Source organism: Labrus mixtus, chromosome 9 (assembly GCF_963584025.1).
Source record: "Labrus mixtus chromosome 9, fLabMix1.1, whole genome shotgun sequence".
Taxonomy (NCBI): domain Eukaryota; kingdom Metazoa; phylum Chordata; class Actinopteri; order Labriformes; family Labridae; genus Labrus; species Labrus mixtus.
This window is the reverse complement of record NC_083620.1, coordinates 26,485,503-26,551,003: the sequence shown is the minus strand read 5'-3', so window position 1 is coordinate 26,551,003 and position 65,501 is coordinate 26,485,503. Positions and strand designations below refer to the sequence as shown.

Genomic DNA, 65,501 nt, shown 5'->3' with positions numbered 1-65,501 from the left:
ATGCAGAGGTGGTACTGACGAGATGCTGTCAGTGCAGATCAGGCAGCCAGCACTGTGTCAGCGAACACCGTCATTGTTGCACTACAGCTCCAACACAAAGCCAGGATTTAGACACGAGGGAGGACGGGGACCTTTGAAACAAGGGACTGGGCCTGACGGGGGTGGAGGGGTGGGGGATGGGGGGATGGAGGGAGAGGGAAATAGTGGGGAAGGTTTCAGTAACCAGCAGCGAAATGTTTACATGAGTGTATTTTCGATGCGAGCTGAAGGGTGAGGAGAAACAGGTGAGAGCAGAAGGACGAGCGAGGAGGAGTAGGGAGGTGAGGGAGGGGTGGGGGGGGTGGAGGGGGGGGTGTTGACGGCTGGTGGGATGGGGGTGTGGGGTGGTGGGTGGAGGGGGCAGCTCGGTTGGCACGGGGCCTGACGTCCCACCAGACTTCAGCTATGCCCATGTCAGCGCTTAAATGGGCCAGGAAACTAGAGCAGGCGTGTGTGTGTGTGTGTGTGTGTGTGTGTGTGTGTGTGTGTGTGTGTGTGTGTGTGTGTGTGTGTGTGTGTGTCAATAAACACGCCAGGTCTGAGAGTCTGAGGGGGGAAGGATAGCTTCCATATCTCCAGAGGTTATTAACTTCAATTTATATCCACAGATGCCACAGAAAATGCTCGCTTCTGATTGGCTGGTCGGTCTCCGTCACAAATTATATATGATGACACGTCACGTGTAGTTACACTCAGTTTAACCAGCGCTCTAGTGGGACAACTTACAATAACACGATGTTGTGCTGCCATCAAACGGAGCTTGTTGTGTCATTTTTGAAGTACAGATTTTCTTTGCCACAAATCGAAAACAAAGTCTGACCCTCGACTGTCCTCGCCTCCTCAGCCGACCAATCACAGCATGAGATCTGAATGTTGGATATTCACACACTTCCCCACTTGTCCTTGTGTTAATATGAAAATAAAAAAGTCAAAACCATTCAATCAACACTGATTGGATCTCAAAGCACACCTGCAGTTACCACTCATCACCACAGGTGTCACTAAAAACAACAAAGCAGAGTTTCTCAAGAATACTACTTTCACATTAACCCATATATCATGCAAATAGTCAACTAATAAAAAAACAACAACTTTGCAATGATCTTAATTTCTACACAAGTATTGTAGTGCAGGGATAATGAAGACGAGACGCACACAGAGCTGGTCATGAAACAGAAACATGACCATCACAACGACGATCATAATCAGTGTGAGAGACGGAGCTTTGACGGAGCATCAGTGTCAGAAAATGTTAAACATGTTGGGATGATTTACGTCAGCTGGTTTTTTATGATGGAATAGACCCTGACCCTCTGAGCAGGACCCTGACCCAGAGGTCTCGCTCCACCCTGAAGAGTTCAGTCAGTCTCTAACACAGACTAAGAGAATCAAGACCCTGAATCCTCAAAACGTTTAATCATTTGTCACATCACAAGAAATATAAAGATGACCACTAAAAGAACACATCATGAGAGCCAACATAACAACATTATGTAGAGTTTATATTGGAATCACCATCTGCATCCTGACTGTAGGTCAGTCCAGGTATTACACAGCACCAGCTACAATCTCTTTGTATAATAAATATCCAAACAATTAACAATAATTCCTACAGAGTAAATCCTAAAGAATTCAAATTATGAAATCTACATATTATCTCAAATAGATATAATATAAGAAGGTGAACCCATCAAAAAAAAAAGGCCTTAGTCTCAGTTTGAGAGTGAAACCGTCAAGTGACCCGGTGTTGTGATCCCTCAGGATGATGGGTGTGAACGTCTCCAGTCCATACTGGACAAATGGGTGTGTCCCTCAACTCGCATCACATTTTAACTCATAACAGGAACAAATGTTGAATTTCTTGTCCGAACACTTTTGCCGTTGCATGAAACTTGTAAACATTTTGAACTTTCTAATCTAAGCTGAAGTTTAACTTGACAACACAGATCTGACCTTGTGCTTCTCCTGCTCTACTACGTTTTGCATTGCTGCACACAACGGAGCGTTTTAGATGTTTAGTCTGACCTGCATTGGAGGAAGGCGTCCAGGTGACTCTGAATAATCCCCGCAGACACTCACACATGGTCCACAGCAGGAGGCCGATGGAGGAAACACAGTGAAGGAGCAGCCCTCACGCAGGCTGTGGGGAGGGGGGGGGGAGGGAGCGGCAGGGCGAGCCGGGCGGCAGAGCTGCGGGTGTCTGAGGCGATCCGGGGGTCGCTTTGACTGGTTTTAGGCCCACGGGACACCACGCTTCACAGTCAGTGTAGATCACAAACAGAGAGAAAGCAGGAGAGAGGGTGGAGGTCCCGGGACGAGGAGAGAGAGAGAGAGAGAGGGAGAGAGAGAGAGGGATGGAGTGAGGGGGATGAACAGAAAGAGAGAAAGACAGAAGAAGAGAGGGACTGTCTCATCAGTGTGTACGTATCAACATATGGACCACTGAACTTTCTTTTTCTCCACAGACCACCACCAGAGTGAGAGATTCAGTGTGTGTGTGTGTGTGTGTGTGTGTGTGTGTGTGTGTGTGTGTGTGTGTGTGTGTGGGGAGAGAGGCGACAGCAGCAGACGGGACAGAATGGGGATGCTTTAGCACTAGTGGACAGTCAGCAGTTGTAAAGCTCCCCTCCATTGTTTGCGCTGCTGGAGGCTTTAGCTGTGGCCCGGTGCGGCCTTGTTACTGGGCTTAGAGGGGCTGGACGCTGGATACCAGTCAGACACAACGAGTGGGGCAACACGTCCAGTTTATCTCGGAGTGATATAACTGAGAATTACTCTGATGATGGTAGAGGCTGCTGTTGTTCTTTACTTTGCTCCTCTGTCCTCTCCGTCAGGTCCAGTGGTTCAGACTCAACACATACATCTTCAAATAACAACTCAGAGTTTAATCAATCTGAAAAAAAAAAGGGCCTCAGTTATTTTTAAAAACAGCTGATCACTGTAGAGTTAAAGGTCGAGTTAGTAACTTTTCATAAAAACAACAACAACAACAACAACAAGACTAAATCATCACTTCTGGGCCTCCATACATGTGTGCTGGTGTCTGCAGAGACTCTGTCCTCTGACTGGATTTTCATGTTTTGGTTTGTTTTTGGTTGACCTGGGACGTTTCTGGACGGGGGAGCTGGTGTGTTTCCACCGGCCGATGACAAAGCGCGCAGGTGAGTTCATGAGCGGATACGGTTCAGCGATTGGACGCGATTCAAAACCGGTGAACACGACCGACGCGGATGTAGCCGCAAAGAAGAAAAAAAAACATATAACGCCATGAAGCTTGTTCCCAAACGAGGGTGAACCGTCGGTCGGCTTTTACCTGCGGAGGGTGATTAGCATGTGCAGTTAGCGTACCCTACTGGTAGTGCCAGTTTGAATGTTGTGTTTACAAGCTGCAACATTTCTACAGACTCCACCTTTAAGATGCTGTTATTCAAAAAGGAGCTAACGGGGGAATATTTGGAGTCGTTGGATCACCAACATTTGGTGCAGCAGTGAATATTTGCAGCGGCTGGACGGAGTTTAAAGGAAGGATTCCCTCATTTCAACTGATTGCATCAGATGTTGATCTACACACAGATTGAATCATTTATCATAAGTGTTGTTTCAGATTTGTTTGATACATGTCATGCGGCGTTCAAAGTCATCGCAGGGCGGGGAATCATTGATGCCATAGTTAGTGACGTTTAGATAACCCAACACTAAACCAGTTTAGAGGAGCCATGTTGTTCTTTATGAGTGAGGTGAGAGGTGTGATCATGTGACCTGTGGGACTGATGATGGTGACGAAACAGAAAGGTTATCAGGAATGTCTGCTTCTCTTTTAGCCCTTTAGTCCAGCACCGAGTCTTTCCCTCCCTGTCTCCATCCTCGCTCACTCTTTTTAATGTCACTCTCTCTCTCTCTCTCTCTCTCCTCTGCTAATCAGAGGACGACCAGCCCTCTGCCTGAGCTCTCTTCATGTCTCTGTCTGCAGCTTCAGAGGATCTTTAAATGTTGACGCTGGATCGTAATCTGCTCAGGAGTTAGAGAAGCAGGAGATCATTAGTGATCGGATGTGCACAACATGATATACTGTAGGTGATGCACAAGTTCATTTAAAGCAAAGACAAAACCATTCATTTAATACTTCTTTGATAATTCTTCTTCAGCACAGTCAACACTAGAATTGCATCAATTCTGCATCATTATTTATGTCTTAATCCTACATTGTACTCAAAACATGTGGGTGCGGTGATTGGGATAAAGTGCATCTAACTTTAACTTTAACCCGTTGTGTACCTTTGCAATCCATGTGTGTGTTTTTAATTTTAATAACAATAACTCTTTCCACAAGTGGAAGTGTAAATACCTTGTATTATTCTATTATTGTATTATTATTATCACCCTTTATTTAACTGATGTACATATGTTTGATTTTTAACTTCTTGTTATTTTTAGTAATTATATTCCTGCTTCCTGTTTTCTAGAGCTGTTGTAACACAAACATTTCCCCCATGGGGGATGAATAAAGTTTATCTTTATCTTTATCTTTATGCTTTTGGAAATATTTTTATAGTAGAAGATGAGACTGAGAGGTTATGTTGCTGTTGTGTTCGGGCGATTGGGAGAAAAAAACATCTTTGCAGGATAGATAATAGACCTACTTTGATCAGGTGATTGTAAAATTTGTTAGAATGGATCCAAAATATTCTAAATCATGTTGCCGATTTTCACTCTGAACCTGAATTTGGACAGAGACACTGACAGAGACACTGCAAACTAAATGTCTTATATAAAATGATTCAGTTTCTCAAACCTTCTCAAAACCAGTCGTTTCATTTTTCAAACTCTTGAATCCTCGTTTTTGTGACAGCATTACATTAATAAAAAAAAAAAGGCTAATGTATAATTTTAGTGAATGTTGTGATGTGTACGGCGCAGATACACACAGAGGGAAGGTGTGAAGATGAATCAGCTCCCCGAGTGATAAACGTAGTTTTCTGCTCTGATTAGAGAGATGTTTGTCTGCAACATGCAGCACTTAATCCCGACAAAGTGCAGAGGGGATAAGAGCTGAGTCATCAAGGATGGAGCCAGCACGAAGACACACACACACACACACACACACACACACACACACACACACACACACACACACACACACACGGTTAAGGCCCTGAGTATCCTGTGGGTTTAACTCAGAAGGATCACACAGGTTTTCTTCTCCCACTCACAGCTCAGACCTTCAGATTTAAAGTGTCGGAAGCATCACTCCTCCACTTTCCCACCGTTTCAGACGGAGGTTTCAGGAACAATGCATTTCTTTGTTTTGAAGCTTTCTGAGGATACAGCTTTTGACGTGAGAAATGCCAACCCGTGGAGCAGAAAACACAAAGATGAGCACGAACCTGAATGAAGACAAACGTTTTCACCGGATAAAACTCAACGACTAAACGACTAAAACCCACAACAACTTTTAGGACAAGGGTTTCTGTAGATTATCCCAGAGCAGGAAAATCCCTGAAACTGGACGTGAAATGTATTTCTTCACTAAATATGACTGTTTCCTTCCACTGAGCAGATTATTCACCCTCTGCGGGACGGCCACAATCCCCATTTAGGATTCAAGACAGATTTTCTAAAGAGGTATTCTTAGAGAGGCAACTTTTGGCAATCCTCTTTGGAGCTTCAGAAAAGTATTTGAAAAAGCTCGAATGATTCACAGCGGGGACCCGGGGACACTTCAGAGCCACGAAGAGACGATTGATTGAATATAAGACATGTTAGAGAAGCTCAGTCAGGAGTGAAACACAATGAGACATTGACTGATTGATTGATTGATTTTTCTTTAATTTTTTGTTTCTTGAACTTTACACGAGTTTGGTGCTAAATAGAAATAAAAATGTATAAAAAGTAAGACTATGAAATGACACAATAAAAAACATCCACTGTTTAAATGAATCCACCACTGTAATGAACAGGAAATGTTCAGATGAGACGCTTCAGTTCTTCTCTTGGCGGCCGTGTGGTGTTAGACCTTCAGTCCTGGTGGAGAGAGAGAGAGAGCGAGAGAGAGAGAGAGAGAGAGAGAGAGAGTTCTTCAATGAAAACATGATATTGTTCATATTCACAGGTAGAAACAAAGGAGGCTTTCTAAGATCACTTTTCTACATACACAGAGAAAGAGGACTTTTGAGCATCTAAAGTCACTTCCCTGACCTCTTATCTCACTCTGAACTTTTATAACTTCTGTCTCTGTCTGAACCAGATCAGCTCTAAACATCGACAAACATGAGACATGACGTGTTTAAAATCTTCACACTTTATTATTTAGACCTCGTTCAGAGCAGCTCACAGTGACTTCAACTCTCAAACACCGCAGAAGAACCTCTTAATAAATGTTTTATATAACTAGCTGAGGCCTTTGTGTATTTTATATATGCTTAAAAGTTTGTGTGCCTTAGGTTTGTATATGTTCATGTGTCGTAATGCAGGAAGAACCATCAAACTCTGACCAGCTGCAGAGAAACTGGACCGGCTGTATCTCCACACTGTTGGCTTTGTTTTGTCTCTCGTGTGTTTGTTGTTCATTTTTTAAAGTGTTTTTAAAAACCCTTCAGAGCATTTGGGTTAATTAATTTTCTGTTTAATAAAGCTCGGGGTTAAACACTCTAATTTGTGTGGCGTCAGTCTCCATTTGTTGGCAGCCTTGGTTTCATTATCTTCTTGTTTGGGAGGCTGTAACAGACCGGCATGGCTAATTAGCTCAGGAGAGGAGTGTTGTAGTGTGTCGCTGTGTTTACTTCCTTCATTACTGTCCCTGCATACATTACATTTAAATCTGCAGTTTTATATTGTAAGTAGCACTCGCCTCATGACGTCAATCCCTTTTAAACTTAATATTGGCAAACTGGTGGTTAACATTTCTTTGACTTATTAAAATAATTGTTTTCATTATTATCAACTGCCTATAAATGTTTGACAAGACAATATAAAGAACTGTTATTGTAGAAGAATCCCCAGAAATGATCTCTTTGTGTTGAAGAGAGACAGGAAATGTTGGGAGGAGAGAGTGAGGGGCGACATGCAGCAAAGGGCAGAGGTCGGATTCAAACCCACGGCTGCTGCAACAACGTACATCATGGTGAGCATCATAACCACTGGGCTATCCGACGCCGCAGACCCTGATGTCTCTAACGGCAGAATTTGAGAAGCCCTTGACCTTAAAGTGCATGATTGTCGTTTTACACTCATAAATACATTTCTTAATATTATATCCTTTATTTTTTATCTTTATATAAATGACATGTGAGTGGACACCTGTGAAAACTACCTTTACAAATATTAACTTTCAATGAACTTCCTGTCACATGACATTGTTGAGTTCCTGATCCACTTCCCCTGGACAACGGCAACAACTAACCCTCTGAGAAAAAAGTTGTTTTAATTTAATAATGAAACTTTTTTTTGTAGTCAAACAAAAAACTTTCTTATCATAAAAGTCTCTAGAATCACTAAAACACAAATTCCTTTGTGCGAGCAGCAACGATTGATGTTGGTGGGTAAATGCCAACAATGTGAAACAACACTTTGGAGGTTCCTCATATCTTGTTCAATTTTAATTAAGGACTTCCTCACTTTCTAATTAACCCGTGACGCCCCTGCGATTATTTATTTTTTATACGATAATGAGACGTCAATCACAGACTTCAGCCTGGCAGACGGCCTTTCTTATTCACGAGAGAACGAGGAGATAAAACTCTAAAACACAGAGGCACATTGTCATCCATCAAACATCTGCATGACGAAACATCTGCCCAGATGTGACTGTGTGGAGCTCCGTGAATCAGACAGGTATTCATGAACCAGCCGAGAGAAAGGACGGAGCTCCAACGCTTTACTGTCTGCACCCTCGTCAACACATCTGTCTACAGAGAAGACACCGTGGTAATTAAAGTGCAACACACACACACACACACACACACACACACACACACACACACACACACACACACACACACACACACTGGGCTGGTGGTTGGATGGGTGGGGGCTGGATGGTTTAAAGGGAGACAGAAATAACCTCCTGGGTTGGGCTGCATTCCTCTGCTCCTGACGACTCTAAATAGTTTACACACCGAGAAGTGACATGTTAGAGATACCTTGCATTACTGTGTGTGTGTGTGTGTGTGTGTGTGTGTGTGTGTGTGTGTGTGTGTGTGTGTGTGTGTGTGTGTGTGTTAGTTTTTGAGCCTGTATATTCGGGGCTCTGTCTCTGGGTCAGTCGGTGTGTTTTTGTCAAGCGGCACGTCTCCGCCCGTCTGCAGTCAGCAGAGACTGGGTGTGTTTGATTCGCTCATCTAGACACACCCATAAACAACCACAACAAGTGGACCACAGCTGGACTCAAGACTTTTGACATTAGTTGATTTTTTTTTTTTTAATCTGCAGAGTGTGTTAGGACAAAACCTGTGCCTCTGAATCTCTCCTGCAGTGAGCGGTGTTTATTTGAGATTTTAGCCACACCTCTTTCACAAAATGAAAACTTAAACTTTTGCTTAGCCTGAGTGAGACGGTTGTTGAGTTGAATGCGGTCTGACATTGAGAGTCACCTCACAGTTTAAACCTGCAGCAACACTGCACACAAGTGTCAGAAATCTGCTACTGCAACACAACGCCCATACCGTCCCAGAGGAGGAGGAGGAGGAGGGACGTTGAGAGGAAGTGGAGAAATCAACAGGAAAAATGTGCTTTAAGATCTGAATGTGTGCAAGAAAAACTAACATTTAATAAAGTGTGTACAGAAAGTGGCAGCTGGTTAAAGCTTCCTTTAATTTATTTTTTAAATTAATTTTTTTTTAAATTTGGACCTGGAAGTCTAACAGAGTGAAGTTTGATTCCTGGATCAGATTTTGAAATTTGAAATTCATTCAGGAAACAGATTAGTATACTTTCAGAATAAGAGGTCACTAAAGATCAAGTTGGACAATCTGAAACAAACTTTCCCTAATTTTAAAACCGTCAAGAAAAAGTTTTACATGCATGTAAAGGTCTACATCACAAATTCTGGAAATAGAAAATAAAGTTTGAGTGTGTGTGTGTGTGTGTAAAAGGGATTTACCTCAACCAGGCCGGAGAGAGAGAGAGAGAGAGAGAGAGAGGGCTGTAATCCGGGCGGAGGCTCTGAAAGCGCACAGACAGCAGTCTGAGAGGAGCACCAACACACAGTCTCACAGTAACACACAGAATATACTTACTCTCATGCAGGTCTAGGAGTTCCACACGTTTCTCCTTCAGTCAGCCTACAACATATTGGTCTCTACTTATAGGAGCTACAAGAAGGCTGCATGCACCGTTGCTTTCTAATTATAGCAGCTCGAGTTGAACATATAAGGTCAACTTGTGAGTAACACGCCCTGTGTGGTACTGGGGGACTTGTTGGGGGCGTTGATCCAGTAAAGGGGATAATAAATGTGGAGACTGGGAGAAAGACAAAACTCTTTTTTAACATTCTTAACATTCATGTGAGAGAAGTGGGATTAGGGAATAGAGGTCGAGTCCCTCCTTTATCCACATACCTTCAGTCCTCTCTGGTTTGGAGCTCCGCCTGGAAACTTTGCAGCCTCTCCTTCAAAGTCTCAGCTTTACGCGCAGGATGAACTACACATGCGTGATTCAATGCGGCATCTATAATCATTTTAGCAAGAAAATCTTCGATATAAACGCTGACCTACAATACAGCAGTGATACATAGGGCTGTGTGCCGCCATGTCCGCCCTGCTGACCGGGTTCTGAAACCGTTAACGCTCCTCCTCCATCCTCCCCCTCCTCCTCCTCCTCCTCGGCGCGCAGATGGTATACGCTTAAAGGAATGTATGGAGACAGAAAAGGCGCAGCAGGTCCTTTTTTTGTACAGTGTGGGAACATGGCCAGTCAGAGAACAATATCCCAGCAGGAGGTCGCAGAACAGCCCAGCTTGCACTGCTTTCCCCCATAAATACGATCATCAGTATAATTCATAGTGAGAAGGGGAAAAAAAGTATTTCTAAAAGCAGCACATTCAGTCTGATTAAAGTCAAAGTCTCAGCTTGTCATGCTCCTCCTCTAAAGTTTGTCTCCTCTCTCTTTCAACTAAAACTTCTGCAGGAACAAAACACATTGTTTCACTTATGGCTCTCTGCATTGCCTCGAGCTTATTTGTTTTTGTAGAAACAGAGTAGCCTCACAGCCTTCATCCTGTTGATCTGTTTAAGAGAGAGAGAAGTCTGCTCTACAGTAAACACACCTGCTGCTGCACATTAACTTCAGCTTGAGACGCAGTATTAGTCAGCTTAAGGAGCTTTGAGAGGTTTAAAGCCCCTGAAATAAAGTGGTTTTTGTAAATTTTTCTGCAGGATTTATATTCTGGCTGAGTGGAAAATGATTAGACGGTCGGTCTGGTCAATTAGAGGATTTTTGAAGAAGTGAATTAAAGATGTGTTTGATGAGTTTTCACAAAAAGGCTTTAGAGTGCGTGGTGTGGTCTTCTGAATATTTTCTACATCTTTAAAGCGCTGTCCAGCTCTTTTACCTGATAGAAGTAGAACAGAGAATCAAGTTGTTCAGGAGAGCCTGGTCACACATTCACATTTATAAAATCTCTTTAATTCAGGTCCGTAATGTTCAGACCTGATTTATAGAAGAGAGAGAGATGAGTATGTGTTGAAATCCAATCCATTCAGTCAGTATTAATATATCCTTCTTGTAGTCCTGAGCAGGCTCTTTGAATGATTTCACACGTGTAACCAGAGGGAACATGAAGACCTCTAAACAGACCGGATTGATTCAGAACATTTATTTAGAAAGAGGAAAGAGGTAACGACAAGAACAACATGTCTGCTCCAAAGCTTTTATAAACCTGCTCTGCAAAAAATAAAACATGCTTCTTTGAAGAGTTGCCATAACAACCGCCTCTTGACTAATTGGAAGTTTCAATCACTCCACACAGTGGAAATTAAAAGAGTTCATCCTCATCTACTGCTGCTGCAAACCTTTACTCCCCCATGTGTGCACCGCAGACTTTCAAATTAAATCTATTTTTTTTTTTTTTTTTTTTTTTTAAAGTGGAGCGTGATGAGCAGAACTTTAAAATCCTGCATCTCATTAACAGCTCCGGCACAGCACACCTGCTGCGAGAGAGCGTTTATTATTCCAGCAAACTAAAGTCATGAAAACACTCAAACACGTTCCTCCCTGAGATGAGCTGAGAAAATAAAATAAAAAAACTCATCAATATTCAAATTTAAAACAGAAAAATGATTGGTGGATAAATCACTTTATCCAGTGATTCAGAACAGCGCCCCCTACTGCTACTAACACTACATGACAAAAACACACCTGATAAAAATACTTAGAAGATAAAGACAGTGAAATGTGGTAGTACGTTCTGACTGCTGACCCTTTTTTTTTAACACTGGTTTGAGTAACATGTAATACATGAAAGACAAACACATGGAGTCTGAATTAGGAGGAAGATTTGACAGAATCAGCAAAGACATAAAGCTCAAATCAGGCTCCCCTGAACCGCCTTTGACTGTGATATCGGCACTTTGCAGTTTTAGTTTAACTTGGCACATGCTCAAAAAAGACTCCAACCTGGTTAACTAAGTGAACACTTTTATCTTCCTTTCAACCTACAGAAACTCCACCTTCCAGCTTCCACCTTCACTCACTGAACTTTCGTTCCCGCTCACTTGAACAGAATCCATGTGGATGAAAAAAATAAGTCAAATGATTGCACGGTTAGAAGTGTCTGACGCACGCCGTTCCAAGCTAACACAAGTCTCTGAGGTTTGTGTCCTGGGTGAGCGGAGCGCTGTAGTCGGAGCTCCAGTCTCTCTCAAACACGGCCTTCAGCTGTGATTGGACGGTCGGCTCCTGGGACTCTGACGCCGTCTGGTTCACCACCAACGCAGATCCAGCCGTGCTCACAAAGTAGTCACCCGACCAGTTGGACGTACCTGAAGACAGAAAACGGATCGGGTTACATCTTTAGACACTTTTAGGGTGCATGCTCTGTGTGTGTGTGTGTGTGTGTGTGTGTGTGTGTGAAGCCTCACCTATGTAAGCTATCTTGTCAGTCACCATGTACTTGTTGTGGTTCACTCGGGCGAAGGGAATCTCCTTCTGCTCGGGGCTAGCAGGCACCACAAACAGTCTCTGTGTAAAGGGAAACAACGAGTCAGCAGATTGTCGTTTCACCGCGGGGTTTTTCCCCCCCGACATGTACGAGCTATACTTCCTCACACGTCCTACTCACCACCTGGACGTCCAGCTTGCTCTTGGGGTCGTAAACCGAGGCGAGGGATTTGAGGAAGGGAAACATGACCGGCTGCGTGCTGGCCCAGCAGCTGATCAGCAGACGCACTTTGACCCGCCTCTCGTATGCCGCTCTCCTCAGCTGAGTGTCGATGTCCGCCCAGTACCTGCAGAGGGCGCCACATGCAGCTTGTCAATCACAGTATAACCACAGGAGGAAGAAACTCGCCAGCACGAGTGATCCTCTGATAAAATGATCAGAATCGGTTTGGAGAAGCTTCCTGATATTTTTAGAAACACCTGGACTCCAGGAGTGAAAGTTAACTTTTTACTGAGAAACAAAACTTCAGAGGGTTTTAATCATCACACATTTCAAATAATGAACTAGGATTACAGCTGTGTTGATATTTACATATGCTCCACATTTATAACAACATAAAGCTCTGTGGCACAACATGTGAACAGCTGGATGTCAACATGAAGCTGTTCCAATAAACACAGTAAACTTTACTTTAAGTGATGAAGCTCTAATTAAGGTTTAGATAGCTCTGATCAAAGGAGATAATTCAAGAATAACACAAGCCGCGCTAACAGCTCCCTGAGATCTCATTTAGAAAACAGTGGAGATGCAATGATGGGCTGATATTTGAAACAACAATTTAGCCGATTACTGATTCTGATGTCTGTTTCATTACTTCTTCATCTCTAACCCTCAGACTTCAGTTTAATTTACGACCCTCTTAAGTCATTAAGGACAAAAATGTCCTCTTCCAAACTGCTATAAAAATAGATATATTGAATTATAATAGAATATTGAATTACATTATTTGATAGTTTTGAGCAGGGCTGGAGTTGTTTAAGAGATTTATGCAAAAAAAAGTAGAAAGAAATATTAATCTGTTCTATTTTTATAGCAGTTTTTTGTTAAGTGGACATTTTTGTCCTTAGTGACTTTAGAGGGTAGTAAAAATGTTTCTCAGTGTTCTATTGATCTGTTAAAAGAATTAAATTTGCATTACAAAATGTGTCAAGAGAGAGACTTTCTTATAAAAATGTTGTGCCATATGCACTAACACAGACAAAATGATGGCCAGATGAAGAGGAAACTTTTCCCCAAATGGATAAAAATGGTGACGCATGAGGACTAAGACTCCCACAATGCAACATTTTCTCTCATGTTTGACAAGGATAACAAGTCAGTTTGTTTAACTTGTGACTTCATCTGCCATTAAAAAAAACCCTCTTCTCTTAATCAGTAGTTGGATGCACTAAATGCCGTCATTAAATTGATTTGGCACACCTAACAAACATCGTCTACTGACATCGGTTCATGCCACATTATTTGCCGATGTGTGTCAACAGCTGATACTGATGCCGGACCGATGCGTCCCCAGGAAACAGTGCTGCTTTGAGATCAATCTTGAATAGCCAGAATAAAAACATCACCATGGCTACAGTAGCAGATTTGAGCCTGCTCATTGAGTCATACTTCACAGCTGCACCTTTTAGGATGAGAGAACTCCAAGGTGGGCAGGTAGTTCATGACAGCGATGTAGATGAAGCTCTCGGCGTCCTCCATCACGCTGACGATGGACTGGAGGTCTGGAGTCCGGCCGGCTGCACAGAAAGATGGAGGAGAACTCTGAGGGAGACAAAAAGAGAGAAGTAGAGAACAGGCGACAAACGAAGAAAGAGTGGTGTTTATTTTAAAAAAGATGTTCTTTATAGTCGGGCTCTTAAAACACAGAGTTCAGTCTTCTTTTGAATACAAAGGGTTCTTCATGTTAATATATCAAAGTTATAAAACAGTCTCTTCTCTCTCTGTTTGTTTCTCACCGACAGGTAGACGCTGGACGGCGTGTCATTGAGCGGCAGCTGAAGGGGCGTGTCCTTGTTGTAAAGGGTGGAGAAGCTGTTGGGCCACGGCGACGGGATCGACTGACTGTCACCCAAAAACCAGTACGCCTCAAAGATCTTCCCGAGGTCTGCAGCCAGGCAGCTGCAGTTGTAGACGACGGCGCCCAGCTCCTTCACCTGCGGCCCGGCAGAGGAAGATTTACTTATCGTCAAAGACACATTTTGAAAGCTTCCTGATTTTAAAGTAACAGGATATACACAACAATGACTTTGTGAATGTTCTGCTGTCACTTTTTCTCCATCGTTACAGCAGATCAGAGATTTTTTTTTAATATTTCTCCTCACATGACGCACAAGCATCTGAACTGGGTTAGCATGTGACTCTGAATCTGAGCCAACACAAGAACGTCTTTAAAGCAGAAGGAAATGAGTTCTGCTTGGATCAGGAACCACATAAAGTGTAAGTCAGCAGAAAGTGTCTGCAACTCTTTATTTAATGTGTGTGTGTGTGTGTGTGTACCTGTGTGAGGGACCTCCAGTCCATGTTGGCGCTGCCGATGTAAATGTGTTTCTTGTCCACAACCCAGAACTTGGTGTGCAGGACGCCTGAGGTGAGTTTCCTCATGTTGACCGTCCTTATGTTGGCTCCTGAAACACAAACATGCATCACGTATAGAAACTCATAAACAGGAAACATGTACAAAATGTAGATATTAAAATAATGTCTGGTATCAGTAAGTAAACAAAGCAGGCTCAGGATTAGTGCAGACGTCAGATAAGTCAGTGTGACACTTGCTGGTATAAAGTACATTTCATTTAATTTCTTTTCATTTGTTCCGTACATGTCAAAACACAAAACAGAAAAAACAATTCACACTTTATCCCATGTACGGAAAGGAGCAGGGAGAAGAATAAATCTAGTTTTGCCTGCCCCTTACTCAAAAAGCAAAACAATAAATATCTGGATGGTCCGTCCAAATTACAATCACTGAATGAATATCACGCCAACATAAAACACATCTGACAATTCAGTCTTCACTTCGTCAGAAATAAGAAGGAACACACACACAACACACACTAACTGCCACTTTCATACAGTCTGATAACTCTGTTCTTAAACTGAAATATCTGAACACAACCCTTCAAGTCATTATTTAAAGAATTCCACGATTTAATTCCAATTGCAGAAATACACTTCTGTTTTAAAGTTGTCCTTCAAACGTAATGCTTAAAATAAAATGTTCTTCTATGCTCTTCATCTTCTGAAAAACAAACGTGCAGTCAGAGTCACCTGAGTCGTTGAGCAGTCGGAGGTCGTCCTGCGGTTGACTCTGCTGCGGAGTGTTGACGGCGATGCGAACAGAAATCTTTCCCGAGAGCTCGCTGAGTTTCTTCAGGACTGTCTCACCCTGTCAACGCGGCCAGAAGAGGAGTTCGTTTAATTTAAGAAGATAAAAATGATTCACTGAGAAAGCGTGTCATCTTTGGATCAAGTAAAAAGCTCCTGACCTGATAGGCTGTGGGCTCCTGCGTGCCGGTGTCTTTGTTAGTGAGCGTCCAGTAGAAGGAGGCGATGTCGAGGCTGCTGCGAGCCTCAGACATCAGGTTGGTCCAGGCCTGGAAGATGGAGGGGTGAGTGGTGCTGGAGTTAAACTCCAGACCCTCGGGGATGCTCTCCACCAGAACGATGCTGACAGGAGGAAGGAGAAGAATCTAAACTCTTTTTGTTTTGTACGTTTGAAAAGCTGGAAAGAAGAGAGACGTTTGTAAGGGGGTTTCTTACTTGCAGGGGTCGGAGCAGGACTCTCTCTGGGACAGGTGGAGGCTGCTGCTCGGGGCAGGGTGCGGGGAGGAAACCCTCGGTGTGAGGAGGTTGTAGAGGGCCATGGCGGCCAGCAGCACGGTGGCCACAGAAGCAAGAGCTATCACACACCTGGAGTACTGGAAGAGGGGGCAACACACAAAATATTATGAAGGTTCCCCAATAATCATCTCGTAGAGCAGTGATGGATTCAGTCCTGTTATTATTATATATGTTTTTGTTACAAGTAAACACATGGTCTTCTTCTGCGTCTGTAACGTACCAACACAGCCTTCCTGTTGGACGCTTGTCTCCTCCTCTCCACATCCACCAGCTGTGGACAAAAAGAAGAAACTTTCACACACTCTCCTCTGAGGACGGTTTGTGTTTAGAGTTCTGAACATGTGACACAGAATCTGAACATTTCTACAACTTTGATATTTCTCTTCCAAAACTCCAGAGTGCACATGTTTGTTCATCTCCTGCAGGCTGAATCCCTTCACTGATTTTTTTCACCCCCCCTTCTCTTCAGTGTGTCTTCCTGTCCTACGAGTTTGCAGACTTTCAAAACAAAAGTGAATATAAAAGAAATGTTTGAAATGAGGATGTGAGTCAGAGCTGGGAAGTTGACCTGACGGCTGTCAGACAATAGAGACAAAGAGGAAAATCCCCCGTTCAGATCCGAGTAACGAGCTCAGCGAGGCGCTCAAAAACAACCTTTAGTGACGACAATGTTTATGTTTTATGTTCCTGAGTTATGCTTATGTTGTTCACACAGTCTGAATATTAGAATCACTGATCAATCAATCTGTAGCCTTCATGTTTCTGTCATTAATAAAATCATTCTGTGTTAAAAATGACTTTTTAAAAATCTTTATTTTGTTCTAAAAGATGATCAGTTTGTCATCAAATATCTACTACATAAATCCTCATCAGAGAGAAGCTTTAACAAGTTCAATGTTGACGTTTAAACAAACGATGAAACACGGTCACAACTGGAAACGATTCACACTATATTTATAGAACTGTAAACACAGAAGCTGAAACACGTCGTACCTGGTTGTAAGGGATGTCCGTCTTCATTTTCAAAGACAAACTGACATCCGATGTCCGCGCTGTGGGAGCTGGGGATCAGATGAGGCTCTTTGCGGCTCTGAGACCAAAAGAAGAGAAGAAGAACACAAACAGTGACTTCATGTCTCGATCACAGCAGCAGGTCAAACTATTCATTCATCACAGACGGGTTGTAGCATCGCCCGCGGGTTAAACCATCAGCGGATGTAATCATGATTTAAATAAATATATCAAGTGGAATTTATTCTTTTTAAGGAAAAAAAAAAAAAGTAAACAAGTTTCTCTCTTTGAAAAGACAAACGTGTTTCATTAGACTCAACGTAGCGTCAAAGCCATGAAACAACGTCGTGTTTTCAAAAGGCATTGTCCCTCCTCAGCACACACACACACACACACACACACACACACACACACACCTTTACAGAGTCAACAAAGAGAAGGTGCTCGATGTTTTCAAACCCGCAGACAGAGAATAACCTGCACAGCTCATAACACAAAGACACACACGGCTCCAGCTGCTGACATGTCTACAGGGACAAAAAATAAAAACGTGTTTACTGGATCCTGAGGTCTCGTGATTTATGAGATTTGATTGCTTAAAGAGAGAGAGAGAGAGAGAGAGAGAGAGAGGAAGTGTGGACTCTGAATCGCTGACAGTATCAGTCTGAGTCGGTAAAGCTCATCGGAGGTCACAAGAGTCCTGGTCTCCCCCACAGAAACATGTGACTCATTACGGCGGCTGGATCTGTTCTACGGGACCGTTCAATGTGGAGGGTTTTGGTTTCTCACAGAGGAAAAAGTCATGCACATGGATGGAACAAATGACAACATACTGTGTCTCAAAACTGATATCAAAAGTGAATCCTACTGGAGATATCACGGCCCTCCTGTAACGAGAAAGAAGAAACCAGAGAGCCGTCCTTTTAGCTTCTCTGCGAGATACTGAGAGTCAAACTGTGTTTTTACGCTGAAGATGATATCAGGAAAAGTCCATCTGATGTCCGACAGTCTACAGATGTAGAGCTGAAATGAAACGGCTACAATGCACAATAAATGAAAACGCTCATGACACACAGATGATCGTGTGCTTCCTCTGTTTTCTCTAATAAGATTTGCTGCTCCTCCGCACAGATAAACAAACCGTCTTTGTCCTCAGCTCAGAGCTGTCGTTTCTGCACCAGTCAGACATTAAACATCTGACACACTTTGCAAAAGAAGCCAAAAAAGTTTACTTTGAATGCTTTACCACCGCAAAACCTCAAATCCTTCAGAGTGTTATCCGACTGATTTCTAGTCAAAAAATATTTCCATGTAGTCTTCTAAGCGGGCGGCCAAGGTTCGAATCTGATCTGTGGCTCCTTTCCCGCATGTCATTCCCTACTCTCTGATTTCTGACTTTATCCACGGTCCTATCTCTCCAATAAAGACACAAAATGCCCCAAAATAATAATAATAATAAAATATATATATATATTTCATCAGGGTGCAGGTAGACTAGTGGTTATGTTGCGCGCCCAATGTACAGAGGCCATATTACTCGTCACAGCGCCTTGGGTTTGAATCCGATCTCGGCCCTTTGCTGCATTTCACCCTCCACTCTCTCTCTCTTCAGCTGTCTGATCTAATAAAGGCAAAATGGCCCTGAATATATATATATATTTTTAAACTTCACACTTTATATAAGTCACATTCAGCTGACATGTACAGGTAAACATTTTATTTCAATGAGGGGACATTGCTGAGGCTTGAATTAAGATGAACAAACTGTTCATTTTTCCAGATTTGCTCTGCACAGGAGGAGATTTTCCCTCATTACAAGAAGATCAGGCTTTACATTTCACTTGTTATATCTTGAAATAAGATGTTTTTATGGACATATTTTTGACTAAAAATCAGACAAATACACTTTGAAAGATTTGAGTTTTTTCAGTGGCGTGGCATTCAAAGTAAACATAACAAATATTTGGCTTTTTTTTGCAAAGTGTGTCAGATGTTTAATGTCTGACTGGTGCAGAAACAACAGACAAAGAAGGTTTGTTTATCTGTGGAGGAGCAGCAAATCTTATTAGAGAGGAACAAGTGACTCAAGTCGTGGAAGATTACTCAATTTTTAAATTACCCAATCATGTGAGAAAAAAACGTAATTTATGAACCCCAGAGTAGATCAAAACAAAGTTAAACATTTGGTGTGTAACAAACAAGGCCGACAAGGCGGTAAATAGAAAACAGCAAACTCATTTCTGACTGATATATTTCCCATTTCACAGAATCATTATTCACATTAATGCATCGCTACTTTACTTTGTGTTTACTGGGCGATAAAGAGTCGCTGACATAACAAAAACAACAAAAACAACACACTTTAGCTGCGACGAAACAAGCCACCCACCTGTTAACAAAACGCCGAGGTTATTTATTTCCAGCATATATCACCGTCGACGACTATTCCTTACATTTAGCGTCGTTTCTTTTTTGTTAACTTCACCAAAGAACAACGAAGAAGGCCATTTACGGCTGTTAAAAACACCGACAGTACACAGAGGGGACAGAGTCAGAGAGTCATGTGATCAGAGCTGAACAGCCAATTGGAAGGGAGCAATTCGCGTGACGTAGCAGAGGCGAGTTACAGTAGTGCAGTTCTCGGTTGTGACCACAGGAGGGCGCTGCTTACTCACGATACGGCAGAGAGACTCCAAGCGGCGCTGTTTGAAAGTTTGAACCCGCGAAGAGAGAGTGCATTTTAATCAGACTATTAAATCTAATTAATGTGTTGCTGAACGTGCCCAAAGTTGAATTGACGTCGTTTCAGAACAGTTAAACGATATTTATTTAAAATGTTAATTAATATAATTACCCCAGGGTGCGTCCTGTAAACAGAGTCGGGTGCTTACCTGACCCCTTTCCTTACTTCCGGTTCAAATTAACCCGGGTTTTCTCCAGGTAAGAGGAGCAAAACACTGAAAGATTAATTATTTGGCAACTGCAATTAAAAAAACTATTTTTAATTAACCAAAAGGCCGTCAATAGAAGGTTCCCCTAAAAGTTCTGATCTGTCATTAATCACAGAGAAGCAGGTTAAAGGCCTACATGTAGGTCTACCTGTCTCATGTTTACCTAAGTAACAGCCGACCTCCTCCTTACTTTCCCTGAGCTGCTTTGTGGACATAAAGACCTCATTACCCACTGAGTCAATGCATGATATCGTGCCTGTATCTGAGGTGGGGCCTTCACTATCACCTTATTTATCTAATAATACACGCATTGCACAATAGTTTTATGAATAAACTGAGTGGAAACAGATAACCAATATTTTGAGGAGTCTGTTTGTGTGCATGTGTTGTACTTAGAGTGTGGTGCTTTCTGTGGTGTGCGTGAAGTGGGCTATGAAAGTCACATAGACTTACAAAATCATGAATTTGCTTGTTGGTCGCTCAATCTTAAATGCAAGCCAAAATATTGTGCAAATGCAACTTCAACTATTTTCATCGGCTTCATGAAAGTTCTCATCAGTTTCTCTGATCCTGAGCATCACATAGCAACACATCATTCGGTTTAAAGTTTAAACTCGTCTCTATTCACTGGAGGTAAAAAGCTCTTGCTGTGTAGACAATTTAACATTTCCATTTTCTTACCTGCATCTAGAATATTCTCCCTTAACGCCACCTAAAGTCGACATGATTATGATAAATTAAAGTCTTTTTATTCAAATTCTGCTGAGGTTTAAGAGTTGAACGGTTATAAATCCCCTGCTGTCGACCGTCTTAAGTCCAGCTATATACTTAGTTTCAATCAATGTATTGCATTTAGAGTTCATAATTAACGCAAATGTTTTTCTTTCTTTCAGCTCTTTTAAACCTCCTTCACTTATTTATCACCTGCTGACATGACGCGCGAGGCGAGGTGTTTGCACAGCTCCATATGAAGAGGTAAGAAACACCAAATACACGAAGAAGAAAACAGAGTCTCAGTGTTTGATTTTAGGATGACACTGATATCAATCTTTACTCAGGACATGACGGCCAGTTTATTTTCACAACTGTATGGTTGTCTTCTGTGGTATACTATCACTTATTCATGTATATTTGTCACATTTGTCTTAATGAGGAGCTATCGTTATGATGCATCACAACAAAATCATCGCTTGTTATCGTCTGACATGATGAAGCAAGTTTGTGGACACTGTTTTAGTTCAGATGTTTGGATTCATGATCAGTATCAGGTTGTCAATCTGAATGAATCATCATGGTTTGTATTGTGGAGCGTCGTGCTCTCATGTTAAGTTTTCAGCATGCTGGACGTTCTCAGACGGGAGAATCTGCTGCTTCATGAGATGTTTGATGTTTGTGCGTCTGAACATGTGGCGGCTGTTTGTTAGCACGGACGTCTTTTAGCTGAAAATAGTTGCCTCATTGATTTCCTGTTTGCTCAGTGGACATACACTTCCTTACATATCTCATTGTTTTCATGCGGTCCATGTTTGTCACTCAGAAATGAAATATAAAACAGCAGCTCGTCTTTAATTCTTCTGTGGAGCTGTTTGTTTGTTTGTTTGTTTGTTTGTTTGTTGAGTTTTTGTTTCTCTGGAAGCTCGACAGTTGTGGGCCAAAGAGCATTCAACATCCTGTTCTTCTCAATACGAGCAGTTAGTTTTTATAAATGTTTTCACTTTTAAGAAAAGGCTGAATCAGCTCAAACTGACATTGAGCAGTGGTCTTTTTTAAAGACGTGTACTTCAGTAAAAACAACTATTTTGTTTTTGTGAATGGAACAATCACTGGAATCAAAGAAAGTCATCATGAAGGTGAACCTGTAGCACATATTTCTCAGGTGATATCTTGGTATACGTCCTGCAGGACACCTTGACATGGACACTTTTATCAGACGTTGGAGCTCTGTGTAAAATATCTCTTATTTGCTTCTTTTTTTTTAATATCTTTGTTATTTATCTTCATGTCTGTAACACAATGTAATGACCAAACCTTCATTCTTATAATAACGTCATTTTATCACAGATTTACTAACTCAAACTGCAACAGGCGTGAAGGGTTTACGTCAGCAGGGGGCGCCACAATGCAAGGGCAGACTTCAGGAGGTGTAAAGGTTTTTTCAGACATGAGTGATGGTTGGAAACAGAGACAACAGAGAGGATGTTAAAGGGCAGAAGAGAGACAGCGTGCAGCGTTTCCTCTCAGTACAGGCGGACTGAGAAAACCTTTAAAAAACAGCAGAATGCTCCTTTATCAACGGTGAGCTGAAGGTTCATGTTTCCTTTTGTCAGAGGGGAAACCTGCAGCTTGATAAGAAAAGAGACTTATACAGATGTATGATATATAAACACACACACACACACACTTATGTTTTCATTCTGGAGAGAGGTTGGCACAGTGTGACTATTGACGAGGATATTTTTAAGTGTGTTTATTTACACTCTCGAGGTGTGTGCCATGTGTATTGGGCTCACGTAACCATGGAGACGGAGCCGGCATATCCCAGACAGTTTTATTTTTTTTTACAACAGCCGAGGCCGAGTTATGGCGTGGTTATAAAAAGCTGACGTGCTTCACTTCCTCAGTACAGATCGCCCCAGTCCTCCACGAGTTAGTGATGCTTCTTCTTCACGACTTTCGTGGGAATAAAGAACAGTAACGGTTCATTTATTGTGTTGTTGTTAGTCACGTCCTCATTAAAAGTGATGTTTATTTTTAATAAAAAGGAACCGCTGTCTCTCTGTTTACGAGGGCAGAACTGGTTTGTTTTTGAAGTGTAATCATAAATGTATTTTAACAATTTACTCTGAAAGATGACTCATCACTTTCTGACATGAGTAAGCGTCTAACATGAGTCACTTTATTACTTTCATCATCCTCTGCTCTAAGCTGTTTCACCACACATAACACACTCCTCCACCTGCCGATTAAACGCCAAAATCCACTTCTTCATTTTCTCTTTGATCTGCTTCCTGAAGCGTACACACTTAACAGTTACTTCAGAGGGAGGTTTTTCCTCCTCGACGTCCTGCTGAAGGTGTGTTTGTGTCCCTGTGATCGTGGTGAGTCACCGAGCGGACGCCTGGACTCACCTGAGCCTCCAACAACACTTCCTGTTTTTTTTTTATTTATCACAGCGTAGTTCTGCTTATGACAATTTCTCCAGAGATGACTTTTACACTTTTGCATTCTGGGTATCGAAGTTCTCACACAACCTTCTTGTGCTTTCCAGTTTGAGGTCCCGTCCTCACGTCTGTGCTGAGGTGTTCGTGAGATCATGGGGGTCCTACAGCGGGATTCAGAGGGTCATTGAATCCTCTTAATGAAAGCACAATGATCTTATCAGAGTTTTTTTTTTTTTTTTTTTTTTAGCAGGGTCAGAATCCAAACATGCTTCAGTGCATGTTGGCCCAAATACTTGGAAGCCACTGCTGCTGAAAAATAGAAAACAAATAATGTCGAGTACAGTGCCTTCCAGATAACTTCACTGGAGGGTCTGAAGTCAATCACATTACATCCGAACAAATGATTCCACGCAGGACTCGTCAACACCTGCTTGTGAAATGTGATGGATGATACAACTGCTCAGCTGCTGCTTCTGTTCTCTCTTTGACTTCAGTGAAAAGTCCCTCTCGTGTTGCAGTCTGCCGTTTATGGCTGTTTGGGCCATAAAGACTCTGACATCACCGAGGCAGACTGGAACAAAGGCCCGACGGTTTCAGAGAAGCTTTGTTATTCACCCTGAACACACGCTCGTAATCCTTAGGAAATCAAGTGTCACACTCTTTTCACCTGTCGACTGTCAGTCTTTATTTATTTGATCTTATTAGAAAATGTGATGTAATGAGATAATCATCAAAGTAACACTCAGGCTGATTGGTAATATCCTCTTCCACCTGGTACGTTCAGGTAATCCATCTGTCGACTTAACAACATGTTTTTATTAATTCCTGCAAAGTGTTCATATTCCTCCATGTATCAGTGAGTTCATTCACAGAAAAGTGACAGATATGTTTAAGAACAGAGTCGTCTGTGAAAGAGAGACAACGACAACTTGAGCTGCTGCTTCTCTCTCTCTCTCGTTTATTATTTTCAAGTGAAACATTTCTGATGGATTATGACATCAGAAATCTGTTTAATTAAAATTTTTTCAATGTATTCAGTGAGAATGATTCAGGATTTGTTCCGCTGGTGGAAACCTTCAGATAACCTGGACCACATTTTATAAGATAAAGGATGCATTGATTAATCAACTGGATTATTTTAACTGTCCTGTCCAATAATAATGATTCACCTTTTCTTATTTCCCTGTTCTTTGGGAGCCTCTACTGTAAATCAGTCTGAAGGAACATCAGCGTTTGGGTTTTTTATATTAAGACAAATATTCTAATATTATATTCATATAGAGATATCTACATATCTACAGTAAGGACACACACTCACAGTTTTGTACTTGATGTTCTGACCTGCTTCACGTTCTCCTGCTCTGCACACGGCTTCATTATTCATTCACTATCGATCTTTTGTTCTCCTGCAGGCTCTCTGTTCCCCGCTCAGTGTCCCTCTCTCTCTCTCTCTGAGTCACACACACACATGCACGCCCACGCACGCACGCACAGCTTCCAGGATCTTAGCAAAGCCAGTCGTCTGTGCAGTTATAGGATGTAGAGAAGGAAGTGGAATGACGGTCGCTCAGGCTGCTGCAACCAGTCGCCACCCAACTAACCGACCGACTCACGCCGAGTAACTGACTGTTTGACTGGCTGAACAGTTACTTTCTGTCTCCCACCTCCTATAACTCTATCATTTCTCTCTATAACTACTCTAAATGTATAGAGTAACTAGTGAAATCTAACCTTAATACACGTTTAACTTCCTGTTTTTAGACTCCTTAAAAAAAAAGTGAGACCGGGACAAATATCCTCACTTTAAAAAAAAAAAACTGTCATCACTAAAATCTCCAATTAAAAATGTAACCTTCCAAACAAACAAAAGTATAAGAACACACACACTTCACCTGGACCACACCTAGCTGTGGAGGTGCAGCGGGCCACAACAAAACACTCCTTCAAGTCCCAGTTGCTCAACGTCTGCTGTGAACATTTTTATGAACCTCGGCCGAGACTGAAACTGCACATACCTGAGCCAGACTGTTCTCATGATGTGTTGTCAACAAATCATAGAAAATAAAGTTTAAATCAAGAAGCAACACATGATGTTGATAAATGAAGCCAGTGTGGAAGTGCTACATACTGCAGTTCCTCTGGTGTCCACTAGAGGCAGCCTGCACAAGCCAAGAAACCCCCATGAGGTGTTCTATTAAAATGTTATTTTAAAGTAGAAATCAAAATGTTGAAGTCTGGTACAAACTGCAGAAAAAATGAAAAAGGTCCGCACACCGCTCTGCTCTAAATAGTTAGTTTTATTCAAACAGGGCAACGCTTCGATGTCAGACCTGAGGAAGATCTCAGAGATCGAAATGTTGCCCTGTTTGAAGAAAACTTTCCACTGAGAGCAGAACAGTGTGCAGATCTTTAACCTTCTTCATCCAGTTCATACTTTTCTTGTCCTGCAGCTTTTTGCATTTTGTCCGGATGTGCACATTTTAGTTTTCTCTTTTTGAATCCTGGAACAAAAAATGATTTCTGTCTCATTATTCAGGCACACTTAAGGGGGTCTGAATTTGATTAATAACTCATCCATTGTGATTTAATTCATGCTGCTGGATTCGTTTCCCTCTCCATATAAAAAAGTCTAACCGGGTTTATTTTGATTTCTTGTTCCTGGTCACCGCTCTGCTGCTGTTGATGAATTCATTACCCAGAAAACAAAACTATGGGAAATGTATTTTGACAGTAATCCAGTTCACGCTGGCTGTCCCCCTCCCCCCCAGGTGTGTGAGCTGGACTTAGTGACCAGTGTAGGGGGAGTGTGTGTGTGTGTGTGGGGGGGGGGGGGGTATGTGGGTGACAGTAGTGAGGCAGCATGAAAAGAGAGAACAGACTGTTCAGCTGACGGATGGCCCAGATACTAGTTCCAGGGTCAAAGGCCGACGTGTCAGGGAGTTACTCACCTAAAATGATGAGAATCATGGTGCAAAACATTTCCTGTGTATGAAACATCTCCAGACACACGTGGGACTGGACACTGTACTCAGGTTATTGAAGCAGATGGATGGAAGGGGGGCGAGGAAGTCGAGGAATTGTTAGAGTGAGGTCGCAGTTTAGATTCTTAGAAAACTACATTTAGAGAAGTTTAGACTTTCTGAGTCTTTTATTCCACTAACTTTGTACGTTCTTATCGAGTGTGGAGATGTTTGTGGACCACAGACCCCCAGTGCAGACTCTGACACAGACTCTTTATATTCATGAAGAGATATCTGAATATTTCTGACGTCTAAATTCATCTTTCTATCTTGTCATTTAGTAAACATCATTGTCAATATCAGATTGTTTTCATCTCTCAGTTTTTCATAGATAATTTGTGAACGAGTCCCTTATTGACACCTTACTGACCAGGCGACTAAAAACTTGAAGGTATCTGTTGTTGTTGATCGTTCCTCCTTTAAGGCGGTTTTGGACGTCACATTACAGTTTAAAGCTTTCACTATTGGGAATGTGTCAACATGTATAATGTGACGGAGAGAGGTCAGGTGACAGATTTGAGGTCGCAGCAGTTAAGGTAAAGGTTTCTACTGATTGGGTGATGGTTCTGTAGGAGGGTAAAGATTTAAAAAGTCATTTTTTTTTAGATTTAGAGAGTTTGTCTGAGGTCGACACGAAGACTCAAAAACTCAAATCTAAAGACACTTTTGAAGTGTGAAAACAATATGTGTTAATTTAATAATGTTCATTTGATGTGCGGACATTTACAGCTGAATCACAGACTGGCTTTACTGCATCGACTAACCAATCACAGACCACCCTGGCATAAAAAAAAACACAAATAGCTTTTTGAAAATCCACTGTGGAGATGGTGAAGGACTTTTAGTTGCAGGTTTGTCTCTGAGTTTTGGTTGCAGATATCTGCTGCATGATGCTCTCTCTCTCTGCTGTGGGGCTGAGAGAAACCACCGGGACAGGAAGGACTTAAAACACAGGGGGCGGGGGGGGGGGGGGGGGGGGGGGCTTTACGCTTCACTGTTACCAGGTTTTTAAAAATACAATTCAACCCTGAGGTCGTTTATCCACATCAGTGTGAGTATGGTCTGACTTTCCAGGTGGACTTTATGTGTGTGTGTGTGTGTGTGTGTGTGTGTGTGTGTGTGTGTGTGTGTGTGTGTGTGTGTGTGTGTGTGTGTGTGTGTGTGTGTGTGTGTGTGTGAGCAGGCTCTGTGGGTATTGCAGGTCAGATGGAGCAGGTAACTGATTACCCAGTCCGGTCGAACCAGGTCTGTGTGGGATGAGGGGGGGGGGGGGGGGGGGGGTGTGTATCTTTATATCCTCATTAGTTTAACCCTTTAAAGCTTCGACCCCAAACTTTACACCCTGACCATGAAAGCGAGGGATTTCCTCGTCATTGTTGTGCTTAGAGCTGGCTTTTGTTCGGCTAAGACTCAAGAAAAACAGAGTGCAGCCGCAGAGCTGGTTAAGAATCTGCAGATTTGACCACCGAGGGGTTTCGGGTGACAACCTGCCGTTTGGTTTGAGTGAAAGAAAATAAATCGTGTGAAAGTTATATCTTAAGATGAAACCATGGCAACTTGTAACCACTGAAAGATGCACTCAGGAGAAATGTTCAAGGAAGACAGAAAAAGAAAAAAGGAAATGCTGTTTTTATTATGCAGAAGAAGTCGTGTTGTGTTGTTTGTGTTGTTTGTGTTGTTTGTGTTGTGTAGTTTGTGTTGTTTGTGTTTTTTGTGTTGTTTGTGTTGTTTGTGTTGTGTAGTTTGTGTTGTTTGTGTTGTGTTGTTTGTGTTGTGTAGTTTGTGTTGTTTGTGTTGTTTGTTTTGTGTTGTTTGTGTTGTTTGTGTTGTGTTGTGTTGTTTGTGTTGTGTTGTGTTGTTTGTGTTGTGTTGTGTTGTTTGTGTTGTGTTGTTTGTGTTGTTTGTGTTGTGTTGTCTGTGTTGTGTTGTTTGTGTTGTGTTGTGTTGTGTTGTGTTGTGTTGTGTTGTGTTGTTTGTGTTGTGTTGTGTTGTGTTGTTTGTGTTGTGTTGTGTATTTTGTGTTGTGTTGTGTTGTTTGTGTTGTGTTGTGTTGTTTGTGTTGTGTTGTGTTGTTTGTGTTGTTTGTGTTGTGTTGTTTCTGTTGTGTTGTTTGTGTTGTGTTGTGTTGTGTTGTTTGTGTTGTGTTGTGTTGTTTGTGTTGTGTTGTTTGTGTTGTGTTGTTTGTGTTGTGTTGTGTTGTGTTGTTTGTGTTGTGTTGTTTGTGTTGTTTGTGTTGTGTTGTCTGTGTTGTGTTGTTTGTGTTGTGTTGTGTTGTGTTGTGTTGTTTGTGTTGTGTTGTGTTGTGTTGTGTTGTGTTGTGTTGTGTTGTGTTGTGTTGTGTTGTTTGTGTTGTGTTGTGTTGTGTTGTGTTGTGTTGTGTTGTGTTGTGTTGTTTGTGTTGTTTGTGTTGTTTGTGTTGTGTAGTTTGTGTTGTGTTGTTTGTGTTGTGTAGTTTGTGTTGTGTTGTGTTGTTTGTGTTGTTTGTGTTGTTTGTGTTGTGTTGTTTGTGTTGTGTTGTTTGTGTTGTGTTGTGTTGTGTTGTGTTGTGTTGTTTGTGTTGTGTTGTGTAGTTTGTGTTGTGTTGTGTTGTTTGTGTTGTTTGTGTTGTGTTGTTTGTGTTGTTTGTGTTGTGTTTGTGTTGTGTTGTGTTTTTTGTGTTGTGTTGTGTTGTTTGTGTTGTGTTGTCTGTGTTGTGTTGTGTTGTTTGTGTTGTGTTGTTTGTGTTGTTTGTGTTGTTTGTGTTGTTTGTGTTGTTTGTGTTGTGTTGTTTGTGTTGTGTTGTGTTGTTTGTGTTGTTTGTGTTGTTTGTGTTGTTTGTGTTGTGTTGTTTGTGTTGTGTTGTGTTGTTTGTGTTGTGTTAATTGTGTTGTGTTGTCTTGTTTGTGTTGTTTGTGTTGTGTTGTTTGTGTTGTGTTGTGTTGTGTTGTGTTGTGTTGTGTTGTGTTGTTTGTGTTGTGTTGTGTTGTGTTGTGTTGTTTGTGTTGTGTTGTGTTGTTTGTGTTGTTTGTGTTGTGTTGTTTGTGTTGTGTTGTTTGTGTTGTGTTGTGTTGTTTGTGTTGTGTTGTGTTGTTTGTGTTGTGTTGTTTGTGTTGTGTTGTGTTGTTTGTGTTGTGTTGTGTTGTGTTGTTTGTGTTGTGTTGTTTGTGTTGTTTGTGTTGTGTTGTCTGTGTTGTGTTGTTTGTGTTGTGTTGTGTTGTGTTGTGTTGTGTTGTTTGTGTTGTGTTGTGTTGTGTTGTGTTGTGTTGTGTTGTGTTGTGTTGTTTGTGTTGTGTTGTGTTGTGTTGTGTTGTTTGTGTTGTGTTGTGTTGTTTGTGTTGTTTGTGTTGTTTGTGTTGTGTAGTTTGTGTTGTGTTGTTTGTGTTGTGTAGTTTGTGTTGTGTTGTGTTGTTTGTGTTGTTTGTGTTGTGTTGTTTGTGTTGTGTTGTTTGTGTTGTGTTGTTTGTGTTGTTTGTGTTGTGCTGTGTTGTGTTGTGTTGTGTTGTTTGTGTTGTGTTGTGTAGTTTGTGTTGTGTTGTGTTGTTTGTGTTGTTTGTGTTGTGTTGTTTGTGTTGTTTGTGTTGTGTTTGTGTTGTGTTGTGTTTTTTGTGTTGTGTTGTGTTGTTTGTGTTGTGTTGTCTGTGTTGTGTTGTGTTGTTTGTGTTGTGTTGTTTGTGTTGTTTGTGTTGTTTGTGTTGTGTTGTTTGTGTTGTGTTGTGTTGTTTGTGTTGTTTGTGTTGTTTGTTTTGTGTTGTTTGTGTTGTTTGTGTTGTGTTGTTTGTGTTGTGTTGTGTTGTTTGTGTTGTGTTAATTGTGTTGTGTTGTCTTGTTTGTGTTGTTTGTGTTGTGTTGTTTGTGTTGTGTTGTGTTGTTTGTGTTGTGTTGTGTTGTGTTGTTTGTGTTGTGTTGTGTTGTGTTGTGTTGTTTGTGTTTTGTTGTGTTGTGTTGTTTGTGTTGTGTTGTGTATTTTGTGTTGTGTTGTGTTGTTTGTGTTGTGTTGTTTGTGTTGTGTTGTGTTGTTTGTGTTGTTTGTGTTGTGTTGTTTGTGTTGTGTTGTTTGTGTTGTGTTGTGTTGTGTTGTGTTGTTTGTGTTGTTTGTGTTGTGTTGTGTTGTGTTGTTTGTGTTGTGTTGTGTTGTTTGTGTTGTTTGTGTTGTGTTGTGTTGTTTGTGTTGTGTTGTGTTGTGTTGTTTGTGTTGTGTTGTTTGTGTTGTTTGTGTTGTGTTGTCTGTGTTGTGTTGTTTGTGTTGTGTTGTGTTGTGTTGTGTTGTTTGTGTTGTGTTGTGTTGTGTTGTGTTGTGTTGTGTTGTGTTGTGTGTGTTGTTTGTGTTGTGTTGTGTTGTGTTGTGTTGTGTTGTGTTGTTTGTGTTGTGTTGTGTTGTTTGTGTTGTGTAGTTTGTGTTGTTGTAGTTTGTGTTGTGTTGTGTTGTTTGTGTTGTTTGTGTTGTGTTGTTTGTGTTGTGTTGTTTGTGTTGTGTTGTTTGTGTTGTTTGTGTTGTGCTGTGTTGTGTTGTGTTGTGTTGTGTTGTTTGTGTTGTTTGTGTTGTGTTGTGTAGTTTGTGTTGTGTTTGTGTGTTTGTGTTGTTTGTGTTGTGTTGTTTGTGTTGTTTGTGTTGTGTTGTGTTTTTTGTGTTGTGTTGTGTTGTTTGTGTTGTGTTGTCTGTGTTGTGTTGTGTTGTGTTGTTTGTGTTGTGTTGTTTGTTGTTGTGTTGTTTTGTGTTGTGTTGTTTGTGTTGTGTTGTTTGTGTTGTGTTGTGTTGTGTGTGTTGTTTGTGTTGTGTTGTGTTGTTTGTGTTGTGTTGTTTGTGTTGTGTTGTGTTTTTTGTGTGTGTTGTGTTTGTGTTGTGTGTCTGTGTTGTGTTGTTGTGTGTGTGTGTTGTGTGTTTGTGTGTGTGTTGTGTGTGTGTTTGTGGTGTGTGTTGTGTTGTTTGTGTGTGGTGTGGTGTGTGTGTGTTTGTGTTGTGTGTGTTGTGTTGTGTTGTTTGTGTTGTGTTGTGTTGTTTGTGTTGTGTTGTTTGTGTTGTGTTGGTGTGTTGTGTGTGTGTGTGTGTGTGTGTGGTTGTGTGTGTGTGTTGTTTGTGTGTGTTGTTTGTGTTGGGTTGTTTGTGTTGTGTTGTGTTGTGTTGTGTTGTGTGTGTTGTGTTGTGTTGTGTTGTGTTGTGTGTTTATAAATAGAGCATCATTGTTTATACATTCTCATTTATCCTGACTGTTTTTTGTCTCTAACTGTTGGAATAGATTCCTAACGTTAGTCTCTCTCTCTCTTTTCATCTCGCTGTCCAGAATGAGGAAGTGAAGCGTAAGTACCGGGGGTCTCTAACTGTTGGAATAGATTCCTAACGTTAGTCTCTCTCTCTCTTTTCATCTCGCTGTCCAGAATGAGGAAGTGAAGCGTAAGTACCGGGGGTTAAAGGTGGAATTGGTTGTCATGGTAACACCTTTTAGGTCAGTATCAGGGGGGTCTTATCAGCGCTCTCTAAACTTCTCTGAAGCAAAGGTGCAGTATCACCTTTACATTCCAGCTCCAGACCCGCGTCGTGCACTAAACTGTGTGAACTGAAATCTGAAAGGTTGAGATGTCACCGACGCTGTGAATATTAAAACACACGTCAACCGTCTGCAGATTCAGAGATCAGTGTGCTTCCTCCACAGCTCAACCTTGAATTCACCTGCAGAGATCTGCGCTCTGATTGGTCCGAGTGTTACATCACTTACCGTTATTTCGGCAGGGGAAGGAATTTCCCACTTTGAGATCAATAAAGCAGCAGCAGCTGTTTACACGCGGAGAGATAAAAACATGAAAACAGTTTTCTTATTTATTCCAATTAATTCAGACCTTTGTAATGTTTGTATTCTGGATGCTCATGTCAGGATAACTATCAAGTTCTGATTTAATTGTGCAGCATATTTAATTAGTTTCTTTTCCATGTAAAAATTAAATCCTAAGAAAATATCTATAAAGGAAATACAAAGTTACACAAACATTGACTTTAATGAATGACTATTAAAGACCTCAGAGTGCTGAGGACTGTGACTATAAGTCAGCTCTAACAGCATTAATCAGCCCTCTTACTACAGTTATATGTTGAGGGATGTTTCCAGCTGAATAATTGGTGGTGGTCGTCTTTTGACCGGCATCGAATGACCAGTGAGGGATGTAGACGTTTAACCATTTAGTCAAATAAACGCGTACATCCTGACACCTCTGCTTCTTCTAAAGCGTTACCACCACAACTTAAATCAGTGATGTAATGAAACCATTACTACTATTTTTTACTGCTCATATGAAATCACCATGGTGACAATCTGACCAGTACAATGACCGATACACCATACTGTTACTACACAAAGAATTAACACTTAACACTCGTTCCTTTACTGAGTTTACTGCGTCACTACAAACATCACGTTATCATGTGTATCAAACTACACTGACATGACTCACAGTCAGCTGCTGCAGCCTGACGTCAAGTACTTAATATTTATATGTAATGTTGGTGTGTTAAATAGTTCTGACAGCTTCCTGCCGCTTTGTTTCAAAGTCTCCCGTCTGTGTTTCCTTCTCCTTTTCTCGTTCATCGACATGATTTTAGAAAAAAGAAACGATATTACTCATATGTTCAAGTGTGGAAAACAAATTCCTCCCTCTATACCCTCTCACCTATCCGCCGCTCCCCACCCCCTCAAAAAAAGTCACCCTGCCTTTCCTCTCTTATCAGTGTGAATCCCAGCCAACCCCCCCCCCCCCCCCCCCCCCCCCCCACCCACCCCACCTGTAGCGCCAGGCCTCATTGCCACGGTTACTCATTAACCAGGACTTCCTTTTATCCATCCCAGACAACCCCCAGGTCACTGCCCGACCCACGGCTCAGGCCCCGGAGCTGCTCTCACACTGTGCTGCTGATATTGCCCATCGACACGAACACAATATGGAAGAGGAACATACACATATATGTTTACTAATATGTGGGATTCAGAGTTATTATCTGCCTTCCTTTTTAAGTGACTCACGTTGGGGGGCTGTAATTCTTGGTTTCTCCACACGGCCTCTGCAGCAGCACTGATGACTCACGTCTCAATTCAGGCTTTGAGATTATTAATTTGTTTGATAACTTGAGCTGTAGGGGTCTTAAGGTTGATACCAGGATTCAAACTGAGGTTACTTCATTTAAATAGGGAGAAGACAGAGAGAACACTAATAGTGTTTCATTCAGTGGATTCTGAATTATTCTATTGGCTCACACTCTCCGAGCACGTCACTGAATATTTCTAATATTGTGTATAATCTGGATTTCACACTTCTTCTCCTACCATGACACATTCAGCTTCAGATCATATCTGGGCCTGCTTGGATCACTTTAGATCACACAGATGAGCCTAAAGGTTAATGTTGATGATTTTCTGAATTGTTTCTGTTCAAACGAGTTCTGTAGGTTTTCAGTTCTAAAATTATTCTTGATGTCTTTCTGGGTTACATGGTGGGGGCACAGACTGCTTGAGCCTTTATTCACAATCTTCCTCTTTTAATTTGTAAATAATAAAGCTATGAAACCACAGTATGATCAGTTAGAATGGCTCCCTTAGTTTGTAAGTGCAGGGGAACAGTGTTTTGGCTGATTTAGAATCAGAATCAGATTTTATTGCCAAGTACATTTACACATACAAGGAATTTGACTTGGTGTGTTGGTGCTAAACAATTAGCAAGGAAATAAAGCAGAACTACCAACAACTTAAATAATACAGTATAAGAAGATATTACAATATATAAAATAGAATTAAAAAATGTAAAATATAAAATATTTAAGATAAAAAACACAAAATGTCTAAAATGTGGGATGTAGGAGCTGTGCAGTGGACCATGAGAAAAAAGATTAGATAGATATTTAGATATTCTGTATTTTTTTGAGCCTGTAGAAATGGGTGACTCTGAAGCTGCTTTCTTGCAATGCATCCTGGTACATGTAGTTGCTGTCTCCGGCTTCTTGGTCAGAAACAGAACAAGAGGCAATGAGGACGTATTACTTCAAATGTCTGCAGTAAACATCACCTCTGATTGAACACACACACACACACACACACACACACGAAGAGTAAATTAATCACTGTACAGATAACCTCATGGCATGCTTAAAACTGTTCTAGTAGTCTGTTAGTGAAAAGCTCGGTAAGTGAGGAGAGAGAGACGGTAACTGATGAGTGTTTATGAGTTGTTGATGTCGGGGAGCAGAGCAGCGTGAGAACAGAGAAACAAGTTACATTATGAACAGTGTGTGCAAATAATAAAAACTTCAACTCGTCAAGACTGGAGCCAGACTCCCTATAGTCTGCTTATTCGCTGCTGACGAGTTCAAATGAGGGAGGTTAGCCCTGAAGCCGCCGCCCCCCCCCCCCCCCCCCCCACCACAGCGCTTTTTGACTACGGTTGTTGATCACTGATGAAGAAAAGGTTAACTAAAAAAACCTCTTGTAAATATAAAAACTGTGTTTTATTTGTAGTTCTAAAGATATGCAGCAGCAGACCGTGATGTCTGCGAGGAGACGACCTCCTCCTCTGTGGTCTGTACAGGATGCGTTATGTCACATGAAAGCCCACAGCAGCACAGGCACTTGCAGGTAGTTAGGTGAGCAGTGGTGTGCAACACGCTGTGACAGATGCCTGTTTGGATAAAGACCCTCCCTCCATTACTGTCTGTCCACTGAACTGTTCCATGTTAATGAGGACTCGCCTCAGTCGCTCCTGTATGTTCAAAGCTCTGTGCACATTACTCTCGTCACAACAGGAATATCTTATGTTGGGAGATAGTGGTTTTAGTTTCTTTTAAAGAAGGGGGAAAGAGAAAAGTATTTTTTTTATTTTCCATGTCAGAAGTTGAGATGTTAATGTCGTACATAGATGTCGTGCTTTCACTTGATAAGATTGAGTTTCTGCTCAGAAGCCTCGATGATAAAGACTTCTGTAAAAATAAAGAAGCAGGTGAGGGCAGGAGGCAGAGCTGACCAATCATTAATGCAGCAGGTATGCCCCACGTTGTTATCAGCTGGCAGACGGCCAAGCCCCCGAGCCGAAAAACAAAAAAAAAAGGTCTTATCAGTCGAGGTCGGGCCTGCTTCTGACTGCTTTCAGACCCTGAGACCTGAAAGTGAACTACAGAAAGTCTGACATGAGTTTGAACCACTGACATTAGAATAGATGTTGTGAAACAAGCGAGGCCTCTGGCAACAGCTGCTCTGATCTACATGTGAAGACTTTAGTACAGTCCAGGATCAGTAGGCAGATTATGTCACCACGCGCAAAAAACTTTCTTTTATTCTTGAAAATATTTGGAAATCTATAAAATCAATGTGATTGATTCAGATCTGCACCAAATCTAACTCACTCATTCACCTTTTCTTTGACCCTGAGCCCATGATTTGAACCGCAAACAACACTAACAGTGTTTTCACACATGCAAAAACTCCTGAAAACTTCCTGATGCTTTCAGGAGGAGAAACATGTGTGAACGCAAACAGACAGATTTTTCACTCCAATTTAACCCAGATTTTTTTTTTTCCTGCCAGCCTCTGAGTAAATTTTCCACATGAAGTCTGGATGAGCTGATCCTTATGGGGGGAGGGGGGGGGGTGACATTTATACAGAGGTGTAAAGTAACAAATTACATTTACTCGCGTTACTCTAATTGAGTAGTTTTTTGGTGTATTTACTGCTTTTTAAGTCGTTTTTAAAATCTGTACTTTTACTTTTAAGCTGCAACAATTTAACACATCTCAGATGGTTGAAAATAAATACTTCAACCCAAACAGATTCAGTTAGAAGCTTCAGTAGCTAATAGGTAAACAAACAATGACATAACATCTAATATAAGCTCATAAAGGCTCATTTTAAAACAATAAATGGATTATCTTTCATCTCAGGTTTAGTTGCAGCTAAGTCAACCTTTGATGGTGCATTTGAGACTAACCAGCCTCAGAATAATAAAACTAAAAACACTAAATCTTTACACTGTTCATGATTGAGACAAAGAGCCTTTTTAGTTTAAACATTTCCCTTCATAAAACAGCTGATTACTTGAACATATAAGCCTTGATTATTAAATTATCCATCCTTATTTATACTTTGTTTTTGTCAGTGGGTAAAAGAAAATGTTTATCTGAAAAGATAAATCTTTGTAAAGATTTGGCTTTAATTAAAACAATATTTGAGATTAAAATCCTCTCGTCCTTTTTTCACGACACACGAGAGATGCGTTGTTAAAAAAAGTAACTAAGTAACTTTTACTTAAAGTACATTTTAAACAAGTTACTTTTACTTGTACTTAAGCTTAATCTTATTAAAGTAACAGTACTTTTACTTGAGTAGAATATATTAGTACTCTTTACACCTCTGCATTTATATCACTCAACCAGAGAGCAACTGCTGCGATCCTCATGCCTGATATGAAGCACCTTTATTCTCATGATCTCCTCCTCTCTTTACTTGATACTGTGGATACTTCCACTAACACACAGCATTGATATAAATAAAGGCAAAAACTGTCGTCATAGTGTCGGACTTTTCTTGGCCTGTAAAACTGGATATCTTAACATTAAAAAAAACAGCTTCCTTTTTATTCCATGTCTTGTCTCCTCCCCCTGTGCGACGGGGAAAACTTCACGCTGTGAGGGTCACGTGTGAAAGACAGATTTGTAAAATGTCAGTGTGGTTAATAATGAACAGGTACATTAGACTCATTCATCAAAAGATCTTTTCAGAATGATTAACGAAGCTCCACTGTCATTAAGCCGTTGTAATTTTTACATTGATTCTGCAACTGCGTAGTATAGGTGTCCCAGTTTGTGAATTGTCATTGCACCACGGTGTTGTGGAAGTGGGATTTGTAAACTCACAGTGGGAGCTCCTCATACACACACACACAGCGCTGTTCACCCCCGCTGGCTTAAAGTGATCCCGTCTCGCACCGTGTATCGTCCTCTGTTACTACCTCTGATGGAGGCAGAGAGATGGGATCACTTCACCCCCCCCCCCCCCCCCCCCCCCCCATATTAAGCCTTGAACTGGCAGTCTGAATAGGGCTTCAGTTTGATCACTGATAGATGTGACTTAGAAGACATTTATTCAAAATGAAAATCTTCATCTAAAAGTTGAAATACTCCGGATTACATCAGATTTTTCATCACTTTAATGAAGTGTTACCTTTAACTCTGAGTTGCAGTGTCTGTACACACACACACAAACACACACACTCTCTCTCTTACTCCTCTTCTCTCACCCTTGTCGATCAAACAAGGGTGGGGTTGGGGCAGGGTCACTCTGAGGCTTCCAACTGATCCCATCAAAACCATCAACTGTGGTCCGTTTGTGTGTCTGTGTGTGTGTTTGCACAGTGGTAAAAGCCTGAAAGAACACCCCCCCCCCCCCATAAACCCGCCCCTTTACTTAGACCCTACCAGGACACCCAGGTGTGATTGGACACACACACACACACACACACACACACACACACACACACACACACACAAGAATAAAAAAAATTCACCTAGATGTGTGTATATCTGTGTTTAATTCATGCAGGCAAGCATGTAACTGTACTTAAACTGTGTATGTCTCTCTATCTGTATGAATGACTGTGTGTGTGTGTGTGTGTGTGTGTGTGTGTGTGTGTGTGTGTGGGCTGAGACCCCCGTCCCCTGCACTGACAGATAGAGTCGGTGTTATTAGCTCAGTGCCAGGTGAGTCTGTGAGTAAACACAGCAGACAATAGTTGGAGCCCATCTCCTCCTGACAGCCCGCCTCCGTCAAAGCCGGCCATTGTTCTGCACGACCTGTGTGTGTGTGTGAGTGTGTGTGTGTGTGTGCGAGAGAGTTTGTGAAACATCTAAGGATATACCCCACTATATACAGACACACAAAATTGCGCACAATACATGCAATGACTCATCTGCAGACAGGTGTATCGTACATGTGTGTGTGTGTGTGTGTGTGTGTGTGTGTGTGTGTGTGTGTGTGTGTGTGTGTGTGCAGCTTGTTTTGAGCATCATTCTGAGGTTTGTGTGGAGACAGAATGTGTGTTGTTTGATTGTTGTTTAATTTAGTGATTAAACAACAACAGGTGATGAAACATTTCTGGACTTATTTCTTGATATTTATCAGGATGAAGCTCTCTGGATGTCTCGTGTTTATATGGCTTATAACTCACACAAAATCCAAACACTGTACCTCTACTTCTCTAATTAAGTCTGTGGTTCTCACACTTACGCCCCCCCCCCCCCCTCCCTGTCCTTATGCCCATCTTACACCAAATGACACCAAATTATTCTGAACCTGGAACTTTGTCTGTGACTTTGAAATATCCAGAATAGCCCACATGAACCTTCTTATCAATAAACATGATTCTGATAAAGGAGTATTATTGACAAAAGGTACCTAAATCATCAAACATCACACTTTCACAGTTTCACAGCAAACACAATCTGTGATTTTTCCTTCAAACGTTGAACTCTTTACTTGTGTGTTTTCATGTTTATGTGCAAAGCCTTCACACCTTAAAACCTCCTCTGTGGTTTGAGCTGCCGAGGAGACGATGACAATATGAACCAGGAAGGTCAGTGAGAGACAGAAACGCTGCACATAACAGGCTCTTATAAAAGTCTGGAAAGTCATCAGGACTTTTCTTTTATCATGAAGATCGTGAGCCAAGCAGGTGAATGATTTGTTCACGTTACAAAACGTCCACCGTGAACGTGTGCTTGCATGTTTTTGAGAGGTTCAAATAGAAGACGAGTCTGGTTCAGCTTTCTTGGATGGACCTGGATCCCCTCACCTCCTCCTCCCCTTCAGTCCCCCCCCCGACGGGCTCCATTCAAATGAAGGATGAAGCTGTTTTTTTTTCCCACTCTGAACGTGAGCTAATAGCTTCTTCTGTCCGGTCTTTGTTGGATGAAAAGATGACTGACAAGTGTCTAAAAATGTAAATTCTGGTTGGTGTTTTTTGTTTTGGATTTTGAAAATGTCAAAAAAATCAGAGAATCGAAAAAAAAAGACCAAGTACTTTGAGTTTTCTGTTGTATCTTTCATCACAAGAAGTACACTGATTTACACAAGTCTGAATGACACTGAAATGCTGCGTATATTGCAAAATAAAAAAATACAAAGACCCACTCTCAGAAATGTCCCTACAGATCTTCTCAGTCGGTTCAAATGAAATTTCGAGAATAAGAAATAGAAATAGAAATCTAATTGCAGAGTTGCAGACGTGTGTCACTCTACTTCACATATCAACAATCAGAGGTTCACTCAGGACGACTGTGACTATCATGAAACAATAAAAAGAGCAGCAGCTGACGAGGTTATCTGCAGCAGTTTGGACAGAACATCCGTGACTGAGGTTAACATCCCTGCCCCTCCTCTCCTCCTCCGAGCCACCATATTGTGCAAACACACCATGTAAACAGCTGGGGAGAGCATGCGTGTGTGTGTATGAGCCTGTGTGGCCTCAATATAGTTCATGTGTGTGTGTGTGTGTTAGGGAAAGAGAGAGAGAACTGAGAGAACATTAAGAAAAAGTAAAACACAGAGACTCAAAGAAATTAAAAACAAGAGTAAAGATGTGGAGGATAAAAAGTGAGAGATAATGATCCAGAAACACAGAGGCCTTTGTTTCTCTTATCCTCTCCTCATAGGTGCCTCACACTTTAACCCCATGACTTCTTCACCTCTCAAACCCCCCCCCCCCCGATCATCCCCCCCCCCCTCCTCCTCCTCCACACCCTGCCCCATTCAACCCTCCCTCTCAGCATCCCTCCGCCCATGCTCTCCATCCCAGAGCAAACACTCCTCAGCGCTGCAGGAACAAAAGCACGGATGAATAATGGCAGTGAAATGTCACCGTTCCTTCGTGGCCGCCGCCTCCTCCCCTCGCTGTGCGCCCGGGCCGAGCCCGAGTTAAACATTAACTGGTCGCACAGCACCTGAACCAGGAACAATGAGCAGAGAGGGAGGGGGGGGGGGGGAGTAGGAAAGGTACAGCTTGTATAGGAAGAGAACAACACTGATGAATAAAGAAAAGTGTGATCATGAAAAACACAAACAAACAGATTTCCTTCTGACTGACTGAGATGATTCAGAGAGAGATAACTTTTCAAACCCCTCTTATGACGGGATGGGACATCTTTAATGTGTTATTAGACATTAAAGAACTGGAAACATCTAGAAGTCTTTATGTTTCCTCACATCTGTCCAATAGTGACCCACGTTCCTGCTGATGAGGTATGACTTTAGGTAGGTGAGTCTTTTTGTTGTTTATCATCTTCTTCTTCATCTTCTTTATTTTCTGTTTCACACATAATCACCTGTGAAAGATATTTCTGCAAACGCTCGAACACATCAGGCGAGCAGAGTCGAACAAACGAACCAAAACTTTTCCATCGGCAGGCCGAAGTTTCATCACCACTTTGCTTTACTTTCTTTGAATACTTTGATGTGAATAAAGAAAGAGACGGCTTCTGGCAGATTTAAAAGGTAACGGGATCATTTATCAGATTTGTCAACTAAATAAAGAAAATATCTGCTGACAGGTTTACTTTTTAAACATCAAAGATATGTCGACGCTGTTGCATCACGACAAAATGATCCATTAACTCGGGTTTAAATTCTCTGTTTTAAGATAAGTTCAAACATTTTCCTGTTCATGTGTCTGATACAGTTTTCTAAAGATTTATTTTTGGGGGCTTTTTGCCTTTATTAGACAGGACAATGGACAGATAGGAAACCCAGGAGAGAGAGCGAGAGGGGGAATGACATGCAGGAAAGGAGCCACAGGCCGGACTTGAACCCAGGCCGCCCGCTCAGCGTACTATAGCCTCCTTACAGGTGGTGCGGCCTAACCCCTTCCATCTTTTTGAGCTTGAATAAAAAAAGTCCTGCATGTAAATTTACCTGAAATGAGCGTGATCTAGAAACACAGTTAAGCAGTGAGTACAGTATGTTATTCTTCTTTTCTCTAGTCCCTCAATTAAACAACTTTTATACTCGAGGGGAGGAGTCAGCCGGCCGTCCGGGCGATGTAAACAAAGTGAAGATAGGACTCTGAAAACTCTGAAAACATCACAGACAGTGGGACTCGGGTGTTACACCCATTGTAGACAGTCATGACTCACAGAGTTATTTTCAGAGGAGATACTTGATTTCTACATTTAAGAGTGAAAAATCACATAGAAAGACTTTAAGGACTAAAATATTAAAACACCTCTTTATGACTTCCTTAAAGCTTGAGCACGTCTTTTAAAAGGTTTCTTCTGAAGACTTTAACCTCTCTTCAGTAGCTCCTCTCATCTTACTGCTGACAGAAACATAGAAACAAACTGATGTTCTACTCTCCGTTATTCTCTTTTTATCTTTTGTTGGTGTGACGTCACATGACTCTTCTTTGGTTTCCTTTAAAGGCGTTTTAAAAAGTCCAAGCAGTTATTTTTATTGTCATGATTATTTTAACCTTTCTCACTCGTCTTCCACCTTCTGATGCCGTCTCCTCCCTCCATCTCTCTGCTCTCTGCTTCTCTCCTATAAATACCTCTGTGTGTTCCCGCGTGCTAACACTGCTACCTTTGTACGGCTAACATGCCAGATGAGCCTAAAATTAAATGCACTTTAATTGCAGCGTGTGCTCTGGTGTGTGTGTGTGTGTGTGTGTGTGTGTGTGTGTGTGTGTGTGTGTGTGTGTGTGTGTGTGTGTGTGTGTGTGTGTGTGTGTGTGTGTGTGTGTGTGTGTGTGTGTGTGTGTGTGTGTGTGTGTGTGTGTGAGGTGAGGAGGATTTACTGAGAGGAAGTGATATTTTTAGGCCGTCGCTTTAGTGACGATGACTGTGAAATAATCAGGAGGACATTTCTACTTTCTAAAAACACCCGAGGGCTTTAAGACGGTGAACGAATGTGTGCAGAAAACAAGAAACAGTTAAAACAGTAAAGTGTTTGACGTTGTTTCAGAAAACACAGAAACAAGGTAAATGTTCAACTCTCAGTCTGCTCCTCTAATAAGACATGTTTTAATCCTAAGAATCTCTTTTTCAACGCTTAAATAACCGTCACATTCACAGAAACGATGAGCTTTTGAATCAAGCTGTACGTTAAGTTAGGGGTTCCCAAAGTGGGGGTCACAAGATTCCTTCCAAAAAACATTTGAAAATTGTTTAAAATTGCATATTTTCCCCATCGTTAATTACAAAAATGATATGATGTTGTTCGGGCTATTGTGTGGTGTTCTAATAGTGTGCGTGGCTATGCACAACGTTTAATGTTTTAACCATCGTCCCTGTCTCTTGCAACGTTATATTGGGGGGGTCATGGGCTGACAAGTTTTGGGAACCCCTGCGTTGTTCTGTAGATAAATACTTTGATTTCTCTTCATTGTACATCAAACAATTTTAGGTTTTGTGAGTGAAATCTAAAATCAAGATTTAAACCTTAAACCTTAAAAAAGAAAAAACTCAGCTTCTTGTTATTTTACAGAATCATTTTTGAAAACAAACTTTTTTAAAAAAGAGAACGTAAAAGGTGCTCAGTATCTTTATCTTATCGTTTTACTCACTCAACACCATACAGCATGTTAAAATGAGGTCTAATGCCGAGGTCAGCCTACACGATCTCTTGTCCGTTTCAGTGGTCGGTGTGTCAGAATTCGGCGATCACAGAGCCTGGAAACCATGCCGTGACTAAACCGACAAACATGTCGGACTACATGATCGATCACGACCGATCTTGATGACGACACAGGGAAAGAAGACTGTAAACAAACAAACAAACATTGGCATCTGAAGCTGTGTGTGGTACTCGCTGTGTTCAGAAAAGTCTAAAGAAAAGAGAAAGGAAAACGACTGTGGCGCGGGGAGAGGACAGTATCGACTGTCCATACTTCAAAGAGAACTTCAGGTTAAAGTCTATTTAAGATGGAATCACTGCTGACCAATGACCTCTGATATAATGTAAATCTATTGACTGGACTGAGTACTGCATCACCTGCAGGGAGGGCAAGAGAAGTAAAAGAAAAACAGGAACCCGAGCATAAAAAAAATTCTCAATAACACGGGCACTCGGGTTAAAACCTACACACACAGTACAGATAACTGAGTGATTTGTAGAAGAGAAATGAATGTTCTAGTGGTTACCTTTATGTAACAACCAGATTTATAAGATCAGAAAGTTAAAGACTAATGTCTGCTTTGCCTGGTGAAAGTGATTTTACCTAAAGAAGGAGAGAAATGGTCTGAACTCGACGACTATAAATAACTTAAAGAACCACAGTCGCTTGTTTATTCTGATCTGTAGTTTTTTTTTTCCCCGTTCAGAAGTCAGAGGGCTCTTTGAGTCTCAGCGGTTTATTAGTGAACCTCAGCCGTTACCAAAGAGCTTTAAAGGACCTCCTCTCTCTCTCTCTCTCTCTCTCTCTCTCTCTCTCTCTCTCTCTCTCTCTCTGGGCGTGTGAGAGGAGACAGAGGAGGAGACACGGGTGAGACGGTGGGGTGAGCAGAGGAGGAGGAGGAGGGGGGGTGGCGCTCTGTAAATAAGATGTGTGATTCATGGAGCGGATGTTTTGAGGGAAACAGTCTGAGGATGTAGCTGCTCTCACTCTGTGTTTTTTAAGCGAGCTGAACTGGACCTGTTCTGTGCAGCTCGGACTGAAGCTCACCTGTATACCTGCAGCGGGACACACACTCTCCATTGATACACTTCAGTTCCCTCTGTCTCTGCATGCAGACCCCGCTGGCACAGCAACACTGAGTCGACTTCAAATATGTCCCGCTCATTACGGCAGCTTTTCCCGCCTCCGCAGAACAGCCGGCTCTGCGCTCGTCTCTGTAAAACAAAAATACGATTAAGCGAGAGGTCAGGAATGGATTGAGACGACATTTTGGTTCAGTTTGGATGTGAACAGTTTGTTAAATTATGGACGACATAGACTCATGAAATGCTTTTATTCCAAGAAGGATCCTCAATTTCATCCTCGCATTTCAAGGGACAAAAAGGCCACTAATCCACTTCTCCTTAAAAACAACAATTGTATAGTAGATAGTTTGGATTTCTGCGTTTTTAATTCAGGACATGGGCTACATAAAAAAAACAAAAAGGACATTAATACAACATTTCTCAATCTAGAAACACCTCCTTAAGTATGACAAAATCAACTCTTCTGATATTTAAATCAAGAACTGTTTGATTTATTCAAGTTGTTTGATTTAATTTCACTTCAAAGCAACTTGAAATTTGTACTTTTCATAACTTTCTGCCTTAAAAAAATTATCTGATTATGTGACTTTTAGATGATGAGTTTCGTCCTTGTCACTCATACACAAAACATTGTTAGCATATTAGCTTACAGGACGTGTAGCGTTGTGATCTTAAACCTTCCATCTGTCATCATGTCTGATAAAGTTACTAAATTAGTTTGTTTCATTGTTTTTAGCGATCTGCTTCTCAAACAATACAAACATGTCTCACATCTGCCTTCACATCTGTCTAAGTTTGATCTAATTGATTTAAATCAAAAGACGGGGGGAGACCCTTCACCTGTGTAGAGGTTGGACTTGAGGTACCCTCAAACATAGTTTCACCTTCAGACCTTTTCTTATAACCAGAAGCCAGACAAAGAGTCATGTACATATCATGAGTGCTAAAAAAATAAAATGATATTCTGCAGAAGCTAGACTTTTCTCATATTTACCCCAGCCCCTGGTTTTCTGTTTGCTTTAATATTAACAGAGAGAATGAGGAAGAACTCGACTCCTCTGTCTGCCCGGCAGTGAAATAATCGTTCCTTCCACTCAGACAGAATCTCTGCCAGTTTCCGTTCACAGCATGGACAATCATTCTCCCTTTTTTTTTTTTTTTTTTTCACTTTCTCTTGACAGCAGCATGTATCTCTTTAAACTCTAGTTCTGTGTCTGTCTGTTGATCACTTCAGTAATGTTTCACATCTGGAACATCAGGGCATGTAACTCATGCTTCTCATGGTAACTCTGCAGTCTGTTACGACATGTTTGTTTACCTCCTCTTGTAAAGCTCAATTTCCTTCTGTTAGCTTTAGTTAAATTAGCTTCCAGCTTGAAGTGTTCCTTTACACATTGTTGGCTCTGAACGCCGTGCAGGTGGACTTTTCACAGTTTAAGAAGGTAATAATACACTTTTAGTCGGTTGTTTCCTGGAAAAACGATCTAATCATTGATCGAATCTTACAATTGACGCCTGATTCCGAGCATGCAATCAATCTGATGCATGAGCTAATGCGCCCTGTTTATGGGACACTATGATGAAGTGTGGAAATGTCTTTTAATAAGTTCAAAGAAAATGTTTTACTTCAACATCACAGATTACCTTTTTAGGAACCAGCCTTACAATCAAAGACGTGTGCGATTAGCTGGCTAATGATTAAACGTCGTCGCCCTCGCTCGTCTGCATCACAATTACTCGTCCGTTAACGTTATTATTCTAAACATTTTTCAATGCAGGCCAGTAAAGCCGGTCATATGTTGTGTCTAAACTGTAACCCAGCCGTCTGCCATTAGTCCACGCTGTAGCCAGAGATAGCGGGCCTGCTCCCCTCCCCCCCCCCCCCCCCCCCCGCTCTACTACCTCGATGTAAACAAGCAAAGTCGACTGATAGCATCTTGTAGCACGGCGCGGTTTGGCAGTATTTTGATCAAGAAAATGGAGATGAAGCTGAATGTAGGCTGTGTCAAATTAAACTGGCACACTGACTGGAGCAATGCCTAACCAGCAGAGGCAATGAGGACTGAAGGTTAGCAGTGCTAGCATTGCTAATGTTAGCCACACTCGCGCTGAAAAAGGGTTTATGCACAGACGCTGATCCTGTCTTTTGCCTTGTTAAATAAACTGCACTAAATAGTTTTCTTAACTTTAGACAAGTCGACTAGTCAAGGAACATCCCTTCTATCAGTGTCGGTGCTTTGTTCTAATATCTTGAATAAAAGTTGTATCAAACCTGCTTACCCTGAATCCCATTAAAGAGGATCATGGCGTACAAAGACAGTTCAATATCTGCCGACTCCTTTAGGTCAGGTGAGGTGTGAGTTTCTTCTCAGGCGTCTGAGAACTGGTCTGACCTTTTTCACTTTAACCAGCTCCTTTTAAACGGACTCTCGCCTTTCTATTTATCCTGCTATTTCTGTCCCAATGTGGGCAAGCAGTGTGTGTTTTCACTGTGTGTGTGTGTGTGTGTGTGTGTGTGTGTGTGTGTGTGTGTGTGTGTGTGTGTGTGTATGTTTAGCACATTTGTATATCCCTCAGTCTGCTAGTTCAGTTTGTGTGTGTGGACACGTACTATCGATGTTTCTGAGATATGTTTGCTCTCGTGCCTCTGTGTTGTCTGTTTGTGGATTTACTTCTTCACTTGTTTTAGTTTGTTTTATCAGTGTGTGTGTGTGTGTGTGTGTGTGTGTGTGTGTGTGTGTGTTTTCTCTGTGTAAAGCAGTAAAAGGAAAACTGGTGGTGAAGAAAAATGAATGAATGGTGGTGTTATTTATTTGGTTTGGCTCCTTTACCGTTTAAAAATCACCCGCCATATCACTAATTCCATCCCATTGACCACTGAAACACTGTGTGTGTGTGTGTGTGTGTGTGTGTGTGTGTGTGTGTGTGTGTGTGTGAGAAGAGACCCAGAGGAAGACAGAATCTGTACCTTGTGAACGTTTAATGTGTGGATAATATTGTTAGTTTGCACGATAAAGAGGAAAAGTGAGTAGATGTTTTATCTTGTGGTAGAGGTTGATTCCTGTGTCTCTGTGTTACATCTCCAGTATCCAGCGTAGTATATCTTTATGTTTTCATTTGAGACATTCTTCAGCACTCAGGTTTTGTTTTTTTGATTGACAGACGTCAGACACATCAGGTCAGTGCTTACATTACTTTTTTTTTTTACATTTCCAAACCTTCTTTATTGATTTTAGAACAAATATAGCTGCTGTAGGCCAGAACAATAAAACATCTGTTATTTATGTTTCAACTTAAATCAACAATAACAGATCCTCATACATAACATCCATCCATCCCTTTATTATCCATCCATCATCCATCCATCATCCATCCATCTATCTATTAATCTATTCATCCATCCATCCCTTTATTATCCATCAATCATCCATCCATCTATCAATCTATCTATCTATTCATCCATCCATCCATCCCTTTATTATCCATCCATCTATCTATCTATCTATCAATCTATCTATTCATCCATCCATCCATCCCTTTATTATCCATCCATCTATCTATCTATCTATCAATCTATCTATTCATCCATCCATCCATCCATCCATCCATCCATCCCTTTATTATCCATCTATCTATTCATCCATCCATCTAGCAATTGTCCATCCATCCATCCCTTTATTATCCATCCATCTATTCATCCATTCATCCCTTTATTATCCATCCATCTATCTATCTATCAGTCTATCTATTCATCCATCCATCTAGCAATTGTCCATCCATCCATCCATTTATTATCATCCATCCATCTATTCATCCATCCATCTATTCATCCATCCATCCATCCATTTATTATCCATCCATCCATCTATCCATCATCCATCTATTCATCCATCCATCCATCCCTTTATTATCCATCCATCTATTCATCCATTCATCCATCGATTCATAAATCAATTCATTCATTTATTTATCCATCCATCCATTCATCCATCTATCAGTCTATCTATCTATCCCTCCATCCCTCCATCCCTCCATTGTATATCCATACATGTATATATTTATTTATTGATGTCGGGTCATCCATCTCTAATTTGGCGTCCTTGGTGATTCCACATATTTCTCTCCCCATAAACAGTCTTTGTTCCATGTGCTCACACACGGGTGTTGATGTGAAAAGGTAGAACAATCCAAAGGTTGAAGAGCTCCTCACACTTTTTAATAGTATTAACAAATGTTTAAACTTTTTCTACAAAAGCCTGATTTAGCATTTCATGAAACGTATTGATTTCTCTCTGCATTTCTCGAATCCAGACTAGAACCGTTTATTTGTGCCAGTTGTAGCATCTGTCCAGGAATCTCTGGCCACAGTCCAGCTGAATGCTGCCAAACGGTCAGTTCTAAGTCCAAATTCAAAACACACAAACGAGTAAACCTTTCATGAGAACCTTTTCTATTTCTGTCCATCTTTGTATTTTAAGTATTGTTTAGCATTTCCTTTCCTGGTAACAATGGAAGGGTACTAAATCTAGACTGCTTTCTATTAACAGGTCCCGTCGTTCTGTTGTTTCTCTGAATGATCATACCACGTTGTTTATCTTTTAACAGTTTATTTTCAAAGAGTGTACAATCGGTTCATCTTCTGAATCTCAGAAATCTCCCCTTTAGACATTTAAAAAAAACCTGAGCCTGAGTGTTCATTTCAGTTTTTTATCTCTACCTTCTCATAAGTCATTCCTTTTTTTTTTTTTTTTTTTAATTGACAAGCTTTAATTAACTGTCTGTCCATGCAAACAAGCCCCAGAGCTTTTTATGTGGCTCCAGTGAGCGTCATTCATCTTCAAACAAAGCCCAGATGGAGGAAAAGGAAGGCAGCTGCCTGTCAGCTGATAAACGCGTCATTTCAAACTGCTGCTCACCTTTTTGTGTTGTCTTTTCACGTCAAGGCCAAAGGATGATAATTATGTACCTTAAGCTCACCTTTTAGTTCATCCACACTACAAAAACTAAACTGTCTAATATATCCATAACATCTCTTTACACTTAACATAAACCACCTCACGTCTGATCTGTTGAAACAGGAAGTTTCTCTGGACTCGTCCGGTAAATGTTTCCTATATTAAGTATAATTATATATTTTAATTAAACTATACAAATAAACTTGCTGAGATTTGAGTTTCAGTGCAAACAGGGCAGATCGGTTTATAAAATATATAAATCAATACTTCTATAAAAATTGTATTTATTTTGCATCAAAGAGTTATAATTTATAAAGTGAGTTAAGTGATCACCATGATGACATCATTATGAATGTATAAACCCGCCTGTGCTAAATGTTTGTGTCATATTGAGTTACATGTATTTAATATTTATAAAGTTAATATTGAAGACTTTTTAAAAGGTGTTTATGAACTCTTCTGAGAATACTCCACCTGCCCCCCCCCCCCCCCACCCCCTCTCTGGATGATACCCGAGGACTTAATAAAACTCTTGGATGGAAATTTTTTTGATGGATGGGAAGGGCTCCTAGATATCCCTTCACCTTCCCTTAACCATCGTAGAACCAGTCTGACCAGTTCTGTCCCAGTGCTGCTCTGTTTGCTCAGCCCCAGCATCTCGCTCGCTGCTCTGCGTGACTGTTGACGAGCGGCTTCGCTCAACCTTTACACCTCCTCTCGTAGCTCACAGTTTGAGTCTTATGTCTTCTCTAAGTACAGAAAGGTCACGGTTACATGTTTCAGGATTTGAAAATAGTTCCAACAGGAAGCTGGTCACACGACTGATGAATCTATAAAATAAAAGTCTTTAATCGTTCAGCCCCGTCTTCTAGAAAATGAGATAAATTCCCATTTAAGAGCGACAGTCCTCATGACAGAAACCTGATGCAGCCTGGATCATATCATTTATTTTATAAACGTAATATCAAACCTTACCTTACCTTTTGACAATATTACGTTTCTATTAAATCGTCAGGATAAGACTAAATGTTCTGTGTTTCTATAATATGCTCGATGTCTCCAATAAAAAGTAAACACAGAGAAAGCCTTTAGTGTTGCTGCACCCGTTATATGGAATGACCTTCAGAGGATAGCTAAGTTGCCCTGTCTTGTTTCATTCAGCGTTTTTCATGTCCAACCTCGTGTCCAAACTACCTCAGGAAGGAAACTGCAACTGTTTCGCAATGTGAATTCATTTAAATGGACGTGGTTTACATGTGTGAATATGTGTTTCAGTGACTAGATGCTATTATCGTTAACTGTTAATATGTTTATATTTGTGCTGTTTCTATTTTTGTATTGCTGCAGGTCACCCCTGGAAAAGAGACCTCGGTCTCAGTGGGTCCTCCCTGCCAAAATAAAAGGATAAATAAAATAAGAAATGGTAACAAAGTCTATTCTTCGTTTCATTTAGTCTCGAACGAGAGAGAGAGAGAGAGAGAGAGAGGAAGGAAGTCAGCAAACTGTTAACATTACGCTATTTATGTAGAATAAAAATGAGGAAACAAAAGACACTTTAAATTCAACCGCATTATGTTTGTGAAACAGCTCAACAAAGGTTCAGAGGGACTGAAACGTTGTGTTGTTTCTTTTTCTAATAAATTGGTGACACTCAGCAAGAGCAGTGTGCAGGATTCTTTTCTTTTCAGATAAAACATCATCACCCACACGATCGCTGCCCGAGTTTGTCAGTCAAAAAGTTTTAGGTATCCCATGATACTTTGCAACGTCTAATTCATCTTGTGAAAGGAGATTTATGGGTGAAAAATGAAATCAATCAACAAATACAAACTGATACTGTCCTTCAAAAACAATCCAAGGCTCACTGTAGAACCCCTTTATCTTATACGGCAGAATATGTTTAAAACTATAGCTGAGTGCTGACTGTGGCCCTGATGACTCAAATGTAACTCTCTGTAAAGTGTTCACATATTTCAATCAGGAGGAACAAGTTAAAGGATCAAAGATAAATCTGTATTTTTACAAATGTGATTGTCTCAGTTGAGTCAGTAGGTGCAGCTTTGATGACCTGTAATCCCTCCTGAAACCCCTTACATAGTTTTTTTTAGAGTTCATCTACATGCCCACGAGTGGAACAGCATTCTTTTGTTCATCCTGAAAAGCTTAGATTTTCTGCAGCCGCCCGGTGTTAGCATGGCGACAGTGATACCCTGAGCGGCGGCGCGCTCTGTCCTGAATGAGCCGCTTCAGACCAAACTGAGGTTCGGGAGAAATTACGATGAGGTGAAATGCTGCTTTCATGAAAGAAACATTGATGCTGGTTGATTGCCTGAGATGATGATGGAGGCTAGACAGAGAGGGGAGTCACTGCAGCTCGGTGTGGATCAGTGTGTGAGCAGCCGACAGGACGACAACTGAGCGGGAACAGGAGTGTGTCAAAGGGATGAAGGTGTACGATCAGAACTTACATCCGTGCAACACCACAGACACACATATACACACATATACACACATATACACACATACACACACATATACACACATACACACACATATACACACATATACACACATATACACACAAAAACAACCACACACAGGTAATTAAGATCCACAGAGAGGTGGAGACAAAGGAAGAGACGGGAACACGGAAAAAGATGTGCTTTAAGTGTGTGTGTGTTATTGTGTGTGTGTGTGTGTGTGTGTGTGTGTGTGTGTGTGTGTGTGTGTGTGTGTGTGTGATTGTGTGTGTCTGTGACTCAAGCATGAGTACACATTGTTAGCTCAGTGAAAATCCTCACAGGTTCCTGGAAGGAATTAAAAAGGCTGACGTGACACCAGGATGCAATACTGCTCTGCAGGGCCGGTCCCTCCCCTCTGGTGTGTGTGTGTGTGTGTGTGTGTGTGTGTGTGTGTGTTCATCCCATTGCCCTGTACCATGATTTGTGTGCACATAAGAACAGTATTGGAAGCAGACCTGAAATCCTCTGCACAATGTAAATGAGGTCATGCTTTTATTTTGTAATTTAAAGGATGACTTCATTATTTTAAATCTTTTTAGTAAATTGTCAGATTAAAAAGTCCATCTGGGACATCACTGGCCTTATGAAGCCTCTGCTGTTGAGGGTCTAGAGTTTGTTCTGAAGCCGATCGCAGTGAAAGTATCCAATCACATCAACCCGTCATATCAAACTCATGTGCATCATTAAAATATGTAAAACTGTGAGTTAGATTTTGCAGACTGACTTCAACTGTTTCATATGTTTTTCAGAGTTTTTATCCGTGGTAGCCGCTCCACTGAGTCTCCACTCTTAATGCATGCTCCGTCACTGTGCTTTAGATAATCCCACCGCCTGCTGCAGAATGAAGCCTGACTTCTGAAAACGCTTTCTTGTAGTGCATCTATATTTCCTGTTTTCATGTATTTTTTAAATGAACCGATCATGGCAGTCCATTTAACTGCAGCTTCCGTTGTGTCCTTCATGTTGTTGTGGCAGGTACCAGTTAGCATATGTTAGCATTACCGTAGCCTTTAGCTCAAAGCACATGAGCCTTACATCAACATGAACGTGATTATTGTTTCTCATCAGTCAGACATTACATCGTCTGTTTGATTTCCTGATGAGTATTTTAGTAAATATGGTTAAACTGATCATCTGACCGAGTCTGCCAGCTGCTCGGCGTCACATCCACAGTCGAGTGAATGACTTGTGCTGTTAGAACTCGCTGTTTGTACTCCGATCAGATTAGCGGTGTTTTTGTAGACGACGCATTCATTCATTAATTCCTTGCCCGTCTTTGCTGTCTCCAGCTGTATTTTTCTATCTCCTTGTTGATGTTCCAGGTTGCCCCCTCTGCTGCACAGAAACCCGAGCGTCCCTGTGAGCTTCCTCCGTGTTGATTTGATCTTTTTTTGGCCGTTTTACCGCAGCTCTTTGAATGCAGCTTCTCAGCGCGTTTACGGGAAGCGCACAGCACAACATCACAACCGGCTCCCTCAAGCTTCCAAACTCAGCGTTTCCAAATAAGTATTTACAAATTCTGCCAATTTACAGGGACCAGTTTAGAAAATCTCTCTCTCTCTCTCTCTCTCTTCACTACAACCTCCAGGAGGAGTCGTGCCCCAAAAGAAGGTGATTCTAAATTTAAACCTCAAAAAAGGTAGCTTTGTAAACCTCAAGGTGGCTTCAGAGGGGAGAGAGGGAGATGGGGTGAGGGGGTGAGATGGGAGGGAAAGTTGAGAGGCGGAGGCTGAGGAAGAAAAACAGGGTGTGAGAAGGTAAAGCCGGCGGAAGAGGACATGGCTTTGACTTGTTTTAGACAATCATTATAAAGAATCGATTCCCTTAAAATCATTTTAAGATTATCCCAAAAACAGTTTCCCTCAAAGTTCCCATGACAACAATGTTCTGTATTAATGCAGAACATTTAAACGACAAGGCAAGTCAAAGTGCTTCACACACAACATCAAAAGCATCATGACATTTATCAGATATATGTTGCATAGATTGAAGCTCCAGTTTCTGTCCTAAATGACTCAAAGTGCTTTGTTTTGTAACGATCTTCACAAACAGTGTGGAGTAATCAATCTCCTGGAAAACAGTCAAAATGTTCAAGACTCAGTCTGTATTTGTGACAGAGTAAATGTGCATCCAATGAAATGCTTCCAACCTGATTAGATAACATGTCAGTTGTGTTCAAATGGACATACAGAGAGATAAACAGAATGTGAAGGACGTATGGAGGATTTTTGATTTGGCCACATTTTTCACATTCATTGCAAACATCTCACTTTTACATCAGAAATAAGATCAACACTTTGATTATATGAGATTTCAATGCATCTCTGCACTGTCCCTGGTTGGTGTTTTGGACACGGACCCTCCTTTATTATGCCTGTTTTTTTAAAAAGCCAACAAAAACTTAAATATCCTGAAGTTGAAATGTGACGGTGTGATTAAAATCTGCCAACGCTCAAAGCTCTAAGACTTTGGATATCAGAGGCTGGTGGCAGAAACGATCAAGAAGTGGCACAAGTCAGAGACAGAAACAGAAATGAGGACGGAGAGGGTCCAGGGAGGGAGAGAAATTCCCCGTGCCGTGGCCTGGGGAGCGGGCTGGACGGGCGGCGTTCTCTCCGGCCCATGAAAGGTGTGATTGTCCCACGGCTTCCCTGAGCCAGGAAAGTTCCCCCAGCGGCGGTCGGCGGCCCCTCTATCTGCCAGGAAGGCAGCGCCATGGAGAGAAACCCAGCGCCGGTTATGTCAGATACCACGTCGGGGTCGAGAGGAGGAGGAGGAGGAGGGTGTTTAAAAAAAAGTTGCTTTTCAATGTGTGTTATAAATACTTTAGAGGAACACACACACACACACTGAGGGGACACTGGACACACACACACAGGAGGACAGCGGGGCCCTAAATGAGGCTGTGGGCTCAGAGCGTCTGAATGAAAAGAAGGGCAGCTCTCAATGTGTTTATTTTGACAGGAGGGAGTGAGAGTGGAGGGGCGGGGGGGGGGGGGGGGAGTGAGGGGATACAGAGAGACACAGAAATGGAGAGATGAGAGACAGAAAGAGACGGAGCGGAGAAGGTGGAAGCGTTTCAGACTCCCACATTCCTCCGCAGAGTTCCAGAGCGGCAGCAGAGACGGTTTAGGCACTGCTCCTTTTTTTTTTTTTTTTTACAAAAACAATACAAATATGCAAATACAGAATATTCTGACTCACTTTATCTCTGCGTGCAGCTCGATGATGAAGGAGGCTCGTGGTTGGTGTTGGAGGGGTGGAGGAGAGAGGGGACAATAAAAGACGCCTTCGGGCTACAATGACTATTCAAATACAGCGGAGGATAGCTCGGGGGCTAACTGGCTAACTGATCCTGCTCTGCTCTCAGAGACTCTTTCTGTATGACTTCACTTAACAGTTTTTTTTTTTTTATGTGTTTGTTTTTCCACAAAAAGTGGATTCTCAGGAATTGTGTGCACAGGTCACAGAGCATCCTGTCACCTCGGGACATTTTCTTTAAGACAGAGACGATACTGATGCTCTCTGCTTGTATCATGCAAACGAGTCCTCATCTTCAATGTTGCAGCCATGAGTCATTTAAACTCCCTTTCAGTTAGCTGTTCACTTAAAGTGTGAGATTCTGACACAATTCAAATTTTAACAACTTTATTCTTAGTAGACATCAAATCAGCTGGAGGTGACAATATGTGATGTTTCTGCTTTACACGCACAACAGGAAACCGATAAGATCTTTTCTGATTGAGAACAAAGTTTTGTTTCTGCACGCTTGTAGTTTAATGTTTAAGTGATGCTTTAACCGCCGCTGAATTAAGTTGTGGTTTATAGAGCGCCACAGGAATGAGTCCTAAAACCCAGAAGTAAGTTAGCATCTGAGCGCCATGGGGTCTAACGTCTAAAAGTCAACGGGGATTTTGAATGTGTTTGTGGTTAGACTCCTGAAATAAGGTCTGTGGTTAACACAAGCTGAAGAGATGTTGGTGTTTTGTTAGACCACATAAACTACGTTAGGTAATACCTCCACTTGTGAAGTTTGAAGTTTTTACGCGTCTTTAAAAAGGTGGTTGCTAACAAGCGGCTAAATGTGACTACAGTGGTCGTCTGGGACATTAAACGCCATCACGCCGGACACAGAGGGCGGGAACTCTCTCACTAGTCGGAGATGTCTCCTGTGGGTTTAATCTTTAGGTTAAGGTGAATATTATGTTAGTAAACTATTTATTAAGCTACGTGGATTAGTTTATCAAAGATCGTCTTGAAGCGTAACGCGAGTGACGTCACAATCATCCGACCGTGGCGTAGTTAGCTTGTAGCATAACGTTAGCTTTTTACTTCTGTCGGCCGCATTAACGCTTCAAACATCGTAAAAATGGCGTTCGTCTGTGAAGATTATCCCGCTGAACAAAACGCCTACGCTTCAGAAACGTGCGTTTGACACAGAGATTATTTTCTGCAATGATCCAAAATCCAATGAAAACATCCCATAGGGCGAATCCTCGTTAGACCCCACGGAGATGCTACTTCCGGGTTGGCCTACAAAAATCCGTCTTATGGTTTGTTCTCTATTGAGGCAGCTGGTAAGGAGTCAGACTTGATTAAATGAATGATCCTGAAAACCTGACATTCATCTTTATCTTCATTATTTAGCACAGGTTACTCTGCACAGTCAGGTCAGTCAAACACTTTTTGATTGTGGTTGATCAACTTATTAAAAAAGTGTTAACACACAGGAATCATCACCATGCTTCCTTTACTTCTATCAAAGTACTAAAAAACAATGATCGATCTCATGTTTTCAAACATCAACAAAACTCCTGGAAAGTTTCTGGTCTGAGCTGCACGTGTGAGCGCAGACAGACGATTTTATCCTTCCCGACTTTACCTGGAGGTTTTCCAGCTAGCCCGTTTAGTATCATTTCTGCGCGAAGTGGTCATGAGCCGATGTGTGAAGGCAGCGGGTAAAAGTCAGAAAAAAAGTCTGCAGATGTGCCGACACGTCCAGTGTGCGACTGGTGTGACCTTTGTGCACGGAGTGAAGCTGATTCATCTTCTCTGCTCGATCGTATTTTCCTTTTTCATTCATCCATTGAATCTGAATATGTTCAATAACACATCACATCGATATCAAGGCAACACTTAAGACTCTGTTTCTTTGTGGTCCATTTCTCAGATGTCTTTTTTTTTTTTTCCCATCATGTCCTGCCTTCTAAGCCCCTCCCCCCCCATCCATCACTAATCTATAGGCTGTGAGGGACATGTGGGGACAGGCAACCCAGGAAGACTTCAGGGGGAACCTGTGCTACATTTTCTAGACATTTTGAGGAGTGTTTGTGTGAAAGAGGCTTCACACTGTTAACAATAATCAAAGTGATTTGGGACTTTCTAGGAAGAATTCTGCATCAACTTGTTTATTTTCATACATTTTTACCACTTTTCTCAGCACAAGAAGAAAAATCTTTTTTTTAACACACACTGACCTGACACGAGAATCTTAAAATATGATCTATATTTTTGATGTTCTGTCCTTTTATTGTAGTGATTTTATTTTCTTATTTGCACAAGTTGTGATAATTAAGAAATCTACGGTGTCTGCCGTGACCCAAAAAACTGTGCGGCGGCCTGTTTTCAGCCAGTAATGTGAAAATAAGTGAAGCTTGTCTACCTGAGCGTGAGAGGCTGTCAGGCTCTCCTCAAGGAGCCCCGTTCAGCCACACACACACACACACACACACACACACACACACACACACACACACACACACACACGGGCACAGAGTCCTGAGCCAGCAGACATAGTAGCTCTCATTCATCCCCCTGCAGCGGGCCGCCTCCCCCCTCTGGCCTTCAATCCTTCCCTCTCCTTTTTTCGTCTCTCCAGCTGCCTCCTCCTCTTCTTCATCCCCCTCGTCAGACCACAACCATTTTAAGGTTTTGGGAAGGTATAAAAACAGTCTGACGGAGGAACAAGACAGGATGGATATGTCCGTAACACAACTTGGCTCATTACAGGCATCAAGAAGGGGGCCAAACCATACCATCCTGCCGTGTCCACCGGTGACCTGCCTCCACAGTCCTGCCTTGTTTGTCTCTGTTATTAGTGGAAAGGGACAAACTGCTGCGCTGCACACAACAGGAGTGAGGACGGGATGTATTTATAATGCGGATTCAGAGCATCACGAGCGATCTGTCGCTGTGAGAGAAAGTTTAGAAAACAAAACAAAACCTCATGGCTTCAATGAAAGCGTCACATCAGAGTCTGAAGTTTAGTGACTGCAGTATGTTCATCATTCCCCCAAATACTCTCTGACAGGTGTATTAGTGTTGGCTTTCAAACAGAAACAACAGAAACAGTAAAGGAGGTATTCTTCTCTGTCTCTCGTGGGTGTGTGTGTGGGTGTTAACTTGTACCTCCTAATTGCCCCCCATAGCACAATAGGTGGAGGGTCACTAATCTGCCCCAGCTGGGTGCTGTAGTAGCAGCTTCTCTGTGCGTCTGGGTGGGTGTTAATTGGTTCTAGCCAGGGGGTCTCTGATTTGAGGGGGTGGAAAAACAAATGAGCATCAGTAACAGGTCAGTGAAAGTGAGAGGGACCCTCAGATTCCTCTGTGACATGTCAGTGAGTGGTGGAGGGGGGTGTGGAGGGAGGGGGTGGGAGGGGGGTCTGAGACTGTCAGTCATCCCTCGTCAGGACACACTGACTTTGGCCTTTAGAAACACTCAGAGACATTTTCAAAGACTCCTAAACGACCTCTGTCAGCAGGATTACGTCAAAACAATTTACTACTAATGTTCAAAATGTTCAACACCACCCCGGGTTTTAAAACATCACCCTGCTGGAGGTCTGCATCACTAAGTGCTGTTTGACTTTCTTCAATATGTCCCGGGAAAGTCCTGCAAAAAGTTGGAAAAATACTGACGCTACATTTTTAAACATCTGTGATAAACAGTTGAGTTGGGTTAAAATAAAAAAGGCCTCTCAATGGAGCTTATTAGAAATTGAAGTCGAGAAAAAAAACATCCATCAGCGTCTTCTGGATCACACAGGAATTCACTAACACGACCACGTTAGGAGGAGAGAGGAAGAGAGGGGTTGGGGGGGGGGTTTGGATAACGGGTTAGGCAGGCTTAAATATGAGTGCACAGGTAAAGGACTTATGGAGGCACAGGTGTATGAGTCAGGAAGGAGAGACGTGGTCCTGCTCCATTTGCACTAGATTGTTTTCTCATCGTGTGAGAAATAATAAAATATTTACAAATTGAAAAGTCTGATAAAGTCTTTTTTAAAAAGGGTACACATGTTCTGAACAGAAGAAGTAACATTTTGTCTCAATAGATTTATATTTTGTTTTAATTAAGATAATTGTGCAAATAACTCTAAATTATAAAAATGCACAGAGTAGCGTTCCTGTCCTGAGACTGATCATCTCTTCCGTTTATTTCAGCTTAAATCTGTCTTCATAAAACCAAACAGCCCAGACTCCAGACTCATGAAGGTGCGTGTTGTCCCGCCCATTCAGATGAAAGTATAGCGCACGAGCTGCCAATCAAATGCCGCTGGTACACGCCCGACTGTCACCAATTAGCTGTGCACCTGTATCCTCCTGTAGACAGGTGCAAAGACTGCACAACACCACACCTGATCATTTCTCACTCGTCACCTTTTTGTGTGTTTGTTTTGTAGTCGCACTCCTCATGACACTCTGCAAGTTAAAGCGTTGCTCAAAGGCACGGCGACAGCTTTGATCCGGGGGAGGAGAGAGAGAGTTTTTTCTGCTTTCTGTGGATTCAAACCTGCGTCTCTAACCCTCTCTCGCCCCTCTGCAGCTCCACAAGGCTGCGGCCCAGCTGTTACATTGTCCTCTCTTACATGTGTGTGTGTGTCCAGCTGTACACACACACAGCTAATGAACTCTGAGTGCTGGCTGCAGTTGTCACGGGGGTGCGACAGTTTCAGTGAAAAGGCCACAAAACCGCTTGATCTGAGTTCATTCTGGTCTGAAGCAGCAAACCTGAGAGAACAGAATCAAGAAGAAGTCTTTAAAATCCTATTTAGTCAAAAACACAAACCTTAAAGGACAGAGAGTTGTCAACGCCGACACAAAGACATTTTAATGAGCAAAGACAAAAACGTATGTGGAGCATGTTTCTCATTTGATCAAAACTTTTGCTCATTGAAAGCATTAAAAAAGAGTTAACTGAACCCGCTGCTGCTTAAAGTAACCGAAACAAAAGACACAATTTAACTTTCCCCTGTTCTGTCCCGGCCAATTGTTGCACAGTTGCCACTGTGCCGACGACTGTCGAGTTTCATGTAGCTAAAAAAAATTCTGTAGGATTGGATATGCTGCTTGGTGAGATTTCAGAATTGAATTAAAACTATGATGTCAATATTTATGCCAAGATCAGAATCAGAATCAGATTTATTGTCCAGGTATGTTTACACACACAAGGAATTTCACTTTGGTGAACTGTGCTCTCTTATGTACAGGTACAACATTAAATATCTACAATAAACAGAATAAGAAAAGACTAATATTTACATGACTAAATATGAAACGGTGCAGCGGTGAATAGATGCTGAAGTAACATGATAATAAGTAAAATGCAGTAATGTGACAGATGAGTCAATTAAGATGTCAATTACAGTATTTACATAAATAAGAGTGCGTATATTATCATTTAAATTAATAATATATATATACATATACACAGTGATGGTTTGTGAAGATAGGAGGTGACTCATGATTTACATACGTGTCTGAGACGGGGAGACGACTGAGTTTCTTTTGAACATATCGTCGTTTATTGGACAATTTGAGATCATCCCTAAACTACTCACAATTGTGCAACTTATAGTTGAACATAGGAAGGTAAATAAATGCACTAACACACAGAGGAGCAGTCTCATATTCTTAAACACACATAAGCTTCAACTCATGGAGGTGCACACACAAAGACACACACACATCCACTCAGCAGCAAACCAGTAATGGGTGGGGTCCCTTTAACATGCACACCTGTGACGACTGATAAGATAACTGCAAGGTGCAGTGAGTGTGTGTGTGTGTGTGTGTGTGTGTGTGTGTGTGTCATACATGTATACACTGCCATGCACCTGTATACTGTATCTTATAGACGTTTATTTGAGTCTCTTTATGTGTTTGTAACCGGGCAGTGATACTATTAAAGGTTCCTCTCTGTGAAAACAAACTGTGCCGTCTTCCTCGGGGCGATCCCACTCCCAGAGTCAGTTCCTCTGCTCCTCTACTCGACTATAGGATACACAGATAAACTCAAAGCAAATTTGATTTTCAGCTGGTAGAATATTAAACAATCAGAGATTGTCTGTGCTGTAAACAACGATTAATTCTCTGATTCGCAGCAAATATTTGCAGCAAATAATCAGTGTCATGAGGATATTTGCCGACTCACGGCTGTCTTCTTTACCATTCTACTGTTTCCTCACAAACATATAGTCCCAGACAAAGTTTATTTATACTCGGTTTACCTGTGTGGACAGAGAAGGTCATTGTTTCTGTAAAGGCCGTGTTACAAGTTGGAGACAAATCAGCGGTTACATTTGGGCTTCAGAGGAAATATGAAGCTGCTGTGTAGACTCTGAGTGGTTTTTAATGACTGGACATATCTCAAAGTTCTGAGCATTTCTCTATTTAAGAAAGATAGGAGATAAAGGTGAGGAGATATGTTTGATTCAAAGGTATTGAACCAGGAACAGGGTCTTAAATAAACCGTACTCGGGTCAAAAACATTTTTATGAACACACTTCCTGAATAAGTGCAACAAGAGGGAGATTTAAGATTCAGAGTTCAACAATCAAACCATTTTTTATTTTCTTTAAGTTCCAGCACTTCAATGGAAAAGCTTATCGTTTGACTTTTTTCTCCCTGAATAAAAACCCGGCCAAGAATTCAGTCAAGGTGCTTCAGGTGTTGGTGTTCATCAACGAGCTGTCAGTCAATCACATGATCTTTAATTTAATTTAAACAAAAGTCAAATTGTTGGATTTCTCCTCTGGTCTGTAATTCTTCTTCTACCACATTCAAGTTTTGCTAACATGTGAGTTCCTGAATGTCAGAGAAAAAAGCGGGCAGGACCTCCGAGGAAAGAAACACAAATTTTCACAGAAAGTTTGCGTTTCATTTCCACCGATGCAGGGACAAGAAACAAACGTCAAATCTGAACAAATAAAGGAAAAAGAGACTTGAGGGAGAAGTGAAGGTCCAACTGGGCCAATTTGATTTCCAGCTGAGAATCAAAGCTCCGGTTCTCACTCAAGTCGGTCTCAAACCTTCACAATAAAAGCCCTGTTGATTCTGGCTCTGCGCTGATATCTCGGACCGATTAGTCTGACACATTGTTCTTTCACATTCTGCCGTTTGGCAAAGGATGGACGACTCTTGTCTTCGTCCATCTGGGAGTTAAACACAACCTCTGACATGCTGTGTGTGTGTATGTGTCTTTGTCTGTGATTTACAAGGCAGTGGACAGTAGCGGCCATCGTGTCAATTCAAGTGTTGTTGTCTTAAAGTCTAGCCAGCAGTTTTCTCTCTCGCTGTGTGTTTGACCCGACACATGCTCTCCAGATGTCGGAGAACATTCCTGAAGGTCTCATCACACTCGTGGACATTTAATGTGTCCTCACACCGTCACAGTCGACGTCTTGGTTTGTTCCAACTGAGAGCAGGGATGGAGAAACAGGACGAGACACGACGGCCCAAAACTCTTTGTTCTCTCGTATAAACTGTGATATTAAAAATGTGGAAGATAACCAACCACTCCAACTGTAAGAGGTCCATATGAGACGTTTGTTCTGATGTTGAGAGAGAAGATAAATGTGAAAATAATGACCCTGATCAACGACTAATAGGTGGAGTTGTGGGCAACTTAATTACAAGGTGCGCTCTAAAGCCCAATTACCTGCCTTTAGTTTGGCACGCCAAACGTCACACGAGGCTTTAATTTATGATTCTGTCTGCAGGTGAAAACATGAAACAGCAGCTCTGCAGAATGACAAATCCAACACCCAGGATAAACTGAACAATCGTCTAAATGTTGAGGTGAAATGTGAGCTCAGAGCTTATGAATGATGTGCTCACTGTACGCTCTGACTGTCAAAGTGTGAACATTGACTTTTTCTTAAACCTCCCGCTGATGACGTTGAATCAGATCGATGTGTATTTCATTTGTGAAACACAAACAGCATCAGAAATGCTCTGCGCTCTCTCACACGCACACTCGGCATCGCCCACAAACACAAAGTTAACATGAAAGCTACAACGGGCGGCAGGAGGTCCTGAGTTATTTCCTGCCGACGTTTCTCTCGCTCATATCTTTGGTGAAAAGGCGGGAAGACGCCTCAAACTGCTGTTGCCATGGTGCTTTCAGACGCTAACGCTGCCACACACAAGGACAAAGTAATGTGTTAGTGGACCTTTATAAATATTTATTTATCTAGTTTAAGTCAAGTGTGAAGTTTCCCTGTCGGAGGGGACGTGGGTGTTTTTAAGGAGGAAAGTTGTGATATAAAAAAGGTGCAAAGTCTGAAGCCTCTATATCAGTGGTTCCCAAAGTGGGGGTCGGGACCCCAAGCTGGGTCGCCAGCCACCAAGAGGGGGGTCGCGAGATGCCTTCCATAAAAAAAATTAAAAGTGCATAAATATATCTTTTTACCATTTTTGTAAATATACAAAAAGTAGTCCAATGTCATATAAGACAGTATCATTAAGTGAAATGGAAATGACATTTTTAATTATTTTAGGCTGTTGTATTATTTTGTGTTCCTAGTTTTTGGATAGGTTTATTAGTGTGTGCGTGGCTGTCGCTACGTTATATACCTAACTAACCACCTTAAAGAACAGTGGGGGGTCCCCAGTTTCTGTCACCCTTATTTTGAGGGTCACGACCTGAAAAGTTTGGGAACCCCTGCTCTATATCAATCTGTATTTGGACGTACTCACAGTATCAGCTTCAGATGTTCACACAGCAGCACATGCAAAACTTCCAGCAAACTCTCCAGAGTTCAGTGTTAAAACACCACAAAACTTCCTCCTGTGTGACGTCCTGACTCACATTGACTTTTAGAAAAGGAGCCGTTTGTGGTTGAGTATACTTGCCTGTATAAAATACTAAACACTAAATGCCTGAGCAGTGTGATTGTTTTGTGAAACTGATCTGATGTTATAGGCGGAGTGCCAGTGCTGAGGGGAGAAATAACAGCGTGATTACAGTTAGTTTGCATGTTGGGGTTGGATGTCTCTTTAGATATGCAGCGTGAAATCCACAGCTCAGGAAGTGAAGCTGATTTAGTGGATGCAGGTTTATTTAAGCGACACAAACAGGTGGTGAGAGGGTTTCCCCTGCGTCAGAATATCCAACCTGAGGCCATCAGCACACACAGAAGAAGAAGAAGAAGAAGAAGAGCAGTATGAAGTCCTGAGGATATTGAACCTCACCTCCTCGGCTGCATATCCAAACATCCTGAAAGTAGAGAGGAGAGGCAGGAGTCACACCTGAAACACAGCCAGAATATCAACTCTCTGATGTGACAGACAGGTTCTTATTACGGCTCGATCCACCCTCGTAAGCAGACACCACAACCAACTCTGCAACTTATTCTGAAATCTGCAGTGTATCGTGTTGCAGAGTAGACTTCACAAACCCAGCAGGTGCTCCATGTGTGAGTGTGTGTGTGTGTGTGTGTGTGTGTGTGTGTGTGTAATCATAACAGAGACAGTGTTACTCATAGACATTAAGATAAGATAAGATGCAACTTAAATGGAAAACTGGGTCAAAGTAAACAGACACAGGATGCAATGGATGTGTTAACCATAAAGACTCTAACAGGAAGATGAAACTCTGCAGGAAATAAAAAACAGAAGAAGAATAATTGTGAAAATGGAGGAATCAAACAAACCAAATTGTACTATTCCTGCTGAATCGAAAGTTAAGGTTTAAAAAATGAATCCACTTTAATAATCTCATCATATCTGTTAAACAACAGTACAATGTTTGCACACAGCTCCAGTTGAACATTTGCTCAGGGGGGGCACAGAGATCGAGGCCGGGGCATCTTCTGCTGCAGTGACTCTGGGATCTGAACCAGCAACCTTTTCTCAAACCTGGTCCCTGACCTTTGACCTGCTTGTTGTTGAGAGGCCGTCTGCCTGCGCCGAATCTGCTGCGTCCCCGAGTCGATGAGTCCTGTTCTGATCAATACTGTCCTAACTGTCTGTCCCCACGCACACACACACACACACACACACACACACACACACACACACACACACACACACACACACACACACACACACACACACACACACCGAGCATCAGGTTAAATGTAATCAGTCGCCTCCTCTGTGTTCGTCACTCAGGCCAGCAGTTTTATCTCGCTCTCTTTGCAACACCCACGAACGACAGAGCAAAGTCCAACTGCTTATCTGAACCTCTGCTGGCTGTCTGCTCTGCCTGTCTCTCTGTCTGTCTGTCTGTCTGTCTGTCTGTCTGTCTGTCTGTCTGTCTGTCTGAATGCCTGTCTGTGTGTGTGTCTGTCTGTCTGTCTGTCTGTCTGTCTGTCTGTCTGTCTGTCTGTCTGTCTGTCTGTCTGAATGCCTGTCTGTGTGTGTGTCTGTCTGTCTGTCTGTCTGTCTGTCTTTCTGAATGCCTGTCTGTGTGTGTGTGTGTGTGTCTGTGTGTCTGTCTGTCTGTCTGTCTGTCTGTCTGAATGAATGCCTGTCTGTGTGTGTGTCTGTCTGTCTGTCTGAATGCCTGTCTGTCTGTCTGAATGCCTACCTGTCTGTCTATCTGTGTGTCTGTCTGTCTGTCTGTCTGTCTGAATGAATGCCTGTCTGTGTGTGTGTCTGTCTGTCTGAATGCCTGTCTATCTGTCTGAATGCCTACCTGTCTGTCTGTCTGTCTGTCTGTCTGCCTGGATGCCTACCTGTCTGTCTGTCTGCCTGTCTGTCTGAATGCCTACCTGTCTGCCTGTCTGTCTGAATGCCTACCTGTCTGTCTGTCTGTCTGTCTGAATGCCTACCTGTCTGTCTGTGTGTCTGCCTGTCTGTCTGAATGCCTGTCTGTCTGTCTTTCTGTCTGTCTGTCTGTCTGTCTGTCTCTGTGTGTGTCTGCCTGAATGC

The 65,501-nt window shown here is 41.8% G+C and overlaps 1 protein-coding gene and 1 long non-coding RNA gene across 3 annotated transcripts; both read right to left on the bottom strand.

The window, feature by feature from the left end:
* Window positions 1–5,958: 5,958 nt before the first annotated feature.
* LOC132980803 (uncharacterized) lies at window positions 5,959–9,831 on the bottom strand. Its single transcript, XR_009674204.1, has 3 exons — window positions 9,594–9,831; window positions 9,137–9,198; window positions 5,959–6,060 (listed from the first exon to the last, which is right to left on the bottom strand). It is a non-coding gene; the product is annotated as an uncharacterized LOC132980803 (long non-coding RNA).
* A 1,003-nt stretch (window positions 9,832–10,834) lies between these two features.
* On the bottom strand, window positions 10,835–19,590 carry pld3 (phospholipase D family member 3). 2 transcript variants are annotated; one of them, XM_061047137.1, is made up of 12 exons: window positions 19,434–19,590; window positions 17,027–17,123; window positions 16,254–16,304; window positions 15,953–16,110; window positions 15,679–15,859; window positions 15,461–15,578; window positions 14,690–14,817; window positions 14,149–14,346; window positions 13,815–13,954; window positions 12,314–12,479; window positions 12,114–12,213; window positions 10,835–12,014 (listed from the first exon to the last, which is right to left on the bottom strand). In XM_061047137.1, exons 2-12 carry the CDS (start codon window positions 17,051–17,053, stop codon window positions 11,827–11,829), a joined length of 1,455 nt encoding a protein of 484 aa, XP_060903120.1. In that variant the 5' UTR covers window positions 17,054–17,123; window positions 19,434–19,590; the 3' UTR covers window positions 10,835–11,826. The 2 variants fall into 2 exon arrangements, with proteins under 2 accessions (XP_060903120.1, XP_060903121.1); XM_061047138.1 differs by lacking the exon at window positions 19,434–19,590 and adding an exon at window positions 17,461–17,594.
* Between the last annotated feature and the right edge of the window lie 45,911 nt (window positions 19,591–65,501).

Bases quoted from the DNA above. Each gene is read 5' to 3' on its own strand.
- pld3 (XM_061047137.1), bottom strand. From the start codon at position 17,053: ATGAAGACGGACATCCCTTACAACCAG. The intron at 15,860-15,952 runs GTAAGAAACCCC...TCCTCCTGTCAG, and splicing joins TCCTGCTCCGACCCCTGCAA to CATCGTTCTGGTGGAGAGCA. The intron at 14,347-14,689 runs GTACACACACAC...GCCGGGCCGCAG, and splicing joins ACTGGAGGTCCCTCACACAG to GTGAAGGAGCTGGGCGCCGT.